We start from the raw sequence: 72,089 nt of genomic DNA on the forward strand, positions 1-72,089 counted from the left end.
GGCTCGGGTCGACCATGGATCGCATTGATTATACGTACTGATTGCGAATTGTGGGAGCTTTGTTTATGACTCCTTTTTATTTGTTCCACCGGTCGATTCTGCTCCATCGCCGAACCTTGAACATAACTCGCAAACTCCCCTCTAGCTATCAACATCTCCACTTGCCTCCTCAGGTTCCTGCATTCGTTAGTCTGATGTCCGAAATCAGAATGAAAAGCACAATGTTTAGTTTGATCCCTCTGTTCGAGGGGTTGTCTAATTGGCAGTGGTGGATGAAACTTGTCTTTGTTCTCCTGATACAGCCTCGCCAGAGTGACCTTCAGCGGAGTAATCAACTCTTCCTCCCTGGACCTTTTTTCGGCCTTCCAGGTGGTCTGACGCTGCGGCTGAGCCTGCTTCTGCCTGATCTTTGCCTTGGACTTTTCCTCGGTTGACACAAGCGACGTTGTCCGAGCATTAGCTGCCTCCTCTTCTTCTAGGCGCACAAAGCCATCGGCTCTCTCATTGAGTTCATCCATGGTAGCCGGCGTGTTCACTACCAGACTGGTGTGAAAGGGAGTTCCGCGTGTCATGGCTAACTTGAAGGCTTGAACTGCCGTAGAAGGGTGGCATTCGATCACCATACTCTTAGTGAGATTAAACCTGGTAAGAAAGGCCTGGAGACGTTCATCCTTGTGCTGCCGCATCGTGAATAGGCTCGAGATGTCCTTTGGCGGGCGTTTGTTCCCATAGTACTGGCTTATGAACCGATCGCACAGGTCTCTGAAACTGCCAATGGAGCTCCTAGGCAAGTTTTTGAACCAGCTGAGCGCCGGTCCGGCCAGGCTTGTAGGGAAACATTTGCACATTAAAGAGTCATTTTCCGTATTCAGGGCCATTTTCAACTGGATATGATACACATGATCGATCGGATCGGTTGTTCCGTCAAACAGAATAAAGACTGGCATAGCAAACTTCCTTGGATGCGGCGCATTCAAGATCTCGTCGGTGAATGGTGAATCCACCGTCCGAGCTGCGGATCGGAGAGCTTCATTCTCTCTCTGGAGTCCAGCGGTAGCTCTGTGAGTTACGGTTCTGACCTCCGAACCGTGATGAGTGACAGTAGCCATGGAGGGCCGGTAAGACGGATCGAATGACCGTTCCTCTATGAACTCTCTTTGCCAAGGCGACGCTACTCGACGACGATCAACCTCCATCACTTCCTCTCGGTCAAACCTTTCCCGCTGCGGATCAACGTGAGTCGATCCTTCGTGATCTTCAACTCGACGAACATTTGGCGGCAAATTGTCCATCATTCTTTCATCACGGTGGTGAGCTGACTGATTGTTCTCGTCCTGATCGCCTTGATGCGCGATATTAGATGGAACACCTCCTTCTCCGACCGGAAGTGGATGCGAAACCGCAGGTATTTGCCGATGCTGCAGTCCAGCTTTCAATTCTGCATTTTCTTTTCTGAGAGCTTCAATCAAGTTCATCAACTCTTCAAGCTTTGTTTGCTGGACAGCCTCCATCGGATTGGAGCTTTCACCTATCATTATTCCCGAACGGAGTAAAGGCATTAATCTCAAGTTCGCGAGTAGATTTGAGCTTCGTGAGTAGGAATTTTTAGATCTGGCTTCTAATTCTCCGAATTATGCTCACTGTTTACGAGATCTGAATTGTCTGAACTCTAAATCCGTCAGATCCTGCCACAATCGAACAACTCGTGGTTGCGTAGATCTGAAGTCACTCCTGCCAAAGCTTCAAGAATTGTAATTCCTCCAGAGTAGGTCACAATCGCTCAGATCTGGATTCAAATCCCCAAGATCGAGTCTCGATCAACCGAATTGGTTTGAATCCATTCGATACTCCTCATTGATCAACCAAACTTTCATGCGATTCCCACAGACGGCGCCAATTGAAGATGCAAGAAACTCCTTCTATTCTTTCTCTCTCTAGAATTCTTACACCTCCCTCTCCTCTTCATTCCAACTCCTATTTATAGATATTTACAAGATATTTACAAGATATTTACTGATTGCTGGATCTGGGCCTATTCCTCTGTAAGCCCTGGTCACCCTTGATGGGCTTACTCCCGTTCGGCCCATATGGCAGTGTCTTTCTATGGGCTGACCCAGCTGTTCGGACTGAATGTTGTGTTTTGCGAGTCGGACCTGGCCCATGTCATCCGGGGCCTCCTCAATAATCTTATACTTTTTCTAGGGTTAAGAAAAACAAAACCCTATTCACGTATTGTGAGATAGAGAGATACAGAGACATGTAATGGTGTTTGAGGGAAAAACAGAGGGGAGCTTAAGACTGAGAGAACCACCAGATAGGATTTCAGCCATGGACTGTGGGTTGAACCAAGGAAGGATGGAAGGAGTGTTGTTCGTGTGAGGAACCAAGGAGGAAACAGAGAAGTTAGAATAGTGCGTGATCACCGAAAAATCTAGGAAGACGGCGTAGAGATTTTAATTCAAAAATCTCGAAGGCAAGTTTTATTCTATCTCTTTCTTGTAAACTTGTGTTCTGTGTATTCTATATAGCCTCTAGGAATCTAATTTAATTTAAAACTGAGGTTTATGCATGATAGATAGGCTGAAAACTGTCTGACGTGATTGTAACTGTTAATTTGTTTTGTTTTGCATAAACTGTTTTGGTTATGATTTAAACTTCTGAAAATTAATTTGTAATGGAAGTTAAGGAGTTTCTAGGATGGTTAGGACATAAATTGAACCCTTAAAATCTTTAAGAAACTTAGAATAGACAGTTGGAACTTTTGTAACTGAAACTGTTTTATGTTTTGTAACTGTAACTTGTTTTGGAATAAATTGTTCTGTTCTTGTTTTTAGTTTTTGACAAATAATTGGTAATGGAAACAAAGGAGTTTCTAGGAATATTAGGGCCTAAAGTGAATCCTTAAAATCCTTAAGAAACTTAGAACAGACAGTTAGAGTTTTCGCCGGAAGCAAAGACGAAGAACAGATGAAGCGGTGAAGGAAAAACAGATGCTAGGTGAGTAGAGGCACCTCCACAGGAAGTAGAGGCACCTCCACAAGAAGTAGAGGCCGCTCCAAGGGGAGTGGAGCAGGCTCTACCTAAAATTGGAGCAGGCTCCTCTTTTGCAAATACACTATAAGTGTATTTCTTTGGCTTTTTTGAGATTTCAGGGCTCCAGTGTTTGTTTAAACTTGGTTGGATGGATTTAAATGTTGTAATTAAGTAGGATTATACCCAAGAATGATTAATTCATTCTAGGAACTTGATCAACATGGGATTTAAAATTAAATTCACATGCGGTTTACGACTTGGAAGAAATTAAATTGCTTGTCGTAATGTTTAAACAAATTTAATGGAGATGTTTTAAAATGATGTATTTAATTTATTAAAGACCTAGAATTATTGGTTTAGGCTGTGGGAGTGGATGTCATGACTTTTAAATATTAATTAAGCATGTAGTCAAGGAGGGTGGAAGGGTTAATTTATAGTGTTATACTAGTAAATTAAACCGACTAAAATAAAAGTTGTTTTTGTGATGTTATATAAATGAAATATATAGCACATGGAAATCCCAGGGATGTTGTCTTCTGCTGTAGTCATAGATATCATGAAACATGGATACTAAAGTGAATGCCGTCAGGGAGTATGGAAGTGGTAACTGCTAGTTATTATGTTAGCAAACTAAATGCTTTTGGGATTTCATTTATTATGCGTAGCTTATACTTCTGAGTATTCATTATACAATGCTCTGGATTTATAATGGAGGATCAGAGGGACATCATGAAATTTACATAATAGATTGCATGCTGTCAGGGATGGTGAAAGCTTAAATTGCTAAATATATTTGAGCAGATTAAATGGAAGAGGATGAAAGAAGTTTGGGGATTTGGTATAATGTGTTCAATTTATATATTCTGATTTTCATTATATTATTGGATGGATTTTAATTGATAAACGATTATAATTTCTGATTTGTCAATTATATGGATACGAATGGTTTAAATTGTTCATTATTACTTTAACAATTTAAAAGGAGGACTTATGATTATACTAGATGTGTAATAAAACCTTACATATATCAGATATCTATTATATTTATTTTTGGATGGATTTGATGTCCAAATGTGTGTTCATCATTTATTGGAGCATTTGCATTATATGTACCGGTATGGGACGGTGACATATCAGGGATGGATTAGATCAAAAAGCTAAGTCCTACCCCTTCATACATACGGAAACAGTTAACTCCTACATGGATGCATGTCTTGTCAACTAAAACAGTTAAACGACGTAACAGATTGTTGCTGTACTTTTCTGTATTATGAAGGATTTAAATATATACTTATGATGTCGTGATACGAGCTTGAGTCTCCTGATCATGGTTAGGGTGCGTATATCGCCTAGGATGGATAACTAGGCCTAATGATGTTTCCCTGGTTGTTCTACTCGGGTTGAGACATATTATGTGGGCTGGTGAACGTCCTATAATGTGTACTTATATCTATATGGACTACTTTAGCTATTATTGAGCTATCTATGATGTATCTGCGTATCGGGTTTATGTATGAATTGTAGTAGTATGGAACTTGCATGTGGGCTTGACCCACCCTTATTTGTCAGGTGTTCGACAGTACTAGTCTTAGAGCTTGATCGTGTTGATGCAGATACAGTCACTCAATCTTCTAACCAAATAGGATGTTCTTTCTTATTTTAGTTTTTTTTTGAATTTTGATTCTGTAAAGTTTTATTAGTTGAGATTATTAGGGGTCCACTAGTTGGATTCCTGAGTTTTACGGATTGGAAAGTTATGTATATTAAAACTATTAGTGTGGAGGTTTTACAATTAGAATTCTTTTCAGCGTATTATTTTATTTCTTAATTCTTTTGTATTCCTGCTTGTTTACATATTGATTGTTTGGTATCTCTTGGGTCTGTACCCAGACTTGATCATCCGTGGCTCTAGAATTAAGGGGTATCACAGTTGGTATCAGAGCACTCCAGGTTCTAGTGTCCTTAGGGGTGTCTTTCGTTATATGACTTCCGCGTTGCATCTCTTAAAAAACTTAGAGCCATATTAGGATTCGTTGTACTCTTTTACAGTTCGTTAGGAGGAGCAGATGATGTCAATTATATTTCATAATTATGGAATGGTTGACATTAGGAGGAGGATAGGGTCTCAGGTGAAAGCGATACAGACCCAGAGGAGTAAAGGAGTACGTTATCAAGTTCTTTATCAGAAGCAGAACTTGGGATTGAAGGTTTAGTTCTGGTTGGCGTTACTTTTAAAAGTATAAGCCAAGGAAGGACTTAGGAGTGTGTTTTGGGTTACCGCTTAATGGGACCAACAAGACTTTAGTTGTTCTCATAAATGAGATAACCAAGGATTAGGAGTTCACAGAGGATTCTGGTGGAGGAGATTCCAACGTATCCAAGAAGGAGAATACCGAATCTTGAAGATGAAGGATCGTACGAGGGTGATCTTATTCGCTAATGGAATCGTGTAGGATGCTAGTAGAATTAGCGTGGATCAACCTACATAATAGTTAAACTTTCGTTTTACCTTTAAAAGAGGTAGATAAAAGAATTCTTCAAGGGTTCATGAAGTGGATGGAGCTCTTAGCGGAACGAAACAATGATTTTATGTCATGTTTCGGAGGGTATGGTGATTAGATTGTGACGTTCTAAGTTGCTTTATTTTGCTACGTTGGACGGTTTGTATTACGCATATAAAAAGGATGAAGGTTAAACCTTTGGAATTTGCTTAGGCAAATGGATTTTTGTTTTGAGCTATGGGTGGAGCTTATGTTTCGAGATGGGATTATCTATGAAACTATAAAAGGAAATTGTGAACCAACCTGGGAAGGTTGATTCCAAAGGAGACTTTTCTTTTCTAAAAAGAACGGTCTTTTAAAGTAAGAATCTTGTTTTGTTACATTGTATGTATCTTATGTGTTTTATGTTTTTATTAAGTATCCAGGATCGGGAATGTGGTTAAGTTGGGGACACAAATGTGTGATCAACCAACTACTAATGGAGGAAATAGCGTTATTTACGCTAGGATGGTGAACATGTGGTCATAGGATTTGGTAGATATACATAGTTCTAGCTAGTCTATTGACTTTTGACATACGTACTGATGGTATATTGTCAAGATGGGATGATGAAGTCCATAGAATAAGTCAAATAATCTAGTACGATTGGTTTGGTGTGCTTTAACGTTACGATGAATTATCAGAGGTACTGACTTTGCTGAACATCTTCTTGGAAATTTCAAGCGTTGTTCCCAGTTGGTAGAAGGATCTTGTACTGGTTTAAGTACTTATTGGAATGATATTGACTGAGGATAGTGGACAGACTAACTAGTCATCAGTAAATTCTTAATCAAGAATTTTATTTATGAGGGGGTGTCATTAGGAGGAGTACCGGAGTTGCATATCGAGGAGGAAGCAAAGTTTCTTCATTTGCACAAATAATGTGGAAATTTATTTCTAAGTCACAACTAGCAACAAACAGTTGTTGCTCAAAAATTGTTGACTATGTGGAGGATGGAAAGATTCAATATTCTTATGGAGTTAGACAGGAGGTCTAATAGACACGTACTTGGGCTAGAAACGTAGGGTGTCAAACACTTGAAAGTGAGATTGAACATCTAAATAGGGAAGCTGATGCTACTGGACTAACGGTACTTTCCGTAGTTTAATTTGGAAGGAGGATGTAAGGACGGAGGTTCACAACTTTTAGTTCTTTGTCTATCCTGGAGGAAACCTGATGCTTCATGGAATGAAGCAGTTGTTTGGAGGACAGGCAGGAGGAAGGACACAGTGCGTTTGTCTCAAAGTCTGGTATCTATTTGATAATCTAGATGGACCATCAGAGATCGTTAGATCCTTGCAACCATTTTTTTCATATTAGAGTGGGAATGACAGAGTCGTTTCCACGGATTTAGTGCGAAAGTGCTGGTTCTAGACAAGGGTCAGGATTCTGATTGGGGATATTTCTTGACTGATAAAATTAAATCAGTTTCGTTTTTACTTATTTTGGAATTGGTAAGGTATCGGTTCGTACGGATAGCATGGATCAACAGACGGCTTAGATGAATAGATATAGTGATTCACACTTTGCATTAAGTTTCGTCTGATGGAAGTAGTAGGGAGGAGTATGATTTTACCAACCACTATGGTAATTGAACCTTCAGTGGTTATTTGGGAATCAATTGAGTTTTAACATGTGTAAAATAGATAACACTTGCTAGTACCAAGGAAATAAGAAAGGTCAGCTTAGAGAGTAGAACTGACCCTGGAAGAGGTAGTACCTTACTTAGATGAGCTTAGGGTACTGAAGGAGGATTCGTGGATGGTCTAAATAATGCTAGGACGGTTGGAGTGACTGAGATGTAAAATTTATAAATTTTACGGTACAGTCAAATGGTTATGAGTTGCATTATGACATACAATGTTAATGTTGGTGAGCGGTTCGGATCGGGACATATACATGACTGTCTCCCTATGTACCACGTGTTAGCGTAAGGGAAAAATTGATACTTGGATATCAATGGAGTTTTTAGCCACTTCCTATATCAAAATGGGAGTATGTAATACCCCTAATTTTAAAAGAATAGTCTCGGTATTTATTTATTTGTTTTAATTGTATTTTTTAATTATTTAATTAATTATTTGACTAATTGCTTATGTGTTTAATTGAATTAAGTATTACTTGATTATTTGATTATGTATCCATGTATTATTTATATTTGTCTATGTGTTAATTGTTTAATTAGATTATGTGCTTAAATGGTGTTTTGATTTTCTTTTCTTTTATTATTTTATTTTATTTTTCTTTTATGGTTATGGTTAATAGTAATGGGCCAACCAATTGGGTCCTATAGACTACTTGGATAGGAAGTTGGATGTGTATGGATTATTACCCATGAATAATGTATGTATATATATAGATATATATTATATACATATATAAAAAGGAAAGTAATTTATTAATTATTTTTATGGTAACTTGGGTAGTAATATTTAATCTGATATATATGTTTTATATTTAAATAATAAAAATATACATAGATTTGATACGTGTTATGTTTTAAGTTACTTTATAATATTATGGTAACTTAAGTATTATTGGATAATCCATTAATAAATAATGGAATGTGTATAATTTATTTATTTAATAAACATATACATAAATTATATACGTAACATATTTTACTTACCTTTTTAATATATATATAAAAGATAAAGTAATTTATTAATTACTTTTATGGTAATTTGGGTAGTAATATTTAATCTGATGTATATGTTTATTTAAATAATAAAAATATACATAGATTTGATACGTGTTATGTTTTAAGTTACTTTATAATATTATGGTAACTTAAATATTATTGGATAATCCATTAATAAATAATGGAATGTGTATAATTTATTTATTCAATAAACATATACATAAATTATATACGTAACATATTTTGCTTACCTTTTTAATATTTTTATTTTCATTTTTTTTTAGTTGACTTGGATTGGGAAAAGGGTTAAGGTTATTTTATTTAGCCTATAAATATATAGCTATAGGTTGTAAAAGGGGGTTAGAAATATTCACGTGATATATACTGGAGAGATAGTGTTAGAGAGGGAAGGAGGAAAATGAAGGAATGAGGAGAAAAAAACCCTATAGAGAGAAGATCAAGGAAGAAGAAGTTTAACTTTCGATCCGAAAGTTTAAGGCAAGTTCTTCTTCTTCTATCTCTTTCCCTTTGATTCGTGTTTCTGTACATGCCTAGGAAATTCCAGAATTTATTAAACACATAAAATTAAATAATTATGCATGTTTAATTGGGTTAGAACATAATTTTTATGAAATTGGTTCATATCTGTTCTTGTATTATAAATTGATAAAATGCATAATTTTGATTTGCTTTCTTATGTGAATTTTTACATGTTTAAATTATGTATTTTTCATATCTATGGAATGATGGAACGTAGAAACATGCCTAGGATTCATGAACATTAAATAGGGACTAGGTTTGGGTTTTAATAAATTTAAATAGACTCAATCAGAATGATGCTTGCCATTTGAATGTTTTAAACAAACGAATGGATTTAATCTTTTAAAATATTTTAGCAATTGAGATTAAATGTGTAGGATGAATTGGATATAGAGAATCCTTATTTAACAGTATAATAAAATATCATCATGTATAAGATTCAGTTTGTGTAGGACATATGATATAGGAAGTTTAAAGAAATAATAAGTCATTCCTATTATGTGATAACTTGATATCATATTTATCATAGTTATTTATGGAATGTTTGATATATTTCCTTAATTGTTACATCAATTGTTAGATTGTGTGGTTTAATGCACCGGTATGGGACGGTGGCATTCTAGGGATGGATTAACTTATCAGTTAAATCCTACTTATTTTATATAGGGGAATGGATTAACTAAAATGTTAAGTCCTACTTATATTTAAGTCAGGTCAGCTGAACAAGTTGAATGACTTATGGAGGATTAATTTATTATATAAGGGAATGGATTAACTAAAATGTTAAATCCTACTTATATTCAAGTCAGGTCAGTTGAACAAGTTGAATGACTTATGGAGGATTAATTTATATTGGATAGGATGGTTACTAGAATTTATATATATAAGTATGGTGCCATGATATGAGCTTGAGTCTCAGGTTCAATGGTTAGGGCGCGTATATCGCCAGGGATGTGTAGCTAGATATAGTGTAGTTGTGTACCTTGGTAGGTGTAGGTACTCATGCCCACTATATGTGCGTTTTGCATGTTGCCTACTATTCAGGTTGAGACAACCCTATAGTCTAGTGAGGTTCCTTTAGTGTGTGTATATATATATATACGGACTACTAGTTACTGTTGGATTGACTAGGATGTATACGTGTATCGGATCTCTACTTAGACTGTAGTAGAATATAACTTGTTTGTGAGCCTGACCCACCATTATTTTTCAGGTGTTCGTCACAAGTAGTGTGATACCCCCGGATTTCCCGATGCGGGTTGGCCAGGCCCACGCTCGATTACCCGAGGATATCAAAACAATTAGCAATTTAATGAACACAGAATACAATATAGAAAACAAGAATGAATAAAATTTTGCTGAAAAGAACCTAGAATGATAATCCAATAATTGAAAACTTCAGAATAAATAATTTCATTGATAATTAAAACTATTTTGATACAACTGATCCACCACGAATGGAAATCGTTCTCCAATTTATACAACTCGGGAATCCATCTAGTGGACCCCTAAAATATCCAATGGTACTCAAAAGACTGGAACAAAACCCAAGTCTTAACCTGAAATAAAATCCTACGCCATCAGTAGAGTGAATAACTGTATCTGCTCAGCACGATCAAGCTCTACAGCCCAGAACTGACGAACACCTGAAAAAAATAATAAAAGGGTGGGTCAGGCCCACGAGCAAGTTCTAATCTAACTGCAATCCATACAGTGACCCGATACGCAGATACACCATAGATACCTCATAATATCTATCTAGTCCATACATATATATATCCACACTATGGGACATTCACTGAACTACAGTAGGGATCTCAACCTGAATAGAAGGCAACATGCGAATACGCACCCAAAGGTGGGCATGAGTACCTAGACCTAACAGGGTACACCCAACCTACTATAACCAGCTACACATCCACTGCATATACGCACCCTAACCAACAAGTTTGAGGCTCAAGCTCAACTCGTGGTACCATAAACATATATATCTAAACTCCGTTCCTAACCATTCACAAGAAATCCAATAAGTCATTCGGCGTATTCAACCGTACCGACTTATATATATATAAGGAGGATTTATTTAACAACCCGTTCCATTATTCCAAAATAGGTAGGACTGAGTATTTTAAATCAGTCTGTCCCTAGTATGCCACCGTCCCATACCGGTGCATACAATCCACAAAGTCCATATAATTGACAGAACCAGTCATACTGTTCACCAATTAAAATCCATAAGGTAGGAATTAGCATTTTGAACTAAACCATACCTAGTATGCCACCGTCCCATACCGGTGCATACCATCCTCCATATCCATGTAAATTACAACATTCAAATGATAAGCAAGTAATTTACAATGCAAAACCAAACCCAGATAATTGACAGAATTTTAATGTGAGAATTCAGCAATTAAAATCCAATACATAATTCCAAATAATTGGTCAAATTTAATATAAGAATTCAGCAATTATAATCCAATATATGATTCCAAATAATTGACCGAATTAAGTATAAGAATTCAGCAATTATGTTCCAATACATAATTCCAGGTAAATTACAAGGCATAAATAACAAGCACGTAACTTATAGTCCAAACCAACCATCCATATCATTGCAGAATAGTATTTAGTATTCCAATAACTTAAATCCAAAACCATGTAAATTACAGGCTATAAATAATAGTACAATAATTTAAAATCCAAAACCAATATCCAAATAATTACAGAAGATTTTTTTAAGTGTTTCAGCAATTTAAATCCAAACAATTAACCATATAGTTGCAGGAGATGATTTAATAAATCAACAACTAACATCCAGAACCTGCATAGATCACATCTAACACATCAACGACCCTATAATATATTTAAAACCATTTTATAAATATATTAAATCCCACTGGAATGCCTAAAAATAAGCTTAAGTATTTAAAACTTCATCTATCCACTAACCGTATACAATGTACATAAGTGTTATACAGTTTGGTCCGTTAATTTAGAATTAACATTAAATCAATTTAGGGTCTTAATAACACCCAAAAATTAACTATTTAATCCCTCCGTGAAGTCTCATTAAATTTCTAAAATTTAATCAAGCCATTTAGTTCCTTTCTCTGTTAGTAGCATACACCGCTGTATATTTTTACACTGCTATAACCTTTGTCTTAGAGACTTAAACTATGCAACAATAAGTTTAATATCACTTAGAATTAACTACTTAGATCCTCTGTTAAGTCCCTACAGTTCATTAGAATCACTCAGAAGCTCAAACAGTGCTCAAAACACCAAACAGAGCCCTAAAAACACATTCTGGACGTAAAAACAAATTGGAGCCGGCTCTTGGAATGGAAGAGCCGGCTCTTCCCCTATTGGAGCCGGCTCCAATTCCCTAGGAGCCGGCTCTTGCTGAAGGGGAGCAGGCTCTTGACTTCCTAGAGCCGGCTCTCTCCCTCTTGAGAGCCTCCAGTTCATCTCTGCTTCGTTTTTTACCTATCTGCTCGTTCTCTGGTCAGTCCCTACCCTTCTATTTATTTCTTAAACTGATCTTAAGGGTTTATTATCACTCTATTAACATCTCCAAGGTTTGATTACAGTAATTTAAAACAATTACAAAGCTTAAGGTTGCTATTGAACTTACCAAGCTTTTAGTATCAAAACTGAAACTATATGCAGAAACAGAAACGGAACAGATTGCACACGTATTTAAAACAGAATAATAACATCCCTATGAGTTCTGTATAACCCCAGTAGAGTTCCTATATTGTGTCTACAAGATTTGCAGTCAAATACAGAAACTAAGGCTACGATGGAAACCATATGCTTAAAGTACAGAAAACTGAAACACCACTTGCATACACCGTAACATATATTGATTTCAACACATACAGACCAACAATATAACACGTAATAAACATATCAATTCCAGTTTCTGCTTGATTAAACCCTAGAGATTATCTAGGTGCACAGAACACGGCCCAAAGGGAAAGAGGAAGATAGAACTTGCCTGAATAGGTTTGCAAACAAACCCTTGTTGCCGTTGGTCTCAGTTTTTCTGACATCCACTGAAACTTGTCTAACCTCCCAGAACCTCTGCTCCTTCCTTCTCCTTGGTTAAACCTTGGAACCCCAGTCGAAATTCTCACAAACTGCTCTGTTCTCACAAACTCCCTCTGTAACTCTCTCTATTTAGTAGACTTTTCCGTATAAAAGTTACGACAATATGTAACCCTAGGTTTAACATATACTGAGGTATTTATAATTGCAAAATTAAAACCCTAATCCACAGAGCCCTAACTTCGTCGGCCCACAAAGTAACCCAGTTTAGATACATATCAGATGCTTACGAGACGGCTCCAAAAACCCTAACTAGAACGTATCTAAAACTCTAGTTAATGGGAAATACATAATTACCCTGTTCAAAAATTAAATACTTAATAAATAAATAATTTAATAAAACCCATTAATTAAATGAAATAAGCAAGCAACGAATCACTTAAAACACAAAAATAAATAAAACAATTAATTAAAATAAACCAACAAATAAAGAATTACACCCTTAATGAAAATAAACAAACAATTGGACACATAAGCATATAGATACAAAATCAATTTAATATGCACAAAAATAAAATTTAAATTCCATTTTTATCCCTTTGGAAATTAGGGGTATTACATTCTCCCCCCCTGACAAATGGAATTCCGTCCTCGGAATTCACGAAACTCTGAATTAGTTTGATTAAACTTTTGACTCCATTCCGTTGTGGATTCTGCCTCTGTGTAAGGGCTCCACTGATTTCCAAATCCGTAAAGAAAAATATATATGTCCGATATACATGACACACAAAAATTATCCAACATGTAAATTGTATTTAACAACTACTCATCCGTACCCAAATTTTGATATAGGGTAGAGGTCCATATTCCTACAAGTTCCATAACATAGATATGTAAAACTTCTATGCATCCCATCCCAATGTTTGAAAACACAAATCGATAGGTTACCGCTTAAACGGAGAAACACCATCCATAAAAAATCAATCTAATTAAGACATAAAAACTGACCTTCCTTAATCACGCTCCTTACTTCCGATATGGAAGACAACCCAATCAACTGTTCCTTAATAGGAAAATCGTTAGTGTATGAATGGAATTAGTTACCATATCCTATTACCGCCTCCAAACTGCGCGTAATCCACTACAAAGAAGAGTATATCTCTCTAACGTATCCTTAAATGAAGTTAGGGTCTAATTGTATAACCCCCCGCTTCCATGTCAAACCAACAGGTAAGAAGTCTGCACCGTATAAAATACAAAACCTTTTACGTTATCATACTATCCTCCCTGTGCCAACAATATGAGAAGTGAAAAAAAATACTTACAACTTCCCATAAAAACCTAGGATACCTATCCCAAGTATCTCCTCCATTGTAAGTGCCATGTAGAACTAATGCGAAATCCAAAAGTGAACACATACTTGTGTCCCCGACCAATCCATACTCCTAATCCGGATTAATTAACAAAAATGAACACGTAATATCAAAATCGAAACACATAACAATCAAAATGACACATATAATAACAGAAATGAAACACGTAGATACACACAACACATAAAACAACCAAAATATAATCATTTTTTAAGATATCCTCCATTTCAAAGAAGAAACCTTCTTTGAACTCAAGTTCGCAAAAGTCTGTTCCATAGTTTCGTTGGTAACTATCCAATCCTGAAACTGATCCATTAACCGTCGCTTAACTGCACAATCGTTTGCTTAAGCAAATATCCAATGGCTTAACCCTCATCCACATAATACGCAAACCGTCTATCGTGACTTTATTAAAGCAACTTAGCACGTTACTTCCTAATTCCTATACGCTCCAGAATGTGATATAAATCACATCTTTGTTCTGACAAGAACTCCATCCAATTCCCAAACTCCTAAAGAGTACTTTTCAATTAACTCCTTAAGACATGATACGAAAATTCATCCATATGTAGATTGGTTCACACCAACTCTACCAGTATCATTCACTATACTACTTGTGAATGAAAACACATTTGTGCGATTCGTCATCCTCAAATTTCAATATCCCTTTTCTTGGATACGCCGAAATCTTCTTCCTCAGGATCCTCTTCAGAATCCCACTCTTCGCTTCTCTCCTCTTTGAACACAACTGAAATTGTGTTGGTCCCGATAACGGTGACCTACCACCTACACCTTAATCCTTCCTTGGCGTACACTTTCTAAGCAATGCTAATCTTAGAACTACACCTTCGATCCTAAGTTCTGTTTCTTGCAAAGAACTCGACAACATACTCCTTTACTCCGTTAGGTCCGTATTGCTTTCATCCTGGACCCCATCCTCCTCCTAGTGTCAACCATTCCATAACTATGGAATATAATTGACATCCGTTCCTCCTAACGATCCGTAACAAGAGTACAACGAATCCTAATATGGCTCTAAATTTTAAGAGACGCAACGCGGAAGTCCTATAATGAAAACACTCCTAAGGACACTAGAACCTGGAGTGCTCTGATACCAACTGTGATACCCCCGGATTTCCCGATGCGGGTTGGCCAGGCCCACGCCCGATTACCCGAGGATATCAAAACAATTAGCAATTTAATGAACACAGAATACAATATAGAAAACAAGAATGAATAAAATTTTGCTGAAAAGAACCTAGAATGATAATCCAATAATTGAAAACCTCAGAATAAATAATTTCATTGATAATTAAAACTATTTTGATACAACTGATCCACCACGAATGGAAATCGTTCTCCAATTTATACAACTCGGGAATCCATCTAGTGGACCCCTAAAATATCCAATGGTACTCAAAAGACTGGAACAAAACCCAAGTCTTAACCTGAAATAAAATCCTACGCCATCAGTAGAGTAAATAACTGTATCTGCTCAGCACGATCAAGCTCTACAGCCCAGAACTGACGAACACCTGAAAAAAATAATAAAAGGGTGGGTCAGGCCCACGAGCAAGTTCTAATCTAACTGCAATCCATACAGTGACCCGATACGCAGATACACCATAGATACCTCACAATATCTATCTAGTCCATACATATATATATCCACACTATGGGACATTCACTGAATTACAGTAGGGATCTCAACCTGAATAGAAGGCAACATGCGAATACGCACCCAAAGGTGGGCATGAGTACCTAGACCTAACAGGGTACACCCAACCTACTATAACCAGCTACACATCCACTGCATATACGCACCCTAACCAACAAGTTTGAGGCTCAAGCTCAACTCGTGGTACCATAAACATATATATCTAAACTCCGTTCCTAACCATTCACAAGAAATCCAATAAGTCATTCGGCATATTCAACCGTACCGACTTATATATATATAAGGAGGATTTATTTAACAACCCGTTCCCTTATTCCAAAATAGGTAGGACTGAGTATTTTAAATCAGTCTGTCCCTAGTATGCCACCGTCCCATACCGGTGCATACAATCCACAAAGTCCATATAATTGACAGAACCAGTCATACTGTTCACCAATTAAAATCCATAAGGTAGGAATTAGCATTTTGAACTAAACCATACCTAGTATGCCACCGTCCCATACCGGTGCATACCATCCTCCATATCCATGTAAATTACAACATTCAAATGATAAGCAAGTAATTTACAATGCAAAACCAAACCCAGATAATTGACAGAATTTTAATGTGAGAATTCAGCAATTAAAATCCAATACATAATTCCAAATAATTGGTCAAATTTAATATAAGAATTCAGCAATTATAATCCAATATATGATTCCAAATAATTGACCGAATTAAGTATAAGAATTCAGCAATTATGTTCCAATACATAATTCCAGGTAAATTACAAGGCATAAATAACAAGCACGTAACTTATAGTCCAAACCAACCATCCATATCATTGCAGAATAGTATTTAGTATTCCAATAACTTAAATCCAAAACCATGTAAATTACAGGCTATAAATAATAGTACAATAATTTAAAATCCAAAACCAATATCCAAATAATTACAGAAGATTTTTTTAAGTGTTTCAGCAATTTAAATCCAAACAATTAACCATATAGTTGCAGGAGATGATTTAATAAATCAACAACTAACATCCAGAACCTGCATAGATCACATCTAACACATCAACGACCCTATAATATATTTAAAACCATTTTATAAATATATTAAATCCCACTGGAATGTCTAAAAATAAGCTTAAGTATTTAAAACTTCATCTATCCACTAACCGTATACAATGTACATAAGTGTTATACAGTTTGGTCCGTTAATTTAGAATTAACATTAAATCAATTTAGGGTCTTAATAACACCCAAAAATTAACTATTTAATCCCTCCGTGAAGTCTCATTAAATTTCTAAAATTTAATCAAGCCATTTAGTTCCTTTCTCTGTTAGTAGCATACACCGCTGTATATTTTTACACTGCTATAACCTTTGTCTTAGAGACTTAAACTATGCAACAATAAGTTTAATATCACTTAGAATTAACTACTTAGATCCTCTGTTAAGTCCCTACAGTTCATTAGAATCACTCAGAAGCTCAAACAGTGCTCAAAACACCAAACAGAGCCCTAAAAACACATTCTGGACGTAAAAACAAATTGGAGCCGGCTCTTGGAATGGAAGAGCCGGCTCTTCCCCTATTGGAGCCGGCTCCAATTCCCTAGGAGCCGGCTCTTGCTGAAGGGGAGCAGGCTCTTGACTTCCTAGAGCCGGCTCTCTCCCTCTTGAGAGCCTCCAGTTCATCTCTGCTTCGTTTTTTACCTATCTGCTCGTTCTCTGGTCAGTCCCTACCCTTCTATTTATTTCTTAAACTGATCTTAAGGGTTTATTATCACTCTATTAACATCTCCAAGGTTTGATTACAGTAATTTAAAACAATTACAAAGCTTAAGGTTGCTATTGAACTTACCAAGCTTTTAGTATCAAAACTGAAACTATATGCAGAAACAGAAACGGAACAGATTGCACACGTATTTAAAACAGAATAATAACATCCCTATGAGTTTTGTATAACCCCAGTAGAGTTCCTATATTGTGTCTACAAGAGTTGCAGTCAAATACAGAAACTAAGGCTACGATGGAAACCATATGTTTAAAGTACAGAAAACTGAAACACCACTTGCATACACCGTAACAGATATTGATTTCAACACATACAGACCAACAATATAACACGTAATAAACATATCAATTCCAGTTTCTGCTTGATTAAACCCTAGAGATTATCTAGGTGCATAGAACACGGCCCAAAGGGAAAGAGGAAGATAGAACTTGCCTGAATAGGTTTGCAAACAAACCCTTGTTGCCGTTGGTCTCAGTTTTTCCGACATCCACTGAAACTTGTCTAACCTCCCAGAACCTCTGCTCCTTCCTTCTCCTTGGTTAAACCTTGGAACCCCAGTCGAAATTCTCACAAACTGCTCTGTTCTCACAAACTCCCTCTGTAACTCTCTCTATTTAGTAGACTTTTCCGTGTAAAAGTTACGACAATATGTAACCCTAGGTTTAACATATACTGAGGTATTTATAATTGCAAAATTAAAACCCTAATCCACAGAGCCCTAACTTCGTCGGCCCACAAAGTAAATCAGTTTAGATACATATCAGATGCTTACGAGACGGCTCCAAAAACCCTAACTAGAACGTATCTAAAACTCTAGTTAATGGGAAATACATAATTACCCTGTTCAAAAATTAAATACTTAATAAATAATTAATTTAATAAAACCCATTAATTAAATGAAATAAGCAAGCAACGAATCACTTAAAACACATAAAATAAATAAAACAATTAATTAAAATAAACCAACAAATAAAGAATTACACCCTTAATGAAAATAAACAAACAATTGGACACATAAGCATATAGATACAAAATCAATTTAATATGCACAAAAATAAAATTTAAATTCCATTTTTATCCCTTTGGAAATTAGGGGTATTACAAGTAGAGGTTGTTCGTGCTGAGCGGGGATCAGTCTACTTCATTCTTCCGATGCTACATAGGAGTTCCTTTATGATTTAGTTTCCTGTTTCAGATTACTATCATTTGTTTAGTTTGGATTTTTTAGGGGTCCACACAGTATGGATTCCCGAGTTGTATTTTGGAGGATCAGTTATTTCAGAAGAATTTATTAATTAATGGAAATATATTATGAGGTTTATTATTAGATTATCATTTTAGTTTTTTGTCAGCATTTTATTTATTCTTCTTTATTCTTTTGTACTATGTGTTCGTTTATTATCAATTTGTTTTGATATCCTCGGGTATTCGGGCGTGGGCCTGGCGAACCCGCATTCGGAAATTCGGGGGTATCACAGAGTAGGACTAATCAGAAGTGGATGGATGGGTGAAATTACCAACATTGGTTGGAATTTTAAATTCCATATGGAATAAGAGTGGTGGATAGAGCAGGTTGCTTGTGGATATTACTTCTAGTAGTAATTACTTGGGGAATTTCTTATCAATTCTACACTACACTGATAACGGAGTTATAGCATGTGGTTATTCCTTATAAGGAATACAAGGTGCTATATCAAAGGAAATTTTCGGTAGGTGTTGGAGCAACAACTATGCTTCGCATCTCTAGGCTGGAGATTGGATCGAGACAGTATATTTCGAGTTTCTATCTGGAAATGGTTGGTTGGGGTGTCTTCCATATAGGAAGCAACGTGATTTGTGGCGGAAAGTTAGTTTTATGTATTAAATTGACTTTTCACGGATTTTGGTGTATCCATTTAGGCAGTAGCCTATAGTTCAGTGTTCCCAACTTGTTAAGTGCTGCATGCATTGGCAATTTTGTCTGTGCTATCTTTTATGGCACTTAGAGGACTATGGACTTGTACCCTGCTATAAGTATTGGGTACGGATGATTAGTTGTGCAATACAACTTATGTGTAGAATTGGTATTTCTTAACTAATGGTACCATAAAATTTTCGATAAAGATTTGGAATTTGGTGGAGCCCGTACATAGCGGCGCAATCCACTACGGAATGGAACTGAATTTAAAATAAAAGAATTCAGAAATTCGTGAATTCCGAGGACGGAATTCCTTTTGTTAGGGGGGGAAGAATGTAATAACCCTAATATTTAAAAAGGATATAATTGAAATTTAAATTAAGTTTTCTTTGAATTTTATTTCATTTTTATTTAATGATGTGGATTATTTGGTTTATGTACATTTAAATGTGATTATTTGGTTTTGTGCTTAATTGTAATTGTCTATTTGTTTTAATTTAATTGTTTGTTATTTTTTTATGTGTCGTATATTTAATTTAGAGTTAGGGTTTTATTTTAGGAGGTTGTGGTAGCCGACTTATAGTTAGTTGGGAATTAAAAATTAGGTCTTAGTAAGTGCATATATATATATAATCTTATACGTTTGCTAGGGTTAGGAAAAACAAAACCCTATTCACGTATTGTGAGATAGAGAGATACATGTAATGGTGTTTGAGGGAAAAACAGAGGGGAGCTTGAGACTGAGAGAACCACCAGATGGGATTTCAGCCATGGACTGTGGGTTGAACCAAGGAAGGATAGAAGGAGTGTTGTTCGTGTGAGGAACCAAGGAGGAAATAGAGAAGTTAGAACAGTGCGTGATCGCCGGAAAATCTAGGAAGACGGCATAAAGATTTTAATTCAAAAATCTCGAAGGCAAGTTTCATTCTATCTCTTTCCTATAAACTTGTATTCTGTGCATTCTATATAGCCTCTAGGAATCTAATTTAATTTAAAACTGAGGTTTATGCATGATAGATAGGCTAAAAACTGTTTGACGAGATTGTAACTGTTAATTTGTTTTGTTTTGCATAAACTGTTTTGGTTATGATTTAAACTTCTGAAAATTAATTTGTAATGGAAGTTAAGGAGTTTCTAGGATGGTTAGGACATAAATTGAACCCTTAAAATCTTTAAGAAACTTAGAACAGACAGTTGGAGCTTCTATAACTGAAATTGTCTTATGTTTTGTAACTGTAATTTGTTTTGGCATAAATTGTTCTGTTCTTGTTTTTAGTTTTTGACAAATAATTGGTAGTGGAAACAAAGGAGTTTTTAGGAGTATTAGGGCCTAAAGTGAACCCTTTAAATCCTTAAGAAACTTAGAACAGACAGTTGGAGTTTTCGCCGGAAGCAAAAACGAAAAACAGAGGAAACGGTGAAGGAAAAACGGATGCTAAGTGAGTAGAGGCGCCTCCACAGGAAGTAGAGGAGGCTCTACAAGAAGTAAAGCTTGCTCCACAAGAAGTAGAGGCGGCTCCAAAGGGAGTGGAGCAGGCTCTACCTAAAATTGGAGCAGGCTCCTCTTTTGCAAATACACTATAAGTGTATTTCTTTGGCCTTTTTGAGATTTCAGGGCTCCAGTGTTTGTTTAAACTTAGTTGGATGGATTTAAATGTTGTAATTAAGTAGGATTATACCCAAGAATGATTAATTCATGCTAGGAACTTGATCAACATGGGATTTAAAATTAAATTCACATGCGGTTTATGGCTTAGAAGAAATTAAATTGCTTGTCGTAATGTTTAAGCAAATTTAATAGAGAGGTTTTAAAATGATGGATTTAATTTATTAAAGACCTAGAATTATTGGTTTAGGCTATGGGAGTGAATGTCATGACTTTTAAATATTAATTAAGTATGTAGTCAAGGAGGGTGAAAGGGTTAATTTCTAGTGTTGTACTAGTAAATTAAACGGACTAAAATAAAAGTTATTTTTGTGATGTTATATAAATGAAATATATAACATATGGAAATCCCAGGGTTTTTGTCTTCTGCTGTAGTCATAGATATCATGAAACATGGATACTAAAGTGAATGCCGTCAGGGAGTATGGAAGTGGTTACTGCTAGTTATTATGTTAGCAAACTAAATGCTTTTGGGATTTCATTTATTATGCGTAGCTTATACTTCTAAGTATTCATTATACAATGCTTTGGATTTATAATGGAGGATCAGAGGGACATCATGAAATTTACATAATAGATTGCATGTTGTTAGGGATGGTGAAAGCTTAAATTGCTAAATATGTTTGAGCAAATTAAATGGAAGAGGATGAAAGAAGTTTGGGAATTTGGTATAATGTGTTCAATTTATATATTTTGATTTTCATTATATTATTGGATGGATTTTAATTGATAAACGATTACAATTTCTGATTTGTCAATTATATGGATACGGATGGTTTAAATTGTTCATTATTACTTTAACAATTTAAAAGGAGGACTTATGATTATACTGGATGTGTAATAGAACCTTACATATATCATATTTTTATTATATTTATTTTTGGATGGATTTGATGTCCAAATGTGTGTTCATCATTTATTGAAGCATTTGCATTATATGTACCGGTATGGGACGATGACATATCAGGAATGGATTAGATCAAAAAGCTAAATCCTACCCTTTCATACATACGGAAACAGTTAACTCCTTCATGGATGCATATCCTGTCAACTAAAACAGTTGAATGACGTAACGGATTGCTGCTTTACTTTTCTGTATTAGGAAGGATTTAAATATATATTTATGATGCCGTAATATGAGCTTGAATCTCCTGATCACGGTTAGGGTGCGTATATCGCCTAGGATGGATAACTAGGCCTAATGATGTTTCCCTGGTTGTTCTACTCGGGTTGAGACAGATTATGTGGGCTGGTGAACGTCTTATAGTGTGTACTTATATCTATATGGATTACTTTAGCTATTGTTGAGCTATCTAGGATGTATCTGCGTATCGGATTTATGTATGGATTGTAGTAGTATGAAACTTGCATGTGGGCTTGACCCACCCTTATTTTTCAGGTGTTCGACAATACCAGTCTTAGAGCTTGATCGTATTGATGCGGATACAGTCACTCAATCTTCTGACCAAATAGGATGTTCTTTCTTATTTTAGTTTTTTTTTGAATTTTGATTCTGTAAAATTTTATCAGTTGAGATTATTAGGGGTCCACTAATTGAATTCCCGAGTTGTACGGATTTAAAAGTTATGTATATTAAAACTATTAGTTTGGAGGTTTTACAATTAGAATTCTTTTCAGCGTATTATTTTATTTCTTAATTCTTTTGTATTCCTGCTTGTTTACATATTGATTGTTTGGTATCTCTCGAGTTTGTGTCCGGACTTGATCACCCATGACTCTAGAATTGAGAGGTATCACAATATATGACATTATTTAGTTTGTATTATGTGCATACCTTATTTTGAGGGTGGAGATATTTATAAATGGTGGTGAAGAAGGTTTTTTATTTTTTGTAATGGGTGTGCCCAAACGTTACTATTAAATGAAGAATGATGTGACAAAATATAGGCCACTTAAAAGAGACACATTCTCACAGCAGAGGATTTCCGGGTCGGTCTATTTTTTCGGATTTCAGCACTAGTGCTGTGATTCTCTTTGATCCAATACGGTTCTTGATTCTACGTTCTTTCTTATCGGTCCAGTTCGGTTTTTTTCTCTTTCGAAGCTTGATCGTCTCAAAAAAATTTCTCCTCTAATGGCGACCGGTTCGAATAGAGGCGGTGACTTCTACAGATCCAGGTATTGACGTATTGTTTACCTCATCTGTTATGATTTTTTTCCCCATAATTCTCTGTAGAATTCTCAAAATTTTGATTATAATAAAGGAAAAAAATATTAAAATTTAGAAATTTTCACTGCAAATCCACTGTTCAGTTTCTCAGTAACCAAACAATGGGTTTGAGAATTCCTTTGCTTGTTTATTTTTTTATTTTTTGATTATTCTTGTGTATGCAGAGAAGGGCTTAGCACGAGAGCGGTGGCTGGTTCTGATGAAATCCAATTGCGGATTGATCCGATGCATGGGGACTTGGACGATGAGATTACAGGTCTCCATAAACAAGTTAGACAACTAAGAAATGTAAGTTGTCTTTTCTTTTGGACTTTAATTCAATTTTATATATTTATTAGAGTTTGTTTCTTGTTTTTTCATTGAATTGTGTCATGGATGGGGCTGATATTGATCTCGTAAAAGGAACCTGATTGATGTGATTTTGTTCTTAATTTTTTGGGTTACAAATTGGACATCTTTGTGGTGAACTATTCTAAAATCTTTTGCAATTCAATTTGAATATTATTGTGAAACTGGCAGTTGCTTAATCACCCATTTAGATCAATTTTTTTTTTTTTTTTCATAATTCATCTAGATCCAAGTTTTTAGCGGCTTCCAATGAATATTTATTTTCGGATGGAATTTTTTTTTCCCCTTTCTAAGCACCCTTTATACTTTAAAGACACTAATAATGTTATGATTGACAAAATGAGGTTACAGGCTGCTTGGTTCTGTTTTCAGATAACAGTTTTCTGTTTTCGTGGAATTGAAAATCAGAAAATTGACCGTGGTTTTGAGTACCGCAGTTGGCAGGGTCCTTGTGGATCTTGGTTGGTTGTGTGGGTTCGAACCTTGGTATCAACAAACCAAACCAAACCTCTCTTTATTCATGAAAAAAAAAAATTAGAAAATTGTACAAAAACTCTGCTTGGTTTTCTATAAAAAAATTCTTGAAAATTATACTCCTTTAAAAAAGTAGTTGAGTTCAAAATTCAAAAATTTATGTTCCTGTATATATTCAGTTAATTTGTGGAGGGAAAGTAGTAATTTGGAAGTACAAGTGCAGACATAGTGATTTGTGGCCATAGAAGGTTAGGGGAAGCTATAAGAGTGGGCTTTCAGAGGCCGTTAGCATATGCTCAGGGAATGGAAACTGAAATGATCTGGTCAGTTACGTTTGCTGTTGTTTTGTACAAGTCATTTAGCGTATAGGTTCTCTTGTGGTTGTGGTGGAGTTTCTATGTTATTTAACATAGATGGGAATGAATAAAATTTAGTTTAGGTTCACAATATGTACTCAGAATATTTAACAATATCATTGCATCTTTTTGCAAAATGATGTTATATCGATTTCAGTTCGATTCTGGTTTAAATTCTGAGCGAAACCACTGTGCACAAAATAATGTTAAAAGATGAGGTCTATCTGCACCTTTCCTCTCCTGTCAACCAGCATAGGCGATCAGTACTGGCTAATGGCCTCTGTGTGTGTGTGTTTTCCCCCTTTGATTAATGGGGAGTTGTTTTTGGCTGGTTTCTTGTGCCAACAATTGAGGCAGCAAGGCTGTATGGAGAATGACTACTCATGGTATTTTTTTATTTCTATTTTTTTTATGTTAAAAGGTTAGGTCTATCTACTAATCAGAAAAAAAAAAAGGTTAGGTCTATCTCCACCTTTTCTCTCCCAGCAACCAGCATGGGTGATTTGTATTGGCTAATGGTCTGTGTGCGTGTGTGTGTGTTCCCCTTTGGATTAATGTGGAGTTGTTTGTGGATGGTGACTTGTGCCAATAATTGAGGCAGTAAGGCTGTATGGAGAATGACTACTCATGGTCTTTTTGATCTTTTAGCTGGAATAAAATGGATATATTTAGCAAATTGCCTAGTGTATGTCTTGCCTAATCTCTATGTTGGTGCTAGGAGGGGGAAACAAGAGAGAGACCTATTGATTTTGGATTATTCTAGTGGAAATGCAGAGAACATTGTTTTCATACCCTTGTTTCTTGTGGGGAATTTCCTTGGGAGATTTTATATTCATTGCTTAACTTGAATGCATGTTTACACATTTATTAGACTGAATTTTATAGTAATTATTTTAGATGTCCGTTTGTAATTTTTTATTCCTTGAGGTCTTACTTAAGTACCATGTTGCAGGTAGCTCAAGAGATAGAGTCAGAAGCAAAGTTTCAGAATGATTTTATCAATCAGCTGGTATACCATCAACTGTACACCCATTTGTTTGAGAAATGTTCTTCTTTTGAGACTAGCTTTCGGTGAACACTTACTGGTAGTGTGTCACGAGTCCTTACTTTGATGGGAGTAATTACCCTTTTTACTGTCATTATCATTTTACTTGAATTATAATGTGGCTGTATATAGAAAATAAGAGAGAGTAGACTTAGGTGGTAACCGTATGGACATATTCAACGTTGACCTATAGATGCACCTGTGAGGAGAGGAAGATTGATTTGTATAGAATGTAAGAGCAGAGAGGTCGATCGAAACTAACATGGAATGAAGTGATAAGAAATGATTTAAAAAAATTAAATCTAATAGGAGATATAGTTGGGAAAATGGGATTTTAAAAATTTTTGGAAGCATGAATTAAACCCAAATCCATGTTTATGTGTAGAGACCTTCTTATATATGAGCATGCAGAATCAACCAATACATAGCATTCACCAATTACATATAAAGCATATAATATACCACAGATTTATAAACGGGACAAAATGTCAACTAAAATTCATTAAATTTGCTATGCTAAGGCATACAAAACCATCAGGTAGCTCAAGAGATAGAGTCAGAAGCAAAGTTTCAGAATGATTTTATCAATCAGCTGGTATACCATCAACTGTACACCCACTTGTTTGAGAATTGTTCTTCTTTTGAGACTAGCTTTCAGTGAACACTTCCTGGTAGTGTGTCACGAGTCCTTACTTTGATGGGAGTAATTACCCTTTTTACTGTCATTAGAAATTATTACTTCATTCTATCATTTACTTGAATTATAATGTGGCTGTATATAGAAAATAAGAGAGAGTAGACTTAGGTGGTAACCGTATGGACATATTCAACGTTGACCTATAGATGCACCTGTGAGGAGAGGAAGATTGATTTGTATAGAATGTAAGAGCAAAGAGGTCGATCGAAACTAACATGGAATGAAGTGATAAGAAATGATTTAAAAAAATTAAATCTAATAGGAGATATTGTTGGGAAAATGGGATTTTAAAAAATTTTGGAAGCATGAATTAAACCCAAATCCATGTTTATGTGTAGAGACGACCTTATATATGAGCATGCCGAATCGACCAATACTTAGCATTCACCAATTACATATAAAGCATATAATATACCACAGATTTATAAAAGGGGACAAAATGTCAACTAAAATTCATTAAATTTGCTATGCTCTAAGGCATACAAAACCATCAGATATGACATAATAGAAAAGAGTGGAAACGATAATTTGTATAGCATACGCCATACCCCGTTTGTATGGGATAAAAGCAAGGATGATAATGTGGCTATATAACTATATATGTTATGATTGATCTCCTTGATGAAGTTCAATATGGGTTTGTAAGGTGGTGAGAGATATTGGAAAAGGAGGGGAAAAACAAATCAACCCTAATTTGGTGGTTGGCATGTGATTTTCTTCACAATATCATTATTTTAAATTTATATAGTTTGTACTTGTTCTTCGAACAGTTGGACTTCAACTTCTTGACTGTAACAATGAGAAGGGGGGAACGGATTTGCCATGAATGGTTCGAGCATTAAGTTACAATATAGGTACCACTACTTGAGTGAATATTACCAGTTTCCATCACTGTGGAGCTATTAAATACCAAAATTGTCCTGCTGCTTGTATGTTTGAAAACGCTGGGTCTTCACAGACTCTCATACTTTGTGCCAGAGATTTGCAATCAGATTGCATTCAATTGGCTAATTGAAGAGATCCTCGGGTGGAAGTCTTTGCTTGAGTTAGCTCCATTCATCTCCAGGTTGCCAGAAAAGGAAAGAAGTTCAGTCAAAATTATTTTGGAAGAAAGTACTCAAATTTATTGTTCTTGCACAATATGATAATTTCAAGAAGAGCTGGTCTCCTAAGTGGGCTCATCTAGTGGCAATTTACCTTTATTTTGTTATGGTGCATATTAAGAATGAATGAGAAAATAAATGGCATTTTTTAATTTTGCAGTGGCAGAGATTGCAATTTGCAACAATGAATAATCTTTTCCCTGACTTGCTAAAAATGAAATAAATAAATAAAAGCCCACATATTATCTGTTTATAACATGATCTAGAAAAAGCCGTCTTATTTGTTTATGAAATTATTATTGGCATTCAGTGTGATTTAAATTATTCATATCTATTTGTAGTGGTACTTTGTTTCACCTTCCTCCTAGGGAAGGAAACAACTTCCTTGTGAAAGTTGATACATTTTTTCTTGTTCATTACAGCAAATGACATTGATCAAGGCTCAGGCAGGGGTGAAGAACAACATGAGAAAATTAAACAAGAGTATCATCCAGCAGGGATCGAGCCATGTCATCCATGTGGTTCTTTTTGCTCTACTTATTTTTTTTGTCGTCTACTTTTGGTCCAAACTTTCAAGACGATGAGGACCTGCAATTTGCTGCGCTCTTGCCACATGAAGAATTTGTTGAAGGAAGGCCCAAAGGGTTTGTGCCACTTCTGAGAATACCTCATGTCAATTCCCTTGTAAAGCATTTCATGGTACTATCGGTTGTAACTGGCATATTTGAAATGCATGGTTCTAGTCATTTGCATATGGAACCTACAACATTAATTCTTGTGTAGAAAAGAATGCTTGTAACTGAAATATGATAGACTCTACTTTGTAAGTAATGAGTTCTATGAAGTATTTTTTCATACATATCTGAGTGTCGCTTGTAAATTTTGTGTACTTCTAAAACCTCACAGAACAGCAACAAATTAGCAGGCACAGGCACTTGAGAGCTGTTGCTTGGTAGCAAAATTGTTGGAAGCTAGTTCGAGCTTGCTTAACCTAACTTGGTCGAGAACCTTTCTGGCCCATTCTGCAAAGAAGGTTTCATTGTGACCAACCTTGCCAGTTTTGTAATATAAAAAGCATTGTAGATCTTGTTTTGGGAATGGGCACTCCTCCCCAACCGGATCCCGCCATGCACCCTGGTGTTTCATTCCCGCTTGGGTTGCCATCCAGTGGTAAACATACTGGCCTAACCCTGCAGTCTCCAACCATCCTTTTGGGAAGAATTCCATTACACTACTGCCCCGATCCATGAAGAGCATGTTTGTCAATTGGGCGCCATGTGGAGATACAAAAATGTCGGTGTAAGTCATCACTCTCACCTGCATGACGGCCACAAAATGACGAGTAAGTCAGCTTACCTTGTAAATCTAACAACTCCAATTACCTTCTCTTTTGAATTGTCTTTGTTTTGATCACAATATTTTATGGTTCCTCTTCAGATTGCTGTTACTTCTTTCATATCATGCACAATGGATTCAGATTCAAGGAGACCACGAAGGGTTTATTTCATAATGGCTTCGAGAAATGTTCTCCTGCTTTTAGATGGCAAGGGGACAAATAAGTTGGAGGAAGATATGCAGCATTAATCAACTGCAGTCTGGACTATAGACAACATGTTAACATTTGTATTTACATACACACACACACACACACACAAGTCAAGCAGGGAAGAAAGTGCAGACCTGATCGCAGAAGCTTAGATCGTCTGACTGAGATACCTTCAAGATGCATCCCTGTACCCTTGCACACTCTCTAGCAAATATACCAGTAACTGCTGTTGCATTCTTGAATGATCTCGAACCCCTTCTCATCAGCAGAGTTAGCCTTATAATTGGCATCCCTTTTTCATTGACCTCTTTCCCTCTGTCTGTTGTCTTCAATCCACAGGACTCCCTAGCCTTGCATCTCAACAAGTCAAAAACCTTCAGCTGCTTCTCCTTTCCCATCCTCCCTAGATCATGCCTCATCACAACCGCCTTCTCGAAACAGTAAGGCGCATTCCCTCCACTGGATCCTTCAATGTGAAGTTCTCCGAAGTTTGCTTGCGTTAGGTGCTGAACCCATGATCCCAGCTTGTCTCTGAGTTCGCCCCAATGGAACAGTACCCATCTTGTTGGCTTCGAGCACCCATTCTTCATTGACCACCCTACGAAAGGAGCCACGGCAGACAATCCATGCCACAGATTGCTGTGGTCATAGTAGGAGTCTGATATGAAGGTCAGGCCATTCTTGAGAGTGGCCGAGTCTGGAAGACTCTCGGGCCATGCCAAGGCGTACGAGTTTTTTGCGCCATCCTTCGTGTCACGTCCCTTGATGCATAGGAGCCGTCCCTTGGATGCTTCAGAAGGGAAATAAAGGTACCCTGCTTCGTTTTCCTCGTAGGTATCATCCAGAGAGCTCATAAACCACGTGTTCCCTTCCATGGCTGCCTCGGCAAACCTGAGGTCTTTGAGAGGGAGGAATGTAACCGAGTCTCGGAGCTTGGCAGCCATGGCTTCAACAACGGTGGAGTGGCTAGAATATCCGTTGGCACCGAGTTCTCCTTTCGGTTGCTTAAAGAAAGCCCACGACGCAGAATGAAGAGAAGAGTAGGAAATGAAGGGAGAGTTATGGAAGTGGAAGACAATGAGTATCAGAAACAACAGCAAAAGGCATGTTATGAGTTTGGTTGAGTGACATGAGCTCTTGTTTTGGATGAACTTTTTGTCCATGTCCATCAGATTGCCTAGTGAAGATGAGAAAGTTGAATGAACCAAGAGACTCTTCTGAGTTATAAAATAGAGCTGACCTCGAGATTGGGACTAGAACTTCAATTTATTTTTATTTTTATTTTTATAAGCATTACTTAATTAATTTTTGGGTCAATGGTATTAACACCATCAGAAGAGGCATGATTGATAGAATTTTTTAATGATAAGGGTTAGAATTTTGATGTTGCGACTGCAGTTTAAGCAAGATGTACCGATGTTTCAAACAATTACTTAAATTAAACACCAATAATTTACACCCATTAAACCATGGGAGGTCATATTTACACTCCATTTTTTGATACAATCTGCAGAATTTATTTTGTTATATTATGTTATATAGTCTAATTTTGTAGGTCTAAGCACCCAGCTTTTCGTTACAAAGGGTTAGCTTAACACTGCCATTTCAATTGAATTTTGTGGAGAATATCACTTAGTATTTTTCCTTTCTATTTTCTTTCTTAACAAACCTTCTAGTGGAGTATCGAATTAGTGTCTTAAATTTGAGATTGAAGAAAATTTAATTTAAAATTTATACTAAATTTTATTCAATCTCAGATATAAAGGGCTAAAGTGCCGCCAAAATCAAAATATGACATTTATGGTTCACGGAATCTAAAGGGAATTTAAAGTCGCACCAACTTAGACTCATAGGACAATTTTTTGGCACTCCCTCCAAAAACATTGTTACGTTAATATTAATTAACAAAAGCCACATGAACATGCAAATAAAAAAACCAGTAAAACAAATCATACATACATCACACACGTCCAAAAATTAATCAACCATTAATACATTGTATCGTATTACACTACTATTAATTTTATTATTGTTATTATTTTGAATATTAAACAGAATTGTTAAACTGAGTTTTAAAAGTGCTTACGTGGCAATGATATACTTTTATTTTTACGGGACATGAGAAACTCAATTTTCTTTTGACAATATAATCCTCCAAAGTTCAGCACTATTTCTCATTCACCAACCAATCAGTACTTCTATATTCCAATCCCCATCTATGACCCCGTACATCTCTATCTCCTTGTTATAGAACTATCCTCATATCTCTCTTTCCTATAATTATTTATGTTTCTCTCTCCCACGCTTATATAAAGCGGGAAAAAAAAAATATGAAAATCTACAAGCATCAGTCCAAGTATATTATAAATACGAAAATATGGTATATATAATAGCAAACATCATGTAGCATGCGGTGATGTTCTTTGTAAATTAATATAAACTTTAAACTGAACCGTGGTGTAATCCTATTTTAATAGAGAGATCATTTGTCTATCCGCGTGTAGTACGAAATTTAGTTGTTACCTCACTATTACTTAAATTTTAAATTGACTTTAATTTTTTTTTGAGTTTTTTTTTTTTATTTTTTAAAGAGTTCACTAAATTACTTAAAGTCACATAATCTTTCTTAGCAGGTGTCATTCTCACGCTCATAGTGCGTTCCCGTTTTCACGTTCCATGTGCGTTTTTGTTCAAATTCTTATTACTTATGATTTAATTCTGCCACTCTCACACTCTCACTTTAACTTTAAATGACTTAATAGATTACATCCTTTGTACTTTTTCTTTGCATTTTGAAAGTACATAGTATTAGGTCTTTTGTAAGAAAGGACAAGGAATTACTTGTCAAATTGATAATTGATGAGACTATTTGTAAATATAAGAAAGTTCAAGGCATTTGTCATTTTGAAGAAGATAAAATGAAAGATGGCTTGGAATGGCTTTGCTGTCTCTATAAATTGAACTTTCCCAGTCTATGTAGCCTTATTTTTCCTACCATTCAAAATAAAGAGGAGAAAGAGAAACACAATTTTAATGGCTTGATTGGCTTCTTGTCTCTATCAGTCAGAGAACTTTTTATTATTATTATTTTTATTTGGGGTGAGTTGACCATTTGTTCTCAATCCATTGGTGGTTGGTCTATTCCCATGAAATCAGTGTGAAAACAATAATAAAACTGAAATTGCTAGATCAGATAAGATTAGATATGATAAGATTAGATAAGATTAGATGTCTGCAAGGAAATAATAGTAAGAATGGCCAGAGATGGAGTGAAATTGCTAGGGCTTTGGGTAGACCTGTCAATGAATCGAATTCGGATCGAATCGATCAAATTTATATTTTATTTGTTAAGCAAACGGATTATAGGATTCGGATCACTAACGGGTTCTCGGACTCTCGGACTGAATGTCCCAATTCATATCATATTTAGCTCGGATTCGGATCGAATCGGATTCGAAATCGGATTAAATTAATATTTATTAACATATAAGGAGATTATTAATATGTGAACTAAGAGATTTATTAGCATGTGGATGAGAACACCATAATATTTTTATATAACATTATTATTATTATGGATTTTTGGGTTACCTTTAATACAATTCTAATAGGAGTATTGATATATATATGTGTAAAATTATATATATATATATATATATATATATTTATTTATTTATTTATTAATAATTTTACACATATATATATCAATACTCCTATTATAATTGTATTAAAGGTAACCCAAAAATCCATAATAATAATAATGTTATATAAAAATATTGTGGTGTTCTCATCCACATGCTAATAAATCTCTTAGTACACATACTAATAATCTCTTTATATATATAATTATTTATATATATAATTTCAATCAGATCGGATTGGATCAGTATAATCCATATCCGATTTGTTAAGTTAACGGATTATCGGATTCGGATCGTAACTGGGTTATCGGATTTTTTGTTCAATCCATATCCGACTAATCGGATCGAATTCGGATTGGATCCGAATCAGAATCCGCTCTATTGACAGGTCTAGTTTTGGGGAAGCCCTTATGCCCTTAGGGTTAAGTGGGCTTTAAAACTGAAAGGGGTTGAATATGAATATGTTGAAGAGGATATCCTGACCAACAAGAGTCCCTTGCTGTTGCAGTACAACCCTGTTTACAAAAAGGTCCCTGTCCTTATGCACCAAGGCCAACCCTTGGCAGAATCACTGGTGATCATTGAGTACATAGATGACTCATGGAAGGAAGAATATCCATTCTTCCTCATGACCCTTTTGAGAGAGCCAAGGCTCGTTTCTGGGCCAAATTTGCTCATGACAAGGTAAGGACTTTGTCTAATTACTTTTCTTTTTTGTTTTCTTCCATAACTAGTTCCAAATCGAGAGGAAGGTGTGAATTTTAAATAAGATTTTAGCTAGGTTTTTCTCCACTAGTTACATATCAGAACCTAGGATTTAGACGCGTGGAGTTGAGCTTAAGTTGATAGTACAACTTGTTCCGACCTAGGATAATAAGCTTATTGAGCTGGTCTTGACTTCCATCTCCAAGTTTAACGCAAACGTAGCTCCCTTCTTTTGGGGTGGTTTTGTCCGAGTTGAGCTCGAGTTGGTAGTAGTATTACACTACCACATGATTTCAAGATCATCAAACTTGTTAGTACCAAAAATTTTACACAAGTTTATCCAAAATAGGCAATTTATACATCAAAAAAGCATGTTAAATGTAAAATTGTTTCACTTTTTCTAATCCGATACTGTTTCATGGTGGTTCTATTCTCAGTGTGTGCCGGCAATCATGGCTACGTTCTCTAAGGTAGGAGGAGACGAGCAAGAGAAGGCTGCAAAAGAAGCAAGAGAGTTTCTGAAGACACGGGAGAGTGGGCTCGAGGGGAAGCGCTTCTTTGGAGGTGAAACAATAGGTTTTGTAGACATTGCTGCTGCGTGGATTGGGATCTGGGGTCGGATTGTTGAGCAGATTGTGGATGTAAAACTGATAGATGAAGAGACTATGCCTGCAGTCACCACCTGGTTCCAAGATGTCCTTGAAACTCCCATCTTGAAAGAATATGTGCCGCCTTGGGATAAACTGATGGCGCTAAACAAAAGCTTCCACGACATGTTGACTTCTGCATCAACATGACGCCTTACCCTTCGTCTATGAACTTGAATTTATCTAGTTTCTGTGCTGTTTGTTTACGCGTGGTTAGTGTTCTTCTGAATAAAATGGACCTCAGATGTTTCAGCATCAAAATACAGATGTAAAAGGTCTGCAAAAATTCTGTTGCTTATGTATTAGACTATTAGACATTGCAATAACCAATATATAACTGCAGTACAAAACAAAATTTCGTATTCCTAAAGAAAACCAAACAATCAAACAAAACCATGACGAATTCCTACACACACACAGCTATGTATAGCATGTCTAACCTGCAACAATCAAATTAGAAGTATATGAATGGCATTGATGGTTAAAGACATACTGGGATAAACAATAAAGAAACCCGGATGAAATAAAGTGTGCTCTGTATGTAATACTCCACATTACCTTTTTCCCTGCTTCCAGCCTTCGACTTCAAGAACAAGATGAGCAGAAGAAGAGTATAAGTCTCATCATCTGTATCAATTTCATGCTTCTGCATCATTTTAATTAAGGATGTTCAATTCCAAGCTATATCTTATGATTGTTGGACTTGCAAACTTGCAAGACCCAAAAGCCTAACAAACTTTACGATTCTCTTCATCGATACTTCCAAAAATATCAATCATCTTCTCTTTTCAGCGCAACAATCTGCTTCATTCCACAAGGTAGGCAATGCTACCAAAAAAAAGCACAACATGATCTGAAATTGGATGTGAAACAAGTAGGGCTGGTGGGCATCAGTGCTGGCTGGATTGGATGCTGGCCTCGGATTGTTGAGGAAATTCGGGGCATAGACCTGACAGAAGAAGAACATCCATTCACTCAACGTGCGGCTTCTATAACTTTCATGATACCTTGAAGCTCCCATTATCAACAAATTTGTGCCACCAAAAGACTAATTGCTAGTGTATAGTAAATACTTCCACAAGATTTTGATGGCTGCTTCAATTTGAAGTCTTAACCCCCATCTACAAATGTGCATTCTTTAGAGTGTCTGCATTTGGTTTATGTATCTGGACAGTATAATTTGAAAAAAAAAAAAAAAAAAAAAAAATGGGGTTCAGTTGTGGCATAATAGGTAAAAAGAATTATGAAAAAATTTGCAATTACGCTTTCTGTTAGAATATTTGTAATCACTAGTACCAACAAAACATCATATGGGATTATGACAAGGACGATGACGACGATGACTAGTACAAAAAATAGTTCAGACAAGACCTGTGTTTTTCTCAAAAATTAACAATCCAAATAGACCATCATGGCTTCCTACAAATAGTAAATGCAGCTTGTAATTACTAATTGCAGAAGATATGAACAACTTTCAGAAAAGAAACAAGAAAAACTTGCTGATTGCCTGTCATATATGCAATGAAGACAAGGATCCAACAGAAGTCCAGTTTTCATTGTGTGTCCCTTGTGCCCGTGTGTTTCATTTATATCCCTTCTTCCCATCAACTCGAATAAGATGGCAAACCAAAGTGCATGTGAAATGTTTTCAGTGTCCAGTTTTCATTGTGTGTCCCTTGTGCCCGTGTGTTTCATTTATATCCCTTCTTCCCATCAACTTGAATAAGATGGCAAACCAAAGTGCATGTGAAATGTTTTCAGTCAGACTCATATGAAGCCATCATGACTCACCCCATAGTACCGTTCTGGCTTACACCTTGAAGGCCTGAATAAGAGCAGAAGTCTCATCATCCATATTTATTTCGTCCTTCTGCATCATTTTAAGGATTTCCTGAATTGGTGCTTGAGTGCAGGCATACATTCTAAGCAATGATTTATAGACAGGCAAACTTGCAAGACCCAATCGCCTAATAAACTCGACATACCGCTTTGCATCTACAATATTTCCTTTCTTCTCAAAGTACTCTGCAATTGTCACTACAGTACTAGGTGAAGGCCTCCAGTCACAATGTTTTAACAAGGAAAATCCATTTTTCATGGCACTAATAGCTTTATCCATATCCTGGCTTTTTACCCACCCCTCCATGAGAATTTCCCACGTCTTATAATTCGGACGCCCACCTTTCTCCAATGTGCGGAGATGTAATGATTCAGCTTTCTCCATTAACCCGTTCCTCATGTATGCACCTAGAAGAACGTTGGAGACTCTTATGTCATACTTCCTACACTGGGACTCCCATTCCATGAAAACCCTCTCAGCTTCTTCAATATCGCCGAGCTTCACAAAACATGACAAGATACACATATAGTCGGCACAAGTGATTCTACCTTCTACTGCTTTACAAGCTTCCCAAAGCCGAAGAACTCCATCCCTATTTTTCAACGAGGCATAGTGTGTTATGAGAAAGAAGTAACCAAGGCGGTTGCAGTTAGATAGCTTCTTTTCCGCTTTTCTGAGGGCCAAAGTGGCCTTGTCACAAAGTCCTGATTTAAGGTAAATATTGGCCAAACTAGATAGAGAGCTCCATCCCACTTCAACATTCTTGTCGTTTAGCATCTCTTTGTAAACCATCTCTGCTGATGCAACCCCAGATAGCTCACCACATGCACTCATCCAAAGGTTGTAGGAGAGGACATTTCGGGGTATTTTGTTTTGCTTCATTTGTAGGATGACAGAAGCTACTTTCTCATACTGAGATGTGGCCATATAAAGCTTCATCATCTCATTAAATGGATGAGGGTTTACAATCAGCCCCAAGCCATTCATCTTCAACATGAGAGCCTCAGCTTTCTCAGTTGCTCTTTCTTTAACATACAAATGAAGAAGAGGGAGGCAGGCAGCTTTCTGTGAAGCACTGTTGGGTATAATTGCAAAATATTCTTCAGCCTCCTTTAAAGTATGCACTTTGGTAATTAATTCCAACCTGATAGCATGATCAGCTGCTGAAATCTGGAATCTTGCTTGATCCTCCATCCAAGTTAATATCTGTGCATAAATGGTATGACAGATTCAAATAAACACTCCAGATTATGTCCTAATATTCAATATTAAACTCCCAAGGGAAAGAAAAGGACAGATAAAAGGATCTCAGGAAAAAAAAGTTTTTTTAGTTCAGTGTTTCATTGGCCACAGCAATTAACAGGGAAATCTGTGTTTACATCAAAGAATCAAAACTATAACAATTTTACAATTACAAAACTATAAAAATAAATAAATAAAGAAAAAAGAAAAGGCATGGCTGTTAAGAGTCATATCAGGCAAAAAGACATGTCAAGAAGGTTTCCCTTGATAGTTTCCTATTTTTTTTAACATACAAAATTGAAGATTGAAAAGGTTAAAAATAACAATGGATAACACAGTCAGTTTAAATCTAATTTATTGACAAACAAGATCAAAGGGTGAACTTAAAACTGCCCCATCTAAACATCCGCATTTTGATGATACACATTTAAAAGACATGTTATTTCTTTACCAGCCTGTATTCTACCATAAATCATAGCTGCAATTAAAATAAATCCCAACTATGTACTATTATTTGAAATGCATCAGACAATTAAAAGAAAAAATTCCACTTACTTTATTCTTTTTGAATTTTTGGGCATTATCCTCTATGACTGCTTCCTTATGAATAATGCATAATTGTTGTTAAAGACATGTAGACTGCAAAATGACCCAGGCTTCTCAAGACTCAGTAGAAGCATCTCAACCTACCACAGCCTGCCCCTTCAATTAGGTGCACATAACACCTTCTGGCGGATGCAGTTCAATAGGACCCAAGCTCAAAAGAATTTGCCTTTATTTTTAGGGCAAATTTCTGTAAACCCCCAATACTTTCAAAACGTGATCATAAAACCCCAACCAGTTTTAAAAACCCCCAACAATATAATAACGTTATCATTTTACCCCAACTCTGTCAATTGAGCGTTAAAGGCATGTGAAATGACTAAATTACTCTTATTATATTTCCTTTTATTTAAAAAAACCAAAAAAATCATATTTTTGAAATTACAATATTATCCTTTAGATAGATAGATAGCTACACAAGGAGAGAGAAAACCCAAAACATATATAGAGAGAGAGGAGAGAGAGAGAAGGGGTTAGAACTGAAAATTGAGAAGATCAGAGCAAAAACACCGACCGAATGAGATTGACTATATCTAGAACCACGACCACGCCAAAAATCAAAATAAAATCACAAACCCAGTTAAGATTAGAAAGAGATAGCTATAGAAGGAGAGAGAAACCCAAATATATATATATATACATATAGAGAGAGAAAGTGAGAGAAAAGGGATTACAGGTGAAAATTAAGAAGATCAGAACAAAGAAGACATACCCAATAAGATTGACTCTGAGATTAGCCTTGAGCTGAAGGAAGAGGTCGTAGAGCTGACCCAGATCAGTAGCCTTGCCGTGGGAGTAGAGCAGAGTGAGGCGAGCATATGGGTTTCTCAGATAGAACGCAACGATCTTGTTGCCTCTCTTGGTGTTGAGCAACAGGACATCAAGGGAATTGTCGTCGGCGCTCGATAGCGGCACCGACAGCGCCGTGGAGACCGCCACGAGCTTGCCGTCGCCGCGCTTCTTCACCTCGTACGTCGGCGGCGACGGCGGGAAGAAGGTGAATTTCGTCGCCAGTTAAGAGACGAGACACCCCATTCACCACCCCGAGAAGGCCTCCGGAGACCCAACTCATGAATGCATGTGTATATCTATATATATATCTACAGACACAGACATAGCGCTTTTCACTAATCACCGTGTGTGTTTTAGAGAGAGAAACTTAGGTAACAGAGTAGGTGTTGAAATGGGGAATGAGCTTTTAACTTTAAGGGTTGAGAGAGAGAGAGAGTTGTAGAAGTTGGGAAGAGGTAAGTGTTTTTCTTTAGGGGTTTGGTCTCTGGTTCTCTAGCTTAATCTGTGAAAGGTCATCTTAGTCATGTTTATGTGTGTGTTTTTTTGTGTGTGCAGGTGGTGGTGTGGTGGTGTGTAGTGTGAGGGTGGCAAGTTAGAGAGAGAAAGAGAGGAGAGAGAGTACAGTGGGGAGAGGTGTGTGGACTGTGGAGTTTGGTCAGTGCCTAAAATTCAAATACTCATAATGGAATAGTTTCATTGACGCCATTTGAAGAGTGATGTGAAGTTTTTTCATTTATTATTTTTATTTTGGAAGGCGATATTGACAATTCAATTTGCACTTCCTGGTCTAACATTAATGCATCATATCCTTAATTATATATATATATATATATATATATATATAACGAACGAGTATATCTTGAATGGAAGGATTCAAGATATAAGCTTACTATTATAAGCTTGGGGTCTGGTCAGAGACGGAGAGGAGGACAAGGTTACTATTACAAGCTTGGGGGTATTTTTGGTATAACATATTTAAATTCATATCACTTGTTTGGCACATGTGACAGCAGGGATATTTTCGTCACAAAAGTCAATTTGTCAAAGCAATTGTTAACCACGCGCTGAGTTAATGGACCCAATTGACAGAGTTGGGGTAAAATGATAATGTTATTATATTGTTGGGGGTTTTTAAAACTGGTTGGGGTTTTATGATCATTTTTTGAAAGTATTGGGGGTTTACAGAAATTTGCCCTTATTTTTAATCACTGAATCATATTGTTTTCTCCATATTTTCCGCTAATGGTCATTGTTGACATGCTATGTATCATGCAAGATTATTGAATGTGGATCATATTGTTTAATCTTATTAAATATTTTGAAAGAATTCACGAGGTTATGGTTACCAATTAAATTAAATGGATATAATTCTCTCAATATTTATGATAGTATAATATATTTTTATAATTTACATGATTGTAGCTCTTTATTGCACCACATTTGTAATAGTATTCGTTTAGTTGATGTACAAGCACATTCAGAGGATATATTTGATTTACCTAATCGTCTTTGTCAATATTCCAAAAAAATCCAGTTTTTAAAAAATTTTGACTAGCTTTATGTTGCATATTTATTTGAATTACTTTAATTGTACATTGATTTAATTGAATTCATTTTCATATCGTTAGGATATGTGTATATTTATCTAATCCACTGAATAAATATACTGATAAATCATAAATTCCTTAATTTTGAACTTTGACATGTTTGTGTTGTATCTTTTATTTTTATTTTTCTATTAAAACTATATTTTCTATGAATAATTGATATCACACATGCGTTTTACTTCAAACAAGCACACGCTTTTTTAATAACTACAACAATCAAGCCTTTTTTTTTTTTTTTTTTTTCCAACTACTTTGGGGTAAGCTACATGAATCCAATGAACTATGAAATAACTAATCGAATAAATAAAAAATAACTGCCATATATACTTTCTGCTAAACAATTTTTCAGTCTCTGATTAGATGTTGTAAATTAATTAATTTTCTTTCTTCATGGTTTATAGAAGTAAAATTCTCTTAATAATTTTAAGATTTTACACCATCATTCCATAATTCTACAATTAATCAAAACATAACGATGCATACAATTGTAGTAACTTTATTCCATATGTTTATTGCATTAAAATTCTATTAAATCTTGAAGATTTTATAGCATCATTTTGTAATCCTGAATTAGCCAACACATAAAATGCAAACAAGTCTATCCAAAGATTCACATCTCAGTGTCTAAACCCTAAAGAGTGTCATTCATTGTTTTTTTTTTTTTTTTTTTCCCCATTTCTCAAGAGCATTCACATGAAAATGTATTGTAAGAAAAAAAAAACTCGGAAATCGATAAAATCAAACCTCAAGAGCATGCTTGTATCGGCGAAAGTTCATAAGTTGTTTGCATATGCGTCGAAGCTCGGAAACCGAAACTCTGCGGCCTTCATCGACCCAATTTTGGAGCACAGTCGTCGCGCTTCGTCTGGGGAATATGAGCCTGAATATCCTGCTCTTGAGCTCATCGTTCTGGTCCTTTCTCGACAGCGAAGATTCACCGGCGGTGGTATCGATTGACAAGGAGTTAGATGAGATAAACCTCCACGAGCAAGCAATGTAGGAAGGATTGATGCTGCTTTTTCACCATAACAGATGAGAAATTCCGGTGAATATACGTGTCTGTGTATGTGTATATATATGTAGAGAGAGAGAGTATTACCTTCTGAGATTGGAATAGAGCGAGTGGAGACCCATTTGGGCTTATTGGAAGGTTTTCTCCAACACTGTTACTCTGTACTTGAAGGAAAATTGGGAGTTGTTTGGGAGTTGTTTGTATTTATTTACCTAGTTTTTAATTGACACTTATTTATTCATTTATTTTTGTTATTAAAAATAAAAACAAAAAAATTTGGTGCACTGGGCTAAATGAATTAAATGTTTAACGAATTAAGTGCGATTATTAACGTGTTTTGAATATTACTTTAAAAATAAATATTACTTAAAATGAAACAAAATCTTAAACAATAATGACTTTACTTATCATTATATTAAATGCTAAACACTTAAAATTTAATCATTTTATAATTAAGTATTTAATGCAGTTATTAAACTATTAGTAAAGTTTATTCGATTAAATGAATTTTATGACATATATATATATATATATATATATATATATATATATAATAAGTTGTTTGGTTAACGTTTTGTTGTCTTATAGAGTATTTTGATTAATAATTGAAAATATGTTTGATAACGTTTATTTGTTACAAAAGTAAAAATATAAAAAATATTTGTAAGTTTAAAAAATATAATGATTAGTTTAAAAATCTCATTAAAGAGTTTTAAAATAATAAAAAAAAATTAATTGTTTATGGTTAGAGTACAAGAAAAACTTAATTGAACAGGTTTTACTTATGTGGCATAATGTAATCGGTTGATAGGACAAATAATAAAGAATAAAGTGTAAGAAAGTTTTTCTCCTGTAATACATGTTATTACAGTGCTAAAACATATGTAAAAAAAATATTAAATTAGTGTTTTAATACTATTCACAAAACCTTTTGACAATATATAAAATAACACTTTTTTTTACCAAACACAGACAACCATACCCATACCAATACCAATACCAATACCAATACAGGCGCTAAGATTCTCAAGAGAGGTAAGTAAACCAGTAAGACTTCATTTATCAACGAAATAGAAACATTACCAAATATGTTATCAGACTTATTTCTATTTTCTAGTGATTTGGAAACAAGAAACATGAAATAGAAACATTACCAAATTTTCTTATCTTAGCAGGGTAATATATATATATATATATATATATATATTTTACCTTCATTTCTTTTTCTTTTTCTCCGGTCCATCAGTTGCTTTAATTTTTAAATATATATATATATATATATATATATATATTTAATTATTATTTGCAAGAAAGTAAGAAACGGACACACACCACCATTTACACCCTCAATTTGTTCAGTTGGAGACTCACCATTTACTAAAAGGTAAAACAGATATTACTAGACTATAAGGTCAAATTAATGATACTCCGTATTCTTTTTTACCATAATAAAAAAAGAACAATATTTAGATCCTCACTCAATATCTCTTATGTGATCCAATAAAAATAAAACACCTCATCTTTTGTTAAAAAATGTCAAAAAAATAAAGAAAGAGAAAATAAACTGGATCCTACCCGAATGAGACCGGGTAAAAAGAGTTGAGGTTTTTTTCTTTTTATTTTATTTCTAGGGTTCAACGTCTGGTTCTCTTTCCGGCACTATAAATGAGTCCTTTCTCTCCACCATCTTCTTCCTCTCAAGTTTCTAGTCCTGCGCATCATTATTCAATTGTCAAGAATATTTGAAAGATGTATGATTTTTTTATTTTTTTTATTATTATTATTTTTGTTTACATAATCTTAGGAGAAATTAGGTTTTTGAATTTTGTGTTAATATGTATGTGAATCTTTAAATTTAACACATAATCGTTCATGGAGTTTTTGAGTTTTGTGTTAATATATATGTGAATTCTTAAATTTAACATAATCATTCCTTTTTTAGAAAAAGAATCTTAAATGTATAAACAAAAAAAAATATATCATACCTCCTTCAAATATTTTTGCCAATTGAATGATGACGTCTAGGATTAGAAACTTGAGAGGAAGAAGATGGTAGAGAGCGAAGGTTGAAGGCGGGTGCCGAAAAGAGCCCGAATCTCATTCCAATTTATTTTCTCTTTATTTATTTTTCTGACCTATTTAACAAAAGATAACATGTTTTATTTTTATTAGACCACATAAGAGGTGAATCCTCTAAGTTTCTCTCATAAATACACTCACGCTTTTTTGTCCACCGGAACCCTTCCCTCCTCTTTGTGGGGAAGGAGAAATTATTAGATGGTCCTGATTTATTTGACATTTGGTGGACTAATTTAATGAAAACTTTGTAATTTATTAATATAATTTTGTGCGGCTATTTTCTCAATCCTAACGTTTGTATTTAACTAATCCACTAAGTGTTAATGGTCCAAAACTATCTAATAATTTTACCGGGTTTTCGATCAAATTAATGATAGAAATATCTACAGAAACTACTAGAAAAAATTTTAAAATCTAACTTTTGCAGTTTATCAAACGACACTCAAAAGGTTTTTTTTTTTTTTTTTTTCTTTAACTTTGTTTAACAGTTAATACCCACGGAATTCAAACCTAAAATCTCATGTTTCTCGGTGAGACGCGGCAACAGCGACCCTATGTGCAGAGGTGGAGTACCATCTCTCTATCTCTCAATATGTATTTTCCAAAATCTGTTTATTTATTTTCCAATCCTCTTGAATTCCAATTTATTATTATTAGTGTTCATATCAAATTTTTTTTTTTCCCGTTGGACATGAATGTGATGAAGTTCATTCCTGAATTGTAGGTTCATCTTGCTCCGTCTGTTGCTTAACAAAATCATGGGGTTATCATCCTTAGTAGGAATTTTTCTGATTTGGGTTCTAACTATACTGAATTTCTGCAAAAGAGAAGAGTTTTATTACTAGGAGGTGTTAATGGTAATACCCAATTATTCTTGCTTTTTAGTTTTCACCAAAGGTTTAGCACTGAATAATTGGTCTTCTCTTTGGTGAATTTAGTTTTTGGTGTGTTCATGCCTATTATTAATATTATTTATTTATTATTACTATTATTTTTTGAAATGGGAACCTTCCAAGCATGTGCACTGCAAGGTAAAGCCCAGATACGCGCAATCACTCGCAAACCACACACACACACGTCACCCAGGTGTTTTTTGCCCTAACTTATGAGAGTCAAATTCAAGACGTCTATAAGACTTGCCCCTTAACCATTGGGCCACCCGTGGTTATGTTCATGCCTATTAATTGTTGTATGTAACGTTCATGCCCCTTGAATGGAACTCGGTTGGGGTGCCAAGCTACTGATTTATCAACTTCAGCATTAAGTTGAACATACAAGAATTAATATATAGGTTATTTCTATGATTGTAACTAGCTCTTATGGTGGGCTATGGTGGTGAATCGATTTACTGCCATTTCCTCATATGCTTCTTTTATTGTTTGGCTTAGAGTAATTTCAACTTGGTTTTTTTTTTTTTTAAACTTTTTTTTAGTGGTATGTGCTTAACACTAATTTTACATCTGAATTAGGAGTGATATTGGGGTGCTTTACTTCTCTTCTTTTGTTGTAAAAACTGTCTTGTAATTAGGAATATCTATAGCTTGATCCTCTTGCACACCATGACTAGTGGAGACTTGTCATCTATAAAGTATACAAAAAGATTTGTTCCCCCCTAAATGGTGAAGTATATACAAAGATTCCTCATATTGTGATTGCAACTTGTTTCGATTTGACGCTTTGATTATATATCCTAATTATGTTGTGTCCACATAGTGGTATCATACACTGTGCATGGTTAGGGGATTTGAAGTGACTAAAGGTTTTTGCGGAGTGAAAATGGCACAGTTGACGCGATTGAACCCTAGTTGATGATGATTTGTGTTTATTGGTAGTGCATTGGAGACACTGATATGCTTTTTGAGTTTTCAGAGAAAAGGAAACCTTTTGAAATGCCATTTCAAATAACTTCTTATCCGGTGGTTTTATACTATCTTCTTCATCATCAATTGGGGATCATACTCTTTGCATGGTTGGGAAATTTGAAGGGATTGAAGGTTTTTCCGGAGTGAAAATGGCAGAGTTGACTCGAATGAACCCCCAATTGATGATGATTTGTGTTTACTGGTAGTGCATTGGAGACACTGATATCCTTTTCGGAGAACACAAAACCTTTTGAAATGCCATTTCAAATAACCTCTTGTCCATTGGTTTTTATATCGTCTTCGTCATCATCCTTTTCTACTTGAGATGTAATGTTGATTTCTACTTTTTCAAGGAAGCAAGCTCTATTGGTGATTTGGCTTTGCTCATGGAGGTTAAAGTTGATGGCTTAGTAGTTAATGTACTGGTAAAGATTAAAACAAGGGAAAGAAATAATAAATACACTGCATAGAACATTAGCTTACACTCATATGATAAACGTTTTTCTTAGGAAAAAAATATTATAGTGATTTTGTTTCGTCTTTGCTTTTGTAAATTTGTTCTGCTCCAACTTGTCATGAGCTGAGGACATGTATTTACACATGTATATATACATATATATTAAATAATAATTATGCAGTCCCAGTTTGAGATCAAATAGGAAACAACAGTTTTCTGAAGTGTGGAAAGAGAGAGCACTCCCTTTTCATCTTGAAAATTTCATGTTAGAAAATAACAGATATATAAGAGCCTTGTCACCGGATTGCAATGGCAAAAATAATTCTAGATGGAGACCGAACAACAATGATTTGTATGTGTTGAGACCAAATCTAAGGCTTTCCATTTGACAGCAATATATATTGATTTTTACAAGGTTATGCTAAGAATAATAACATTGATGCTTATATTCAGCAATAATCATATTTATGGAGTTCCAATTTGAGGCACCTCCGTTTGCTGAGATTGAGTTCGACTCTTTTTCTTACTATGCTTTATCTCGCCGTAGAAGTAAGAAACAAATCCCCAAAGAGAGAGGACAAGAGCGACCCCTTTTTCTGCTTGGAACTTTTCGTGGTAGAATATAACAGCTAAGATCTCGGTGGCTGGGAGTAGAACAGCAATTAAAACTCCAGACAGCAAAGATGAAGCGCAGAAGATGACTCCTATTACTCCCAAGAAGAAACCCTGCCAAATTATGGCACTGAATACCAGTATCACATAATACCTTGTTTCACCGAGTTCATACTCTCTTGCTTCCCTTGGAATTGCCTACAAAATACAAATACAGCCATACAGGTGAGTTAACAGTCTCAATTTGTTGAATGCTTCATCTTTCTTACAAGTTAATTCTTGTATGTAATATTCAATAAAACTTGTGAAAACCTTGTTTTGATGTATTGTTATTTTGTTCTTTGTTTGCACTTTGTTTGTTGAGTAGTTTCAAAGAACTTTTGAGTCCCACTTTGTTGCATCAAAGGGCAGGCGTTCTCTTGGACCAACAGTTTGGCGCAAGTCATCGGTTAGTAAATCATTATTCTTGGTTATGTTTTGGCTTGTATTCGGTGCGAAATCACTGTCACAGATTCAACCCACCCACCCTTCCCACTTTGTTGCATCAAAGGGCAGGCGTTCTCTTGGACCAACAGTTTGGCGCAAGTCATCGGTTAGTAAATCATTATTCTTGGTTATGTTTTGGCTTGTATTCGGTGCGAAATCACTGTCACAGATTCAACCCACCCACCCTGGGGATTGTGTAAAGTCACTTTTCGAAAGAAGTGGATACAATTTCTCCATTTTCTTGTACCTACTATTAATACCACTCCTTACCCTCCCCTTGTTATTGGGTTCTCTGAAGTTGCTTTTAGAAAGAAGTGGTCTGACATGCTCCATTTTCTTGTATTGTACTACTAGCTAGGATTTTGTCTATTTTAGCTTTTGAATCCCCAAATGTCCTAAAGTCGCTTCTCGTTGATTCCCAACCCCAACCCCAACCCAAAATAAATAAATATATATAAAAATAAATAATCTCTTTAGGCCAGCTCGAGTAGGGATGGCAACAGAACGGGTTTGCCTAAACCCGTGCCCGCCCCATTTATTTATTGACAACTCCATACCCACCCCGTACCCGTAACGGGTTGAATTTTCATTATCCATCCCCGCCCCGTTGGGAAATGATTATACCCGTGCTTGCCCCGTCCCGCCTTGTTTAGGATTTTATTTATTTATTTTTATTATTTTGGATTTTGGAATGTTAAGCAATTTATAAATGTGTAACAGTTTCATAGGTTTCAACCACAGCTTGAAACAGCAGGCAAAGGGCACAAAAAGAAAATTAAAAATGCAAGGAAGTCGGTCCATGCCAATAGGGGGTTAGTGTTGAGGTTAATCCAAGTTATAAGACACATATATACACATAAAAAAATATATATAATTTAAAAAAAGAAAAAATATATAAGGCAGGGCGGGGCGGGTGTTCATCAAAATACATCCCTGCCCCGTGACCTTTGGCGGGTTTCAATTTTGTACCCATATCCGCCCCTATGGTATAAAAAGGGTTCCCATACCCGTGATTAACGGGGCGGGATGGGTGGTACAAATTGCCATCCCTAAGCTTGAGTATTTGGAACATGTATATACCATACTTATTTATCATAGTACTATTGTAAAGACCTTTTTTTTGGTAGCTATTGGAGCCTGTGATTGTGTGAGGCATTGAAGTATGTGTTAATTAATAAGCACACCTACATAAATTGCATTGGCATGGAAACACAAGTAGAAAGACCTTGGGTTCATCAGTTAGAATATAAACAGGCAGGCATATATGGGAGAGAAAACGGTAAAATATGCATCTGTGTATGTGTGTGTGTGTCTATATATGATTACAACACCGATGGCAGTTGCCAAAACCATAGGCCGAGATTCCCAACTCTATGCAACCAAGGGCTGAGATACACTCAGGCTCATGGTTTCGGCAACTCCCAGTCAGTTGGAGTAGCATGGTTCTTTTCCCAGAGAGAGATTGCATATTTACCTTGAAGTCATTGTTAATAAGCATGCCTACTGTGCAGAAAGCAGTAGCAAAGAAACACATGACCATCTGAATCTCCATCACCAGTGTGTAGGTAATTGCCTGCTTTGCCTTGTTGTATGTCAACTCCACCAGCGGTAGAATGAATCCGTAGAGCGCTGCAGCTAAAAGTGTCATGAAAAACCCTAGATAATACTGCTTATCGGACTCACCCTCTGGACGGTCACTGCTTGTGTGGAGGGCCAAAACTGCAGCTCCAACACTCAGCAAGACGATTGCGTTTATCGAATATGCAGTGAACTTCTGCTTAACAAGAAGGAAGGCAAAGCCTGCTGTGAAGGCCAGATGGCTAGCAATGATTAGAGTCAATGTTGAAAGAGGCAGGCGCTTCACACCATAGGCGTAGAAGTAGTCGTCAGCGCCAGTGAGGATGCCGATGACGGCAGAAGCGAAGAACAGGCGAGGTTTCATGAAGAAGAGCTTGGCGGTGGAGCCTTCCTTGGCATGGCGCTGCATGTAGGTGATGATGAGGGGGATGAAGATGACTGGCCAACCGCCGGTCTCTAGCCAGCTCGACAGCCATAGTCTTTTACCGCCTTTGATGAAGTATAGGCGCATGATCAACGGACCGCCACAGTTGCCGATGGAGAGCAGGATGCAGTTCAGCACCAGGAGGGCCTTCTTCATGCTGGGGCTAGCATGAGCCTCCATATTGACTGGTTAGCTCTCTCTCTCTCAATTTCAGATAAGAGAGCAAGTAGAAGTAGGAAAGATAAGATGGCCAACCAAAAAAACTAACACTATTTAAGATAGATGTAACATTTGTGTGTATCTTTTTATACCTTTCAAAGCACGTGTTGCAGTCTAGTGATATCTTCTCTACCTTTTCAAAGTGAAATGTTTAGGGTTCAAGTGGGAACATACGCGGACACAGGCATAGAAAGTGTTGCTACAAGCGCATGATACAAGTGAGTGTGGTAAATATGTCAGTTTCAAGACACACTAGACCATGTACCAAAGTTGTGTGATCTTTTACCAGCTGGGAGTGTACGAAACCTATCATTCCAAGCCCACGACATTGTAGACCAAACAGTCTCTCTACACATCCCAACAACAGATCTAGAAATGTGGTTGCCATTGGTGTCTTAATGCATAGTTGTGTGAAGTGAAGGCATATATATGGTGGGTATACACAAAATTTGATGGACCATAGTTGCCAATTTTGACCTTAATTAATGGACACAACCAAAGTCTACGTATGTTTTTGTATACTTTTGCTCCTCTTGGGTCCAAATTGTCACATCTTCTTGTCATCTTTATTGACCCGAATGTTACAGCCATCTCTAATTTATTGCCATTGCATAGATTGGATAAACATATGTATAATCATTCGCATGTATTTTTATTTCATTTGCATCATTGACTGCAATGGAGATCAGATCATTTTCTCGGAAATTTTTTCTTTCCAGTAACTTTGGGCTACCATTATAATGAAAAATTTCTGGCTTTTTCATTGCTATATGGTTGTCCTAGGTCTAAGTAGCTAGTCATTGATGTTGACGACAATCCAAAACATGTGCATTGAATATAATGAATCACTAATTTCAACGTACAAGTCCTGTTGCAGAACTTTATTTGTTGAATATGATGAACTGAATGTCAACTTTATTGTGGAATTCTAGTTGTTGTGTCGGATAATATTAGCAGCATATCATTGGTTAAGATTATTAATTATAGTAGTAATTACTACATTGTATTGTTTTATGAGTTGCAATCAAAGCAAGGCCTAAAATACTATTTCAGTTTTCTGAGAGGCACAAGGCACAAGGCACAAGGCACGGTTGCAATCGAGGCGAGCTGTGTTAAGAATTTATTAGTTGTTTGTACATACCTCATTTTAATTCGCCCCTGATATTCTCAATGAATTATATTGCTTGATGTTTGATAATGCATTTTGAAAAGGGTGATGATATTCATACTCTATTTTTCTAAGTTTAAACTCCTATCTTAAAAGAATTGATATTTTTAACCCTAACTTTACAAGTAAATTATTAAATTTTTTTGAATTACACAACTATCTGTTCAGTTATGAAATGATCTTGTTGTCTCCCCATAACTCTCCCTCCAACTTTAAAGTTTTCAGTCTCTTTTGACATGACCCAAAAAAAGACCAAGGTATATATTAGCGGGTGTGTGAGGGTTAGAGTCTCTAAAGGATAGTGAGGGTTCGAGTCTTTAGAGGAGTAAAGTTGGTGTGTGTAAGTTTTTAGTAAAAAAAAAAAAGTTGAAATTTATAATATAAAGGGGAGTTATAATATTAAAAAATAAGAAATGACTCATTAATGAGTTTAGGGATTATACAAAAAGGGAGTGCAAATATCACCTCTTTGAATATTACATATTTATAAAAACGTAATAGACGGTTCATTGTTTATTACTTTGACCTTTCTTGAACCAGCTTGAAAGTGAGTTAGTACTGTCATTATATTATAGTAATATATTATAGGAAGCCAATATTTGTGCTCAAATTGCACTCCAATTACCTTTTTCTTTTAAGGAAAAGGCAAAAGAACAAAAAACCTTCCTAAACTATACAATTATTGCATAATGCCCTCCTGAACTGTTTTTGTGAGCAAGTTGCCCTCCTCAATTATTAAAAGCAAGCAGAATGCCCCCTTTAAGACCATCGGATACAACTTGCCAACCGGCAAAGTGATATAATTTCTAATTTACCTTAGTTATTAATTTATTATAAAAAATATAAAATTCATGAATGTGAAATACCAATAATGCCCTCGTATTTTTATTTATTTATTTTCTTCTTCACTCTTCCGTGCCGCAGAAAGCCGAAGCCAATAATTGCCGATGTGTGTCTGTTGATGGAATTCAGAGAAGCCCAATTCAGAAAATGAAGACGAGATCTGAAGAAGCTAAGCAGCTCAGTGTGTCCGTTGATGGAATTCAGAGAAGCCCAATTCAGAAAATGAAGACAAGATTTGAAGAAGCTATGCAGGTCAGTGTGTCTGTTGATGGAATTCAAAGAAACCCAATTCAGAGTAGAAACCTAAAATCTGAATCATATGAGGAGGTTAGTGAATTCGGTGATGGAATTAAAAGGAATTCAATTTAGTTGAGGAAGGCGAAATCAGAGTCCAATAAGCTTATGGATGAATCCAGTGATGGAAATCGGAGGAATTCATCTCAATTGAGGAAGATGAAATCGGAGTCGAATAAGACTTTGGATGAGTCTGGTAAAAAGACTCTAGATAGCTTGGGGGATGGAAATGAGAGGAATTTAGCTGAGCTAAGGAGGCTAAACTGAAGTCTGATAAGGTTGTGGATGAGTCTAATAATGGTGTTGATGGGTTGTTGAGGGAATTGAGAAGAACCCAGTTGTAGTAGGTGGTTTTTTTTTGTTTTTGTTTTTTTTTTTGGCAAAGAAAAGAACCAAAAAGAGAACAAGAAACCACCAAACTAAGGAACTAGACCTAGCGCATCATCCTGAGCTAAAGCCACAATCCGAACCGGAATAGGAACCAACACCTGATCTTCAGCCAAACAGACACAAGACAAAACCGCAAGGGCATGAGCCACCCGATTACCTGATCTACGAACATGATAAATAGAAACAGAAGAAAAATATTTAAGGTCCTCCTTGATATCAAAACAAAGAGTTGCAATCTCAGAAGGACAATCTGATTTCCCCACCACAGCATTGACAACAACTCTGGCATCCAATTCAAAACACAAACAATTATAGCCCAATGAGGATGCCCAAAAAAAGCATGCTGAAATGCATGAGCCTCTGTTACCAATTCCGAGGAAGCAAAGAAAGGTTTAAAAACCACAGCATGAAGTATAAAACCTTGAAAATCCCAAAACACGGCGCCACCACTACCACGACAAGAGCCTGGAACAAAACTGGCATCAATATTACATTTAAAAAACCTATAGTTAGAAGGCACCCAACAATTCAAAGAGGGTTGGGAAAGAGCATTATCCAATTTTTTGCATTGGAATTTAGCCTCCCTAAATTCCCAAAAACTTGCAATCGCCTTCTCCACCACCTTTCCCGGGCTCCATAAAACCTCCTCAAACACCATTCGATTCCTAGCCTTCCAAATACACCAAACACAAAACGAAATCAAACCGAGAACAACCGATTTATCAGGTGAGGAAGCAGCCTGGTTCACCAAAAACTTCCAACCATCCAAAAACGATTGAAAAGAAGAGCAAGAAAAATCAAATCGAAACGGAGACAACTTCCACACCTGAACAGTATGCAAACAAGTAAACAAAAGATGCACAATCGATTCGTTCGCCAAACCACACCGAGGACATAAGAGGGACACCACACATCCGCGGTAAAAAAGAGAGACACTCGGGTAGGTAGAGCATTATGACAACATCGCCACAGAAAATGCTGCACTTTAGATAATGTTTGGCAACGCCATATTGAATTCCAAGAGATGGGTGACGTTCATCCTGCAAACGAATCAACAAAGGTTTTAGCAAGAAAATAAGCCGAACGCACAGAAAACTTACCGGATGCCTCAGGAGCCCAAATTTGAACGTCCGGTTGATCCCAATGAGATATATACATCCGTAAAATTGTTTGAACTTCAAGAGAAGAAAACAGCTGAGATAAAACCTCCACCTTCCATGTCTTAGTGGACGGATTAATTAAATCAGCAACATAACAAAATGAGACATCCACAGATGGAGGTAGGAGCTTATGAGGTAACGAAAGAACCCAATGGTCCTGCCAGATTTGAATAGATTTACCATCGCCAAGCCTCCACCTCAATCCGCGATCTAAAATAGCTTGTGTGGACCATATACTACGCCATCCCCAGGAGGGATTAGAGCCTAACGGAGCTTCCAAGAACGAACACGAAGAAAAATATTTCACTTCAAGTAACTGAGAAGCCTGCCCTGTCCGACGTACTTGGAAATTCCAAGCATGTTTCATTAAAAACGCCAAATTAAAAGCTTCAAGGTCCTGAAATCCAAGGCCACCCCTCTTCTTACTCAGACAAAGAGCATCCCAGTGAATCCAATGAATGGAGCGAGATTTCTCTTTACTACACCACTAGAAGGATCTAATATGCTGCATCAACTCAAGACACAACGTACGGGAAAACTTGAAAGAGGACATTACATATGTAGGTAGAGCACTCAATATGGCTTTAATCAACACCTCTTTTCCACTAGCAGACAACGTTTTGGCCTTCCAAGAAATGAGCCTCTCTTGCAATTTAGACAATAAAAACTGAAAAACATATCTCTTTGACCTTCCAACAATAGCTGGCTGAGGAGGCCCCGGATGACATGGGCCAGATCCGATTCGCAAACACAACATTCAGTCCGTACAGCTGGGCCAGCCCATAGAAGGACACTGCCATATGGGCCGAACGAGAATAAGCCCATCAAAGGTGACCAAGGCTTACGGAGGAAGAGGCCCAGATCCAGCAATCAGTAAATATCTTGTAAATATCTTGTAAATATCTGGAAAAGATCTATAAATAGGAGATGGAATGAAATGGAAGGGGATCTTTTTGGGTTGAGGTGTAAGAATTCTAGAGAGAGAAGGAGGAGAAGGAATTTCTTGCATCTTCAATTGGCGCCGTCTGTGGGAAGCGCATGGAAGTTTGGTTGATCAATGAGGAATATCGAATGGATTCAAACCAATTCGGTTGATCGAGACTCGATCTTTGGGATTTGAATCCAGAGCTGGGCGATTGTGACCTACTCTGGAGGAATTACAATTCTTGAAGCTTTGGACTGACTTCAGATCTACGAGTTGTTCGATTGTGGCAGGATCTGACGGATTTAGAGTTCAGACAATTCAGATCTCGTAAACAGTGAGCATAATTCGGAGAATTAGAAGCCAGATCTAAAAATTCCTACTCACGAAGCTCAGATCTACTCGCGAACTTGAGATTAATGCCTTTACTCCGTTCGGGAATAATGATAGGTGAAAGCTCCAATCCGATGGAGGCTGTCCAGCAAACAAAGCTTGAAGAGTTGATGAACTTGATTGAAGCTCTCAGAAAAGAAAATGCAGAATTGAAAGCTGGACTGCAGCATCGGCAAATACCTGCGGTTTCGCATCCACCTCCAGTCGGAGAAGGAGGTGTTCAATCTAATATCGCGCATCAAGGCAATCAGAACGAGAACAATTAGTCAGCTCACCACCGTGATGAAAGGATGATGGACAATTTGCCGCCAAATGTTCGTCGAGTTGAAGATCACGAAGGATCGACTCACGTTGATCCGCAGCGGGAAAGGTTTGACCGAGAGGAAGTGATGGAGGTTGATCGCCGTCGAGTAGCGTCGCCTTGGCAAAGAGAGTTCATAGAGGAACGGTCGTTCGATCCGTCTTACCGGCCCTCCATGGTTACTGTCACTCATCACGGTTCGGAGGGCAGAACCGTAACTCACAGAGCTACCGCTGGACTCCAGAGAGAGAATGAAGCTCTCCGATCCGCAGCTCGGACGGTGGATTCACCATTACACACGAGATCTTGAATGCGCCGCATCCAAGGAAGTTTGCTATGCCAGTCTTTATTCTGTTTGACGGAACGACCGATCCGATCGATCATGTGTATCATATCCAGTTGAAAATGGCCCTGAATACGGAAAACGACTCTTTAATGTGCAAATGTTTCCCTACAAGCCTGGCCGGACCGGCGCTCAGCTGGTTCAAAAACTTGCCTAGGAGCTCCATTGGCAGTTTCAGGGACCTGTGCGATCGGTTCATAAGCCAGTACTATGGGAACAAACGCCCGCCGAAGGACATCTCGAGCCTATTCACGATGCGGCAGCACAAAGATGAACGTCTCCAGGCCTTTCTTACCAGGTTTAATCTCACTAAGAGTATGGTGATCGAATGCCACCCTTCTACGGCAGTTCAAGCCTTCAAGTTAGCCATGACACGCGGAACTCCATTTCACACCAGTCTGGTAGTGAACACGCCGGCTACCATGGATGAACTCAATGAGAGAGCCGATGGCTTTGTGCGCCTAGAAGAAGAGGAGGCAGCTAATGCTCGGACAACGTCGCTTGTGTCGACCGAGGAAAAGTCCAAGGCAAAGATCAGGCAGAAGCAGGCTCAGCCGCAACGTCAGACCACTTGGAAGGCCGAAAAAAGGTCCAGGGAGGAAGAGTTGATTACTCCGCTGAAGGTCACTCTGGCGAGGCTGTATCAGGAGAACAAAGACAAGTTTCATCCACCACTGCCAATTAGACAACCCCTCGAACAGAGGGATCAAACTAAACATTGTGCTTTTCATTCTGATTTCGGACATCAGACTAACGAATGCAGGAACCTGAGGAGGCAAGTGGAGATGTTGATAGCTAGAGGGGAGTTTGCGAGTTATGTTCAAGGTTCGGCGATGGAGCAGAATCGACCGGTGGAACAAATAAAAAGGAGTCATAAACAAAGCTCCCACAATTCGCAACCAGTTCGTATAATCAATGCTATCCATGGTCGACCCGAGCCTAGTGAAGAGTCAGATGAGCTGCTCCGGGTGCGCCTGCGGCAGGCGCAGATGAAGAAAAGGGTCGGCAATGTGACCACTCTACACCAGCAGAGCCCGTCAATGCAGATAAAGTTCGACTGGACAGACCTGCAGCGTGTTCAACTGCCTCATGATGACCCGTTGGTAGTCAGTTTGACAGTGGTAGATTGCTTGGTGCGCAGAGTTCTGATCGATCCTGGGAGCAGTGCGAATGTTATGCCGAGGGACACATTTGACAGGCTCGACATTAAACCAGAGAGGCTCAAGCCCACCGGAAATCCCTTATTAGGGTTCGATGGGAAGAGGGTGGAACCCGTCGGGATGGTGGAAGTGGAAGTTCAAGCTGCAGAACGAGCTCTTATGGAAACTTTTGTGGTTGTGGAAATTCACCCCTCGTATAATCTCCTGATGGGAAGAGGATGAATTCACAGAGTCCGAGGTGTACCCTCAACTCTGCATCAGGTCATGAGGTGCCTCGGGCCCGATGGAGATAAAGTAATAGACATTCGGGGGGATCAGGTCGCAGCCAAAGAGTGTTATTCCGTCACACTAAAGCATGCTGGGAAAGGAAAGGCGCCCGTCCGTTCGACAAGCCCCAGATAGCAATTACAGAAACCTCCGCTCGAGCAGAATAGGGTGGAGGAGTCAGTCGACTTGACCGAGGAGCCCCTTCTGGATGTGCAGATCGATCAGTCCAGGCCAGAACGAACTACCAGAGTAGGTATAAGACTGACCAGAGAAGAGCAGCAAGGGCTAGTGGATTTCTTGTCCCACAATGTCGACGTATTTGCATGGAGTCACCTAGACATGCCTGGAATTAGTCCTTCCGTATCCTGTCATTCCCTGAATGTCAATCCCAATTTCAAACCAGTGAAACAGAAGCAGCGAAGATTTGCTCCAGAACGTAATCAGATCATAGCGGAAGAAGTCGATAGGCTGCTTGATGCGGGATTTATCAGAGAAGTGCACTACCCTGAGTGGTTGTCCAACGTCGTTGTGGTGCAGAAGAAAAATGGGAAATGGCGAGTATGCATTGATTTCACCAATTTGAACAAAGCCTGTCCGAAGGACAGCTTCCCGTTGCCTAAGATTGATCAAATGGTGGATGCCACCACTGGGTATGAGCGTTTAACCTTTCTGGACGCATATTCAGGTTATAATCAGATTCCTATGGACCCCGCAGATGAAGAAAAAACTTCTTTTGTCACCGAGCGAGGAACATACTGCTACAAAGTTATGCCTTTCGGGCTAAAGAATGCGGGAGCAACTTATCAACGACTTGTTAGCAAAGTTTTTAAGAATCAAATGGGTAAGATTGTCGAAGCCTATATTGATGATATGGTGGTAAAGAGTAGGAAAAAGGATGATCATCTGAAGCATCTGCAAGATGTATTCGATGTACTAAAGCGATATGGGATGAGGCTCAATCCGACCAAGTGCTCGTTCGGTGTGAGTTCCAGACAGTTTCTGGGACACGTGGTCAACCGCAGGGGCATCGAAGTTAGCCCCGCTCAAGCAGAAGCTTTGATTAAGAATGCCGAGCCAAAGACGATCAGAGAGGTGCAAGCCCTAACAGGACGAATAGCTGCATTAAGTCGATTTATTTCAAAATTGTCAGATCACTGCAAACCATTCTTTGACACGATTCGGAGCCATGGAAGGCAGGTCTGGGGGGATGAGCAACGACAAGCATTGACTCATTTGAAGCAATATATGCAGAATCCACCAGTCCTGTCAGCCCCAGAACCGGAAGAAAAGTTATTTCTATATCTTGGAGTATCTGGTGTCGCGACGAGTGCCGTTCTGATTCGTTGCAAGGAAGGGGTGCAATACCCGGTATTTTATGTAAGCAAAACGCTGATAGAGGCAGAAAAAAGATACTCAAAGGCCGAACGGGTGGTACTTGCACTTGTAAATGCGAAAAGAAAGTTGAGGCATTATTTCGAATCCCACCCCATAGCTGTTCTAACAACTTTCCCAATCAGAACGCTTATGCACAAGCCAGAGCTCTCAGGCAGAATGACAAAGTGGGCCATAGAGTTGAGTTCATTTGACATAACGTATGAGCCGAGAACAGCTGTTAAAGGGCAAGCGGTAGCCGATTTCCTACTAGAATGTGACGCCGAAGATACGGAAGAGGACCTTAGAAGCGGCTCTTGGAAACTTTTTGTGGATGGCTCCTCTAACCAGATGGGGGCTGGGATTGGGATCAAACTGCAAACCCCAGAGGGTACTTCCTTGAGCCAAGCACTCAGACTTGAGTTCCGAGCCACCAATAATGAAGCGGAATACGAGGCGTTGCTAAATGGATTAAAGTTGGCCAGAGAGCTACAGATTAAAAGTTTGACAGTGTATAGTGACTCGCAGCTGATTGTTCGGCAGGTAAATGGTGAGTACGCGACCAAGGATGACACGATGGGGGCATATCGTTCTGCCGTTCTGCATAGAGCCAAGGACTTTGCAAAGATTGAATTCATACAGCTGCCGAGGGAACAGAATGCAGATGCAGACCGTTTAGCATGCAGTGCTTCGAGTTGCGGTGAAACATTGGCGAGGGTGATTCCAGTAGGGATAGTGACCCAGCCATCTATTTTCGAAGAACCGTTGGACTCTGACCCTTGGCAAGTCAACGTCATACCGTATGAACCGAGTTGGATTGACCCAATCATTGCCTATATTCGAGATGGCGTTTTGCCTATGCAAAGGGATGAAGCTAGGAGACTCAAAAAGAATGCTGCCAAGTACGCCATCGTGCGGAACCAGCTGTATAGAAGGTCCTATTCTGGCCCATACTTGAAATGTGTCACCCCCGCGGAGTCGCAGCAGGTATTGCGAGCTATTCATGAGGGTGTGTGTGGCAATCACTCTGGCGGGCGATCGTTAGCGCATAAAGCAATGACACAAGGGTATTTCTGGCCAAACATGTCAAGAGATGTGGAGGAGTTCTCTCGAAGGTGCGATAAATGCCAACGATATGAACCATTGATCCACCAACCACCTGAGGAATTGCACGTAATGGCCTCGCCGTGGCCTTTCGCGCAATGGGGGATGGATGTGGTCGGTCCTCTGCCAACTGCAAGAGCTCAGAACAAGTATGTGTTACTGGCCACGGATTACTTCACTAAATGGGTGGAGGCAGAACCGTATCCTAGCGTGACTCAGACTCAGGTGAGACGATTTATTTGGAACAACATTATCTGCCGTTTCGGTGTTCCCAGATCGATAGTCATGGACAATGGCACAAACCTCGACAGCAGGCAAGTAAGAAAGCTGCTGGAGGAGTATGGAATCAACCAGAAGTTGGCTGCAGTAAGTCATCCTCAGGCCAACGGACAAGCAGAAATCACAAACAGAACCATTTTCGCCTGCATTAAGAAGAAGCTGGAAGATCATAAGGGGAAGTGGTTGGATGAACTCCCGAACGTTCTATGGGCTTACAGAACCACCCCAAGGCGGCCGACTGGGGAAAGCCCGTTCGCAATGGCGTATGGTACCGAAGCAGTTATACCGGTTGAGCATTTAGTCCCCACTATCAGAAGCTTAGCATGGAGTCGAGATCAGAACGACAAAATGTTAAGATTGAACCTCGACATGATAGACGAAAGGAGGGACGCAGCGGCTATAAGGCTAGCATCGTATCAGCAAGTGCTGGCGAATAGTCACAACAAGAGAGTAAAACACAGGGATTTTGCCCCTGGCGATCTGGTTCTGAAAAGAAAGGTGGGGATGGTCAAAAAAATGATGCCACCCTGGGAAGGCCCATACAGAATTGCAGAAGTCATTGGCAAGGGGGCATATACGTTGGAAACCATGGCGGGAAGGTTGGTCAGCAAGCCCTGGAACGCCACGTCTCTGAAGAGGTACTACCAATAAAAGCTAAGTTCTGGCTTTAATTGGATGTTGTTTGTTGTCAATCAAATACGTATGAATGAGCAAGTTACTGGAATTTACAAAAAAGAATTTTCTTTTCCAACGGTCTACTATAAAAACTTAAAGCCAAGTGGCAAGTGGCATTCTAGCCGAGCGCCAGGCACTTAAGCAAGATAAGTGGCAGCTGGCACTATAAGCCGAACGCCAGACACTTGCTAAAAATTTAAAGCCAAGTGGCAAATGGCATTCTAGCCGAGCGCCAGGCACTTAAGCAAGATAAGTGGCAGCTGGCACTATAAGCCGAACGCCAGACACTTGCTAAAAATTTAAAGCCAAGTGGCAAGTGGCATTCTAGCCGAGCGCCAGGCACTTAAGCAAGATAAGTGGCAGCTGGCACTATAAGCCGAACGCCAGACACTTGCTAAAAATTTAAAGCCAAGTGACAAGTGGCATTCTAGCCGAGCGCCAGGCACTTAAGCAAGATAAGTGGCAGCTGGCACTATAAGCCGAACGCCAGACACTTGCTAAAAACTTAAAGCCAAGTGGCAAGTGGCATTCTAGCCGAGCGCCAGGCACTTAAGCAAGATAAGTGGCAGCTGGCACTATAAGCCGAACGCCAGACACTTGCTAAAAACTTAAAGCCAAGTGGCAAGTGGCATCCTAGCCGAGCGCCAGGCACTTGCCGTAAACAAACACACGGCAAAGCTAATATAAAAGAAAAAGAGAGAAAAGATATGTATGTACTGAAGATGAGTTGAATGGAGCACAACACATAGGGAAAAAGAGTTCTGTCATTTCATTAATATTGAACATTGAGTTTACAAAAGAGAGATGTCCATCATTACAAGAAGATATGAAATAGAAGAATTCGAAAGAGCCCTAGCTAGACGCCTCAGTACCAACAGCATCCTGGTCGTGCCGACTCGCCTCCTCGGCCCCATCAGCCGCCTCACCTTCATGAGGTGGGGAATCAAGGTGAATGACTGAATCGTTCGGCTGGGGTTCAGCGTCAGCAGTGGCTATAGAAGGAACCACGGTTGACGGTTGGGGAGCGGTCAGTGGCAGAGCGGTAGGAGGAGCTGTGATGATCCTTGAGGATGCGATGTCCTGGCACTCATCAAATATACGCTCCGCTTCGGTGGGTTCTGGGTCGACATAGACCCCCAGAGGTTCGATCCCCAGATCCTTGTCTACCTCATCCGGAGTGGAGCTGGTCTGTCCCTCATCCGGAACCCGGTCGGCGAAACCTTCCCGGAATCCTTGAGCATACCTAAGAGCACCGACCCTTGAGAACCGGGCGTGAAGGGCCAGCATCCCACCACCCACTCTGCTGATCGCGTCGATCAGAGCGGTACGCTCGTCCAGAGCTCTTCTTTCAAAGGCCATCCGAGCGGATTGTTCATCAGCTAGAAGGCGCTGGAGTTCTGCCTTCTCTTCTCTAATAGATTCCCGCTCGGTCTGCCAGACGCTCTTCTCAAGCTGGAGGGCGTCCTTCTCATCCTGAAGGGAATCATTCTCCTTCTTCAGGACATCTCTCTCCTGCTCGGTTTTGTCAAGCCGAGCCAGTACCTCGGTATTCTTCATGGCGAGGAGGTCGTTTTCCTTATTAGCCACCTCCAGGCTGTCAGAAAACTTACGGGCCCTGGCGTTCCCCATCTCCACCTGCTTCTGCATGGCCATCATGCCGAACAATGTCTGCATAGGTGCACATTAAAAACGGTTAAGCCAATAGTCAGGACGGGCGAAGGCAAGACCAAATAATATAAGAAAATGCATGAGCTAGAAAATAAAAGTCACCTCCATAGCAGATTGAGGAAAGCGGCTGAACACATCCTTCTGCGAAAGACCTTTTGCCGCCTCAAGGTCCTTCGGAGTCCACATGCTCCTGTAGTAGGCCATAGCGGTCTGGCCATCCCTCAGCATGGTCTCGTTCGGTTTCACGAACGTCCCATCCGTTCGGGTGTACCGAGGGGCCCATGGCGGTAAGGTGGGGATAGAAGAGGGGCCTGAAGCAGAAGCAGAGCCACCAGCTGCAGCAGGCCCAGAGGGAGCAGGAGCTCTGACCGCTCGGTGCAAGAGAGCACCCGGCCCGGAGATCCGGGTCCTTCTAATGAGAGGCTCCTCCTCAGGATCGACTTCACTATCAGGATGAGGCCTTTTGCCTCGCTCTTTGTCCCGACCGCCCCCCGCAGCAGCAGGAGCTATGGTAGCTGGGGGGGACGCGTTCTGGTTGGCAGCAGGGGCGCTGACAACAGGGTTAATAGCCACTGCGCTCGGGATAGTGTCCGATATGGTGGCCGAGGAGGAAGCTGACGCCGGAGAGGAGCTCGCCCCAGCAGCAGGGGTGGCTGGGGGAGTATTCTTCCTCCTGCCAAAAGAAGGAATCTGAAGTCTGCTCATGTTGTAGCCGAGTGATGAGAGCGCAAAGAGGTTGTCTGAAGTGAGGAGATCTGAGCAGGAAGGAATATCGTTCAGAACGTATTTCTTCAAGTAGTTACTCCTATCCCTGCAAACACTATAGCTCAAGTCATCACAAGGTATTCCCAAGGAACGGCATAAGAAAGTGCAAAAACGAGGAACGCATGTTTCGCAGGGGCAGTCATGTTTATGGGATTTGAATTTTTTATAGGAGGAGACAGAGCAGACACCAAAGGCGCTCGGGATTGGGTAATCCTCTGCAGCCGGCGAAGACCAAGCCCCACTAATGCCCACTATGCTATCCCTCCAACCCTTTTCAGATTTTATTGTGTCAGTACATATGGACATCTTCTCGAACGGGTAGAGGTGGTAGAAGGGCTCGTTGGTACGGATCTTACTCACCTTATAGCACAGAAGGAGGTCTATGAGGTCGAGATCCAGATTTCTGTCACGCATCAACAAGAGCATAACAGATATGATTCTAAAGAAGTTGGGGTTGACCTGCAGAGGGGATATCCCCAATCTATTGAAGACATAACTAAAGAAAGGGTGCAGAGGGAACCTAACAACATTCAATTGAAGGTTCGTGAATAAGACTTCGCCGGGCAGGAGGCCGGCGCCGGTCGTAATGTTAACGTCTTGGGGGCAAACCCTAACTTCGATGTTATCAGGAAGTCTAAGTTTCATACGAAGAACATCCAGATCTACAACCATGGTGGAAGTGCTAGAAGAATCTACAAGAGGGTAAATGGAAGCCTGCCGAAAGTAAAAAGAACGAAACTAACCTCGAAGGACTGCAAGATCGCTGGAAGAATGACTTTTGAAGGATTTCACCAGAGAAAGCTTAGCACTGTTCTAGAAAAGAGAGAGACTTGGCTGATGATGGAGACGGTAAAGGGAAGTGAAGTGGAATTCTAGAGTATTATAAAGGCGAGGGGGCCCGAGGGCCGAAGCGTCGGGAAGGCGAGAAATCCCTCGAGCCCCGGAACATTGATTCTGGATCTGACCGTCCGCTCCCCCACGTGGTTATCTCGAGCCGTCAACATCATGATGAGACGCCATCAATAATTACCCCTTATTAAATAAGGGGCAATTATGGGGGCAGTTGAGGAGGCCCCGGATGACATGGGCCAGATCCGATTCGCAAACACAACATTCAGTCCGTACAGCTGGGCCAGCCCAAAGGACACTGCCATATGGGCCGAACGAGAATAAGCCCATCAAAGGTGACCAAGGCTTACGGAGGAAGAGGCCCAGATCCAGCAATCAGTAAATATCTTGTAAATATCTTGTAAATATCTGGAAAAGATCTATAAATAGGAGATGGAATGAAATGGAAGGGGATCTTTTTGGGTTGAGGTGTAAGAATTCTAGAGAGAGAAGGAGGAGAAGGAATTTCTTGCATCTTCACTGGCACACCTAAATACCGGGCTTGCAAGCCTTCCACTTGCAAACGCAAACACCGGCTGAGGAATCGGTGCAATTGAGGATCAGTATTCTTTGAGAAAAAAATAGACGATTTAGCAAAATTCACTTGTTGTCCAGATGCCTTCTCATAGTCAGCCAATATTCTTGTCAATAAACGGACCTGAGGTTCTGCAGCCTTACAAAAAACAATAAATTCATCGGTAAAAAAAAGATGAGAAATGAAAGGAGCATCCCTACAGATTTTAATCCTTGTCAATAACCTTGCTTGTTGAGCCCGACAAAAAGCCAGAGATAGGGCTTCAGCACAAATGATAAAAAGATACGGGGGAACCCTCTGGCACAACCCCCGAGAAGGGTGAAAAAACCCAACAGAAGTCCCATTAATTTTAAGCGAATATGATACCGTAGACACACAAGTAGAAATCATCTTAATCCATTGTTCATTCAACCCCAGCCGATGTAACATTTGAAACAAAAACGCCCATTCAACCCGCTCATAAACTTTGCTTAAATCCAGTTTCAATGCCATAAAAGCTTTCTGCCCCTTTCGTTTATTTTTTAAATAATGCAGGATTTCATGCATTATGAAAATGTTATCAGTGATATGACGACCTACAATAAACACACTTTGGGATTCACTGATAAGGGATCCAATAATCCTTTTCAAACGGTTAATCATAATTTTAGCAATAATGCGATAAGATACATTACATAGTGAAATAGGCCTATAGTGAGAAACAAGAGTAGGAGACAGAATTTTAGGAATCAACACTATATTTGTATGATTAAAACTTGGAAACAGATGCCCAGTAACAAAAAAACTAGAAATAGCACTCACAATATCGGATTTGATTACCTCCCAAAATTTTTGATAGAAAAGCGGCGTCATCCCATCGGGGCCAGGGGCTTTCATTAGAGCCATAGAAAAAACCGCTTGCTTCACTTCTAATTCTGACGGGGCGCCAAGAAGGGAAGAATTCATCTCATCCGAACAGGAACATAATGCAAAAATTGCTCAATATTTGTAGGATTTTGAGAATGAAATAAATTTTAAAAATATTGCAAAAACACAGATTGAACGGCATCCACCTCTTCCACCCAATGATTCTGTTCATCAAAAATGCCCGAAATCATATTCCTTGCTCTTCTCCGTTTAGTGGTGGCGTGGAAAAAACTAGTATTACGATCCCCAGATTGCAACCATTGAACATGAGATTTCTGTTTAAAAAAAATGCTCCTTCGATAACCAGCAAGAGCTTAAAAATTGTTCAACCCTAAGAACCTCATAATGGTTATAGTCAAAAGTTCTAGTTTTGAGATCCCGAAGCCGGTGAGCAGCTGTGTCAATATGAGCATGAGAATTATGAGATTTTAGTTTATTCCGGCGAATGAGATTCTCTTTGCAAAAACGCAGTTTTTGAGCCCACCCATATTGACTAGAACCACAAACCGGAGTAGACCAAGCAGCAGTAATAATGCCAACACAATCATCATCCAATGTCCACCTAGCATCAAAATAAAACTGTCGTTTACGACGATGAAGCAAAGGCTGGAGCTCAAGAAGTAAGGCAAAATGATCTGAACCCACAACTGGAATATGGGATAACTGAGCTTTAAGAAAAACAGAAAACCAATCCTTTATAGCAAGAGCACGATCGAGCCGCTCTTGAATATGAGCCTGCCCATCCCGCTGATTAGATATCCTAGATCCATTAGGCCACAACGCTCAATCAGAGAGCGAAAAGAGGTAAACTGCCAGCCCTGTTTAACCTTGCCACCACATTTTTCAGAGGAATGAAGAATAGAATTACAATCACCTATAAACACCCAACGACCCTACCACATTCGAGCCTGTTGTCCTAAATATGACCATTGCATTGCCCCGTAAACTATCCACTATACTAGCATATACAATAGATAAAGTCCACGAGGGCTTATTAGACTGGACAATTTCAACAGTTATAAAGAACCGCGTTTTTTCCACCACCCGTAATTGAACCGTGTCCAGCCACCAAAGAGCCAGACCTCCAGCAAGTCCCACAGGTTCAACCAAACAACTATGAGGAAAACCAAGCAAAGATTGTAAAGATGGAAGACGGCCCCAACCATTTTCTGTTTCAAGCAAACCAAACATATCAGGGGTGAACTGGACCTTAAGACGTTTTAAGTTACTGAACCGTTACTGCAGATCCTAGGCCTTGACAGTTCCAAACCATAATTTTAAAAGGTCCCTGACCTGAAGTAGTTGCACTAAGTGGTCGAATCCCATCCGGTCTAAAATTTGCTTGCATAGCAGTAGAAGAAGAAGGAAGAGACAGAAGAGGAAGATGCGGGAAAGTAACAGAAGAACAAGGCACCTGGCTCCGCGGATTTGACAGAGAAGACTGCCCGTGAGAATGGGAGACAAAAAGCTGGTCCTGCGCCGACTTCTCAAAGCCCATTAGTAATGCTGGGTCAACAGTGAGCTGTATATTCACACAGCTTGGATCGGTTATATTACAGCCCATCGACCCAGTAGTTGGGCTGGGAAACAAAGACCGACTTATACCGCGAGGATTTTGGGCCCAACCTACAAAGGGGATTTTGCGTACAGTAGACACTTCCCCTCGATCTTGGGATTGATGTCGCATCATCAACGGCCGCCGATCAGCCATCACCGATCCCAGTGTTGTCGCAAGATCAACTTCACTCCAAAGAAATCAATCCACGATCTGGAGGAGCCGTCGCAAAATCGAATAGATGTGAAACAGAGAGGCCCCAGAAAACGCCCCACCGCGAAGGAAGCCAAGAAGAAGAAAACAGGGTTAAAAAAACGATCGGTCCAACAGCAGAGAGGAGAATCAACAACACCCAACCCTCTACAACTAAATCCGGTACTAAACAGCCAGTATATCGTACCCAAAGGAATGCCACAAATCCAAACACTGCAACAATCCCACACCACCACAACCGTGAACAGCAAGAAAAACCCACAAAACAACCTAAACTGACAACAAAGAAACTAACCCAGAAGCAATAGACAGGATCTCAACCAACAAACCAAACACAAACGAAACCCGCAACACCAAGCACCAAGCAAAATAGAGAAGAGGGGGACCAAAAAAGCCGATCAAAACGGCCCCCCACAAAATTGTAGTTGAGAAGAATAAATCTGATGACAATTGTAAAGAGTTTGATGAGTGTCAAGAAAATGTCATTTCAAGTAGTTTGAGTAATGTGAGTCGGGTCAAATCTGCTTCACCATTGGTGGTGAATGATGATGGAGCTTGATGAAATATCAATAAAATTCTTCACTCTGGGCGATGGCAGCCTTATTGGCTTCGGCTTTCTGCAGCATGGAAGAGTGAAAAAGAAAAAAATAAAATAAAATAAAAATATGAGGTCATTATTGTTATTTCACATTCATAAATTTTATATATTTTTATAATAACTCAATAACTAAAGGTAAATTATAGGGATGTCAATTTTTACCGCCCCGCCGGGGCTCCGCCCCATTCCGCCCCGTTAATAACGGATATGGGAACACTTATTATACTGTTGGGGCGGATATGGATACAAATTTTGTACCCGTCGAGGGTCACGGGGCGGGTAAGGGTTCAATATACATATCCTAGGGGCCCCGCCCCGCCCCGCCCCGCATATAATTATATATATATATATATATATATATAAAAGTTATTTTAGCGGCTTACCCAACCCATCTCTTACAATCCTAATTTGGGATGTAAACTTGGTATTAAATTTGCTTTTATTTTGGTTATGGTGGAAGTTGGAGCTTAGAACTTCTTGTGATTTGGTTGTATTAAATTTTTATTTTTGTTTATTATGTTCTTTGAATTATGTTATGTGCATGTTATTTTTTTTATTTTTGTTAGAATACATAATTTTATTTATGTTGTGTCATTCCTAGGCTTTGCACATTTAAATAGCAGGAGTTTAAGTTCCAAAAAGTGGGAGAAAAAAATTTGTTAGTGGGGCGGGCACGGGGGCACAGTATTTCCTAACGGGGCGGGGTTGGATATGAAAATTCAACCCGTCGCGGTTCTCAGGGCGGGCATGGACTTGACAAAAATTAAAAGGGGCGGGGCGGGATTTAGGGAAACCCGCTCCAAACCCGCCCCGTTGCCATCCCTAGTAAATTAATATTTGTATCACTTCGCTGGTCGAAGAGTTGTCTCAGATAGTCTTAAAGGGGGCATTTTGCTTGCTTTTAATAATAGAGGGGTGCAACTTGCTCCCAAAAATAATTCAGAGGGGCATTATGCATTTAGGGTTTTTTTTTTTTTTTTTTTTTTTTTTTTGCTTTTTTGCCTAAAAAATTGACAAGAAAATTCTTAAATTTATTAATGTACCATCACTTAAATTATAATGTCATAAGTACCCTTTATACAACTTTAACAATTTTTTTTTTTTCGGAGGAGTGCTTCTCAAAGAAAATAATTTATTCCAAATAATTTTATTTTTGGTAGTCAAAAAGAGATAATAGATAATTTATTCCATTGTGACTTTTTATTTTTGGGTACAATTTAAAGAGATATTTATTTAACAAAGTTAACTTTTTTTTTTTTTTTAGTCTAGTCAAAAGTGGTAACTTTTTTTTTTTATAATTTTTTACAGGTCATGTCAAAAGAAATAATTTATTCAATAAAAATAATTTTTTTTTTTTTTTTTTTTTTGTATTATCAAAAGATATAATTTATTCAATAGAGATTTTTTTTTTTTTAATCCTCTTATTTTCATGCTCTTTTTTATTTTTATTTTTTTTAGATCTTGACAAAAGAGATAATTCTTCAATAAATATATATATTTTTGGGAGTTGTTTTTCATGTTAAAGGAAATAATTTTTAATGATTACTTTTTATTTTTTTTGGTCCGGTCAAAAGAGGCAATTAATTAATTATATATATATATATATATATATATATTTTGGTCTTACATAATAATTATTATTATTATTATTTTGTCTTGTAAAAAATGACCTAAAATATTTAAGATTATAGATCATGAGAGAAGGGCAGTTGTGTCGTTTAAAAAGTAATAATTATTTACTTATAAAGTTAGGGTTATAATTGCCATTTCATTTAAGATTATAATGCAAATGTTAAAAAGTGGAGTGCTCGCTTCCCTATATTATATTGCATTTTATACTATAGGATGACAAAATTGTCATTTTATAAAATTTAATTAAGAAGTCTGTCAGAAAGAAAACGTTTAGGGTGTCGTTGAACACACACGCCAAATTTCAAAAGAGATCAAAGTAATAAATACTGGATCTATTATGTGTGCAATTTGCCCAACTATCAAGGAGACACTGTAATTTACCCTAAAAAACATATGTGCCATTTAAAATGAAGCAAATTCTACATGGCATTGCTTAACCCATCAATAAATGCTAGTAACTAAAAATTTCAAAAAATATTTAAAAAATTAATTTACAATTATCGTCTAAAATTTCAACATTTGAAATTCAATTCTTAAAATTTTAATATTTAATTTTTAGATTGACGTGCTAAATTGGATACTGGACAGCTGGAAAGGCTTATTCGGTTAATCACATTTGATAACACAATAGATTAGATATGCTACTTAAAAAACATGTGTTGCTTAAAAATGAATAATTAAGCCAAAAACACTTTATTTATCAATGAACACAAACACTTAATTTTTTTTTATAAAAATAATGATTTGCACTGGAATGTTGCATTTACATGTAAAATAATTACGTGTGAGTTAATGTCAAGAAAAAATAAATGAATAAAATTGGAATTTGCATTAATAATTAAGATGTGTATTGAAAGTACTAGAAAAAAAATTTTAATTCAACTTTAAAAATTTTGTAGTATACCAATTAACACTTTATTAATATTCAAAATATTTTGTTTTCAAATTAATTTTAATTTTATGAAATGAACACTTCTTTTTTTTTTTTTTTTTTTTCCTGTTTTTATTGGCAAGAAATATTTATCCATCTATTTACTCATTCGAACTTGAGTCTTTAATCTATTTGAAGGTGACGAAGATCGGGTAAAAGAACACCTTCTTAAAGAGTACATATATCCTTCTTCCTTCTTTTTTTAAAAAAAAAAAAAAATTATATATATATATCTATACCCACTGTATCTGTATTACGTATATGATTTTCACCCTCTTTTCCCTACCCATGAAAATCTCACGTTCCTCCCGGGACAATAGAATAGGTATCTTCTAAAATCTATCTATTTTTCTAATTTCTTTGAATTCCAATTTATTATTAGTGTTCATATAAAAAAATTTGATTTTTTTTAATGTATAATATATATATATATATATATATATATATATATCCGTGGGACTGCTTTAAATGAATGAGATGAAATTTAGTCTTGAATTCTGCCTATTCATCTTGTTCCTTGCGTTGCTTAACAAAATCATGGGGTTGTCATCCTTAGCAGGAATTTTGCTGATTTGGGTTCTGTTGATGAATGTGCCACATTCATCAACAGAACCACTCACTCTAAAAAGGACACACCTGGCCAGAACCTGTCTGGCGTGTCACTGAGAAAGGGACGAACAACCTCGAGCTATTCGTCCCGTAATTGGATTCATTTGCGAGGAAGGGGTCGCTACCCTTCACTCCCCTTGAGGACGTACCCCTCTCCAGTTGGATGGGTCCCCCCTCCTTTCTTTATTACCACCTGAGGCCCCTTTTTGCAGGTAGGACCTCGGGTGCATTCCACTTTTATCGCCTCGAGTCCCCTGTGCTCGAGGAGACCTTGGAAACTGAGATTTCTCCATCTCAAAGTCCCCACCCTGAGTCTGAAGGGAACTTGAGAAACACAATTTGTTTGCCACGAACTTTTCCCACCTTGAATGAGAAAAAACCTCCAGGGTTGAGTTCGGAGCAGAATCTCACAAGGTCGAGAAGGCAGTACCTCGAGAAGACCCGTTCCCCATCTCCGAGAGTGGGAGTTTGAGAAAATGCGGATAGGTGGCTGGGACCCAAGGGTTCGCCTTCTTCTTTCGGAGGCCAACACAAAGGGGAAATGATTTTGGTACCCAAGGTCAAGCTCTAAGTAGGTCTGAAGAGATGCATTAATTGCGAAAGATAATTGACATGACCCACATTAATTAGGAACGCCGTTTCCCCTTCAGACTAAAAGGCAAAAGTGCTTTCGCTTACTGGATAATATCCCATGTGTCAGAAAAAGGGGTCTTCGACCCTGTGGACAAAAAGGAACTCACCTCTACGACCGATGGGTATTATCCATTCGGAAACATTTTAAATAGGAGGGGTTAATCAGCCTTAAAGACAAGAAAGAAAGGTCTAACAACTAATTACTATGGAGCTCGAGCTTACTTGGGTATAATTAAGTACTGCCTTCCGTTTTTTAATCTTTAAGTTCTAAGAATCCTTTGTGTTGCTTGGGTCCCCACTCGGATACTGATCTCAGCACTCCCGGTTTACGTGGAATATATTCCTCATTTTATAAAGAACCACTATCAACATTTTGGCGACTCTGCTAGGGAGGAGTATTTCACGATGTCAAGTGTGCAAGATTTCAGCCCAACTCCTCAAGAGGGAGTCTCCCTGGGAGAGGGGTATGATGGGACCGCGAGCAGTGTCCCGGGAGAACGCTACCCAGGAAGAACGATTTTCCGCGAGCAGTGTCCCGGGAGAACGCTACCCGGGAAGAACGATTTTCTTTCCCGAGGCTTTGATCGAAGCCCGCAACTCACTTTCGTACCGGATGGAGAAGTTGGAGGATACGCAGGGCGAGGTAATTGCCCTGCTTCGAGGTATCGCTAACAACGGAATACTCCAACGGGTAGCAGATCAGTGTAGTGAGTTCATTTGTGAACTTGACGAAAGTCAGGTGACGCAAAATCATCCAGTGCATCGAGGGCATTGGTCACCCTCAAAAGGAAGGCGGTCTGTGAGTTCTTGTAGGCGGTCGAGGGATGCTCCCACTGGGGTCCGACGAGCTTTATTCAACACTCATCTGACGGCACTTGCCGGATTGGACGAGCCTGAGTCTGGCTACGGGAGGACCATTCGTAGAGACAGAGCCCTCGACAACACTCAACACCCATAGGGTCCGCACCAGCATTCACCATACGTGACGTTGGCGGACTTGCAAGCATTGTTGCGAAACGATAGGTCCATACTCTCCCAAAAAGAGGCCCCTGAGCAGCCCTACTCTCAAGCTGTCGCACTTCTCCCATACCCTTAGGGGTATGTTGCGCCGAAATTCAACAAATTTGACTGAAGGAAGGGTAACCTGCGGGAGCACGTGGCCCGGTTCATAGAGGCATTGGGACCCTTTGGAAATGATCACTTTCTGCGGCTAAGGGAATTCTCCAAGACCTTGACTGAAGAGCTTACAAGTGGTATGTGAACTTGGAGTCAAGATCCCTTAACACATGGAACCAGTTGGCCGTATTATGCTATACCAAGTTTTTCCAGGCCGAGGAAAGAGTAACCACGTTGTCGTTGACCAAAGAGGTGTAAGACCACGGAAAAGATTTGTTGACATATGTTCACAGATTCCACAACCGAGCTATGGAGTGTTATGAAACACATGAAGAAGAGGCCCTGGCTAAGATATGCATACAAGGAATGTAGGGAGGCTACTGTATCTATCTTATCAATCTTAAGCTCCCTACCTTTGTAGACCTTATTGAGGCATCCCGCAACTTAGCAGGCAACCTCACTGTCAACGCTCATTTTTCGGTACAAGATGATCACCGAGGTAAACAGAGGCCTTTAGTTTCTATTGCTGATACACCCTCTAATAAGAAAAATACGGGACTGTCTCATATGCCCCGAGGGAGAAATCTAGACAAAGTCCCACCTCCT

The 72,089-nt window shown here is 38.2% G+C and overlaps 4 protein-coding genes and 1 pseudogene across 9 annotated transcripts; 2 read left to right on the forward strand and 3 right to left on the reverse strand.

The window, feature by feature from the left end:
• The first annotated feature begins 23,144 nt into the window (after positions 1-23,144).
• On the forward strand, positions 23,145-28,271 carry LOC132274125 (bet1-like protein At4g14600). 2 transcript variants are annotated; one of them, XM_059775296.1, is made up of 4 exons: positions 23,145-23,337; positions 23,554-23,677; positions 25,520-25,576; positions 27,835-28,271. In XM_059775296.1, exons 1-4 carry the CDS (start codon positions 23,294-23,296, stop codon positions 27,994-27,996), a joined length of 387 nt encoding a protein of 128 aa, XP_059631279.1. In that variant the 5' UTR covers positions 23,145-23,293; the 3' UTR covers positions 27,997-28,271. The 2 variants fall into 2 exon arrangements, with proteins under 2 accessions (XP_059631279.1, XP_059631278.1); XM_059775295.1 differs by lacking the exon at positions 25,520-25,576 and adding an exon at positions 26,151-26,207 and having other exon boundaries at positions 23,162-23,337.
• A 59-nt stretch (positions 28,272-28,330) lies between these two features.
• On the reverse strand, positions 28,331-29,902 carry LOC132272713 (uncharacterized). The gene is made up of 2 exons (XM_059773809.1): positions 29,093-29,902; positions 28,331-28,729 (listed from the first exon to the last, which is right to left on the reverse strand). The coding sequence occupies exons 1-2, from the start codon at positions 29,900-29,902 to the stop codon at positions 28,331-28,333; spliced, it is 1,209 nt and encodes a 402-aa protein (XP_059629792.1).
• Positions 29,903-29,986: 84 nt separating this feature from the next.
• Positions 29,987-34,277, forward strand: LOC132272715 (glutathione transferase GST 23-like; annotated as a pseudogene).
• On the reverse strand, positions 34,105-41,231 carry LOC132274126 (pentatricopeptide repeat-containing protein At5g27460). 5 transcript variants are annotated; one of them, XR_009470345.1, is made up of 5 exons: positions 41,135-41,231; positions 40,780-41,047; positions 35,743-36,997; positions 34,510-35,117; positions 34,105-34,239 (listed from the first exon to the last, which is right to left on the reverse strand). XR_009470345.1 is itself a non-coding variant. In XM_059775297.1 (4 exons), the coding sequence occupies exons 1-3, from the start codon at positions 41,167-41,169 to the stop codon at positions 35,762-35,764; spliced, it is 1,539 nt and encodes a 512-aa protein (XP_059631280.1). In that variant the 5' UTR covers positions 41,170-41,231; the 3' UTR covers positions 34,247-35,117; positions 35,743-35,761. The 5 variants fall into 5 exon arrangements, 2 of the variants coding, with proteins under 2 accessions (XP_059631280.1, XP_059631281.1); XR_009470346.1 differs by having other exon boundaries at positions 34,156-34,228; XR_009470344.1 differs by lacking the exon at positions 34,105-34,239 and adding an exon at positions 34,247-34,391.
• Positions 41,232-45,704: 4,473 nt separating this feature from the next.
• Positions 45,705-49,077, reverse strand: LOC132274128 (purine permease 3-like). The gene is made up of 2 exons (XM_059775301.1): positions 48,018-49,077; positions 45,705-46,255 (listed from the first exon to the last, which is right to left on the reverse strand). Exons 1-2 carry the CDS (start codon positions 48,723-48,725, stop codon positions 45,911-45,913), a joined length of 1,053 nt encoding a protein of 350 aa, XP_059631284.1. The 5' UTR covers positions 48,726-49,077; the 3' UTR covers positions 45,705-45,910.
• Between the last annotated feature and the right edge of the window lie 23,012 nt (positions 49,078-72,089).

Source organism: Cornus florida, unplaced genomic scaffold (genome assembly GCF_030987335.1).
Source record: "Cornus florida cultivar Cherokee Brave unplaced genomic scaffold, ASM3098733v1 CherokeeBrave_3.0.0_Hap2_Chr09, whole genome shotgun sequence".
Classification (NCBI taxonomy): domain Eukaryota; kingdom Viridiplantae; phylum Streptophyta; class Magnoliopsida; order Cornales; family Cornaceae; genus Cornus; species Cornus florida.

Coding starts and splice junctions, on each gene's coding strand:
- LOC132274125 (XM_059775296.1), top strand. CDS start 23,294: ATGGCGACCGGTTCGAATAGAGGCGGTGACTTCTACAGATCCAG. Junction 23,338..23,553: donor GGTGACTTCTACAGATCCAG/GTATTGACGTAT, acceptor TTGTGTATGCAG/AGAAGGGCTTAGCACGAGAG. Junction 25,577..27,834: donor ATGATTTTATCAATCAGCTG/GTATACCATCAA, acceptor TGTTCATTACAG/CAAATGACATTGATCAAGGC.
- LOC132272713 (XM_059773809.1), bottom strand. CDS start 29,902: ATGGCTGCCAAGCTCCGAGACTCGGTTACATTCCTCCCTCTCAAAGAC. Junction 28,730..29,092: donor ATCTAAGCTTCTGCGATCAG/GTCTGCACTTTC, acceptor GCCGTCATGCAG/GTGAGAGTGATGACTTACAC.
- LOC132274126 (XM_059775297.1), bottom strand. CDS start 41,169: ATGGGTCTCCACTCGCTCTATTCCAATCTCAGAAG. Junction 41,048..41,134: donor CTCTATTCCAATCTCAGAAG/GTAATACTCTCT, acceptor GTGAAAAAGCAG/CATCAATCCTTCCTACATTG. Junction 36,998..40,779: donor GATACAAGCATGCTCTTGAG/GTTTGATTTTAT, acceptor ATTTATGCACAG/ATATTAACTTGGATGGAGGA.
- LOC132274128 (XM_059775301.1), bottom strand. CDS start 48,725: ATGGAGGCTCATGCTAGCCCCAGCATGAAGAAGGCCCTCCTGGTGCTG. Junction 46,256..48,017: donor TTATTAACAATGACTTCAAG/GTAAATATGCAA, acceptor TGTATTTTGTAG/GCAATTCCAAGGGAAGCAAG.